The sequence below is a fragment of the Archocentrus centrarchus genome, chromosome 24 (assembly GCF_007364275.1).
Source record: "Archocentrus centrarchus isolate MPI-CPG fArcCen1 chromosome 24, fArcCen1, whole genome shotgun sequence".
Lineage (NCBI taxonomy): Eukaryota > Metazoa > Chordata > Actinopteri > Cichliformes > Cichlidae > Archocentrus > Archocentrus centrarchus.
This window is the reverse complement of record NC_044369.1, coordinates 340,349-412,437: the sequence shown is the minus strand read 5'-3', so window position 1 is coordinate 412,437 and position 72,089 is coordinate 340,349. Positions and strand designations below refer to the sequence as shown.

The 72,089-nt window shown below is 42.1% G+C and overlaps 1 protein-coding gene across 1 annotated transcript; it reads left to right on the top strand.

The window, feature by feature from the left end:
* Window positions 1–34,141: 34,141 nt before the first annotated feature.
* Window positions 34,142–68,316, top strand: LOC115774805 (endothelin-1). Its single transcript, XM_030722223.1, has 4 exons — window positions 34,142–34,249; window positions 52,598–52,748; window positions 67,370–67,489; window positions 67,575–68,316. The coding sequence occupies exons 1-4, from the start codon at window positions 34,189–34,191 to the stop codon at window positions 67,678–67,680; spliced, it is 438 nt and encodes a 145-aa protein (XP_030578083.1). The 5' UTR covers window positions 34,142–34,188; the 3' UTR covers window positions 67,681–68,316.
* The last annotated feature ends 3,773 nt before the right edge of the window (window positions 68,317–72,089 follow it).

Sequence of the window (72,089 nt, the reverse complement as noted above, 5' to 3'; positions counted from 1 at the left end):
AAATAAATCTGAATGTATGGAAGTAGTGGGTCAGTCAATTATCCCTACATCATAACCCTTAAAATAAATAATCCTTTTCTGCACTTTAAACTGAGATACCCAGCAAAGTGCTCAACTTGGAGTTCAGTGTTTGGCATGAGGACGCTTCAGTACATCAAGGATCAAGTCATCAAACCTACAGAGGCTGTCTTAAAGATCATGTCATGGCTGTTTGCAGGCTTAGTGCACTGCTGACAGCAGTTTCAGTAACTGCAGGGAGTCCTGGAACAGGATGCAGCAGCCGCCATGAGCTGTTAGATGAAGATGTGCAGGTGACGTGCTGCACACTTCCAGTTTCTCATTAAGTAACTGACTCTTCAGGAGTAATTTATGGTCCCATAAATGTGTCCAGCTGCATGAAGACAGAGGGATCTTCACCTACCACAAATGTCCCCCTTGTAGTCCTCAAAAATCCCAACTACACATCGCTGGATGGGGCACAACCTATAGAATAGAACTTTGTTGTCATTATACATACAACAAAATGAATCATTATACAACAATTTATATAACGACATTCCATCATAATATAACGAAACAGCGTTCGGAGCAACCATCCAGAGAAGAACAGCCAAGACTAACATAGGGGAGATGGGTGTCTGCAGCCGCTGCCACACTGGCGCCGCCCTTACAATCAGTCCCCGGAAAAGGAAACAAACACACATCATGGGGTAGTTAGGTTAAAAAAAAAAAGGTCATCTTCCAGGGTCCAAAAAAAAAACACCTCAGCAAAGCATTCTCTGGAGCTTGAAAAAGGCGACTGGACTTCTTTTTGTTTCTTGAAGACGTTTCACCTCTCATCCGAAAGGCTTCTTCAGTTCTCAACCAAATGGTGGAGAGACCCAGGTATTTAAACCCCTGTGGGCGTAGTCCCCTGGAGGTGGTTATGACCCTCTATTGATCATGTGCGTGAACACATGTGCCCAGGTGTGAAGGGGGCGTGGGTCATATTTAATCAGTGGTTTCAGTTGAAACCAATTTAGGACTCCGCTCCATTGTTTCCTGTGGCCTATTGAGGTCACTGGAACAAAGGTGTGAATGGGGGTTGAGACGTCTGGGAAGGGAGCTCAGGACAGCACTGTAAGCGGGGGAAAGTTGGTGACGTAATCCACCTCCTCTGTTCAATGATGGTTGTTCACAGTGGACATAGATGGCTTCTTTCACTCCTCTTTCAAACCATCTGTTTTCCCTGTCCAAAATGTGGACATTGGCATCCTCAAAAGAGTGCCCTTTTTCCTTCAGATGCAGATGTACTGCTGAATCTTGTCCTGTCGAGGTGGCTCTTCTATGTTGTGCCATTCGTTTGTGAAGAGGCTGTTTGGTTTCACCAATGTAGAGGTCCGAGCACTCTTCACTGCACTGAACAGCATACACTACATCGCTGATCTTGTGTTTGGCGGGTTTGTCCTTGGGATGAACCAGTTTTTGTCTTAGGGTGTGACTTGGTTTGAAGTATACTGAGATGTCATGCTTGGAGAAAATTCTTCTGAGTTTCTCTGACAAGCCTGCCACATATGGGATGACAATGTTGTTCCTCTTGTCCTTCCTATTCTCTGTAGTTTGTGTTTGGCCTTCATTCCTGTGCATCTTAGCTGATTTGATGAAGGCCCAGTTGGGGTAACCGCATGTTTTGAGGGCTTTCTCAATGTGTGTGTGTTCCTTATGCTTCCCTTCTGCCTTAGAGGGAACACTTTCCGCACGGTGTTGTAGGGTCCTGATCACCCCAAGTTTGTGTTCCAGAGGGTGGTGGGAGTCAAAGAGGAGATACTGGTCTGTGTGTGTGGGCTTCCGGTAAACTTCAATGTTGAGGCTTCCATCTTCCTCGATAAGCACCGCACAGTCCAGGAATGGTAACTTGTTATCTCTGGTGTCCTCCCTGGTAAAACGTATGTATTTATCCACTGAGTTAATGTGTTCTCAACCATTTGGTTGAGAACTGAAGAAGCCTTTCGGATGAGAGGTGAAACGTCTTCAAGAAACAAAAAGAAGTCCAGTCGCCTTTTTCAAGCTCCAGAGACTACTATGACCTGGATGACTGAGAATCTACACAGACACTCAGCAAAGCATATTTGCCCATTTAAAGCCAGGATAGCAATATGGTGGGGTGGGGGATGTGGGAGGGATGCAGCTGGAGATGAGAGGGTGGGGGCATTGTGGAGCCAGATACCAGCTCCTAGCCAAAACAGTTCGCTGATAGTGATGGAAGTTCATCAGCGGCCGTGGTACACCAGATCCAGCTTCACAAATCACAGAGAGGGCTGAGGGGGAGAGCGACCGTCACACATAGTCCTGGAGAGATATGATTACCAGCCAAGGCCGGCTAGGGAGCCGAATTCTTGATAATGCAGATGTTGTGCGTCAGTCAAATACTTACTGGTTGACAAGTGGGCTAGAGCAGAGAGGGAGCAACTGCAGGAGTTCACCGGGAACGAGAGAAAGGTGAAAAAAAAATCAAAGATCCAGGACGAAAAGCACAGACGGTGGCTGCAGTCGACACTTTCATAGTTCTCAACACTCGGTTCCACTTCAGCTCTTTGTACATTAGCACGTCGCTCTCCTCCATGGCTCATGGACCAACAACAGCTCAAGCAAGAGTTGCATCACATGTTTACGACACTGCCTCCAGCTGGCAACACACACACTGTGCAGGTAGACGGGCAGCCCATGACTGCCCTCGTGCTACCCCTGCTCAGGCACAAAACATGCATTATGCTGCTTTCAGCTTTTGGCAGACCTGTGTTGTGTGCAGCTCCTCTAATCTGTAACAGTCAGTCACATGACTTGCTCTTTTTCCTCTCAGCATAATTAATACAGTTAATAAGGGGTAGCAGGACATGTAAGCTTAAGCTGACCTTTTCCAGAATACTCAAAATCCTTCTTTATTTAAAAAGCCCACAAATCTGCCAGCGTTCCCATACACTTTTACATGTTTTACATGTTTTCATTTTAGAAGCTGGAACCAGAAGTTGTTGCAAATCAATTTTCTTGTCAATTAAGCAGTCGTGCCTACGAGAAACTCTGTAATCTTCTTTGACAGAAACCAGCAACTGGTCGTATAAATAATCCACACAGGCAAAAATGATGCAGAAAAAAATGCTTTAGGTGATCTGAAAACCTGGTTATTTCTTACATAAATGGATCTTAAAACTGATATCTTCTGAAACCATTGTTTTCATTTATTTTTCATTTTTATATTCCTGCTGTTTTTGTCAGCTGCTGCTGTCTTTGATTTGAATCTGTTCAGTTTACAAAAAGATTTGTTAGATGTTTAAATGTGTCCTTACTGTAAACTGTTGTGTGTTAGAATCACTGGACTGCATTTAATGTCTGATGTGGACAGTTACAAACATCTGTTGACGAAGCTGCAGAGCAGTTTTTCCTTCTGTTTTTACCAACAAATGACATCACCTGCAAACACACCTGCACTCCGTTTAATCAGGTAACAATTTTGTGGGTTCTAAAAACCTTTGAACTCAGGGAGAACACTGCACGTGCACAAGCATTAAAACTACCACACAAGATTATAGAGGAGGTTTTATTGAATTCATTGAGCTTTACTAACTCATGAATCTTTGTGTGCATTCGATTGAAAAGCTGGAGCAAAACAGTTTGTGGTTTCCATAAATTCACATTAAAACTAACCAATGAAAATGTAATTATGATATCGCATGTCACTTTGGTTTGCTCAAAGTAACAATTTACCAAGTTTGTGACTTTTATGAGAGCTTCATCATTTTTAGTCTCTTCATCTGGTTTGATGTTGTCACAGCAAAGCCTGCTTTCTTTTCCTTTGACATAAAAAACAAACAAATTGGCAGCAAATTGCATCATATTTCCTCACCGGTGACATGTTGTATTATAAGTTCCCTGTGAGCCTCACATTTACAGCTTTTCAAAGCCATTAAAACCTGAAAAGCCATTTAACTCAAGCACCAGTCATAATAAATTAAATCTCCACATCCGTTGGGGTTCTGCTTTTCTGTTTAGTCACTCTGTTGTTGCATTTGAACCTAACTTCACCCTGTTAAGAGCTGTCTCTCAGAAACATTGGGATCATTCATTGTTTTTTACTGAGCACCAAATGATTTCACTGTGAATGGATCTGAAGCCTTTTTAAAAATACAAACAAGAACAAACTAATAAGAAACAGCTCTTGGTGATTTCTTGGCATCTGTGGCTTTCTTGGAGCTTGTTGAAGCTGCATTAAAAAAAAAAAACAGTTTGCTAAACTTGCAGATCCTGATCCCGCAACACGCTCTTTTCTTGCATGAAGCATTCAGCTGATTAAGGCTGATAGAGTAAAAACACGATCACTGTAAAAATATGCGTCTAAAACTCAACATGGAAGAAAATGCAAAAATTCAATGGTCATCTCATCATGTGGGGTACAGTGTAATTTAAAGGAATAATTGAACTTTTGGAAATGCTCTTATTTGCTTTGCAGGCTTCACATGTTCACATTTTCACATCACACGTTTGCTTGTTCGATGAGGTTTGGCTTCCAAAATAATCATGATGTTAGATTTTAGGTGAATCCAGAGGAACTTGCAAAGGACCTGAAAAAGGCATCCTTCAGCAGACTGAAGGTAGAACGTGCAGGAGAAGAAACAGTGGTTTAAAGACATCTCGCCTGTGCGGCTTCAACCCACTATGAGCTGTCTGCATTGTTCAGCCATCAACCACATGTTCTGTGTCCCAAGTTCATGTTGCCGGCTCATCTGTCACAACTCTGTTTTGATCTTTGAGAATGTAACCAAGTCTTTTCCGGAATTAATCATACAATTCCTCAATCTGTTACAATCAGCTGTGGTTTCTTGCCAGTATTCTTATTAGTGTCTTCCTGAGCCACAATTTTTCTGGAAAATTCCCTGTCTGGCCTTAGCAAATTTGATCTGGTGTGGTTCCACCTCACAAAGGGTCCACTGCGAGCATCTTGGTGCCAGATAGCACAGGGCACCTTCAGAGGTCCTTTAGAGTTTAGGCCTTTGCAAATCAGAGCTGTGTTTAAGTACGTGTCATTTTCTGTTCCTACATGAACAGTCTGCGCAAAAGTATGTGCAGGAGAAAAGTAAGTCAAGGTTACTATGTGTAATTTTCAAAGGCTAAACCATAGGGTTTGCACCCAGGGACTGCAGATGGAAATTAGCTGAAAGCTAAATCTGCTACAAAGCATCTTTTGCTTTTATGTGACTGTTTTTTTTTTTTGGCATGTCGACACTGCAGTGTCTGCAGTGCATTCTTTTGGCATCACTTCTTCTTTGTGTAAATTTCCATGTGGACAATGATGGGCAAATATCTCAGAAGGAAGTTATAGTTTTTAACCCTGACACTGGAAGAACCTCAGAGTGACGTTAAAACCTTTCACTTGTCTTTAGATGTGATGGGTGCCACACTTAAGTCTTTTATACATCTTTTCAAACTGATAAGTGTTGACCTAAAACTGTTTCAGGGTTCTTTATTTTCTGATGGTGAAATATTCTGGCTCCTTTGACAGAGGCACAGACTAATTGGGGGCATTTTGGGAAGTTTGGAGTTGTGAGTTTAGCTGGTTGGTTGGTATTTGGAGAATCAGGAGGTGTGTAGGTGGAGTGGCTTCAAACCAGCAGCGTCTGCTTCCAGCCTCAGACTTTATGATGTGGTGTTTAAATCCACCGGCTTGTGACTGAGTCGCAGCAACAACAAAGTGAGAAAACACTTCCTGAATCGAAGCAAACTGACTCAGGCGCTGAGGTGTAATTATATGAGCGCAGATGGAGCCGTCAACCTGGCCAGACAACCACAGACCCTTTTTTCAATGCTGTGGTGCCTGTTTGTGTGCATCTGTGTTTTCAATTATTCAGATGGAGAGATGAACAGGTTATTTTTCTCTGCTGAAGACCATCTGTTTGGGCCTCTAAGGAGGACTCACTCTGAGTCAGTCATGCAGGCAGAACACCAGTGAAGAAGAATTAGCACTAATTTATCCTCCAAATACAGCTCCCTGATCTCGACCGTATGTTAAAGTCTTTACCAGTGAGGAAAAACAAGAGAATGTGAGGAAATGGTTATCAGGGGTGGGGGTGTGGCGGTGAGATCCACATGAGGCAGTAAAAAAAAACAAAACATAGACAATTCAAATTTCTTTGACTCTAAACACTCTAAAATATTTTAAAGTGGTTTAACAGGGATGCAGGATACTACGCAGGACTTCCTCCCAGAGACCCACAGCATGCTTGTTAGGTTATCTGGTGATTCTGGTGACATGTCTCAGCATCCTCATCAACTGGTAAGACTGAGGTTTGTATTTGTAATACTCAGGAGTAAAAACAATCATTTGAATCTCTGACTCAGTTTATTAAATCTGCTCTAATAATTTTCAACAACAGTGATTCACCTGAAATGAATGTGAGGGTAAACACACACGAATCACCGTATGGAGATCTCTGATGGAAAGTTCATTCAGGGCAGAATGAAAACAAACACTGAGAGGTTTTGGAAGGCTGAAGGCAGCGTGTGGTTTTTCAGCCCGAAACACATCAAAACCCAACATTACAGAAAACAAAAGAATAAAACCAAAACACAACAACCTCAGGGCCACTCATTTCCCCACAGCGCTACAAAGAGCACATTTAGGATGACCCACAGAAACACATCTGACACCGTGATGGAAAACACAGAGTGAAAGAAAGAGGAAGGGTCCTCGAATGTTTTTGTGGGAGGTAAAAGGAGAGAATCTGCTCTAAAACAGCCACTTGGAAATAATGTAACTTCTTTTAATGTTCAAACATAACTCCTTTTGTGAAAGTTTTGACCTGTAAGCTATTATGTAACATTAAACTTAATCTCCACTTTATTAAGTACACCTTGTTAGTACTGAGTTGGACCTCTTTGCCTTCAGAACTGCCTTCATTTCTTGTGGCACAGATTAAACAGGATACTGGAAACACTCCACAGAGACATGACAGCATCACACACTTGCTGCAGGTTTGTCGGCTGCATCCATGATGTCCACCACATCCCAAAAGATGCTGTGTTGGACTGAGATTTGTGGAGGCCATCTGAGTGCAGTGAACTCACTGTCTTGTTCCAGAAAGCAGTGTGAGATGATCTGAGTTCTGTAACATGGAGTGTAATCCTGATGGAAGCAGCCATCAGAAGATGAGTACAATGTGGTCTTTTGTATTACCACAAGGATGACAGCAAAGAGCAACGAGTACATCATAGAAAAGTCTTGTGGCAACAGTCACAGGTAGAAATGTGCATGCAATCAGTTTGTTGGGGGTGGGGGTGCACACATAAGTCTGCTTAACTTCTCTGGATTTGGGTTGCAAGCTCACTGGTAGCACAGAAGAACCTGACATGTTTGCAGCAATTGATCCTTGTTTCTGGCATTGGAACTTTTTGCATCTTACTGGGATTTTCTTGGTTTTTGAACAATTATTCAAAAGTAATGAGTGTGTTTTCACCCCTGCTTTCTCATTTCTGTCTGTCCTCAACACAAACGGAAGTCATGATGTATGGTACATATGAATGTGGTTAAGGAAGGGAATACAGCGAGCTGCTGTGGCAACCCTCTGTGACAGAGGAGCAGCCAAACGGAGCTTCACAAGTGTGATTAAAAGGTGATTTATTAAGTATTATTTTCCCTGGGGAGAGGGAAACATTTCACATGACAGCTTCACAAATGCATATCAAATTGAAATCAGAAAAGTTGGGAAACATCATCTTGATGTTCTCAATAAAATATTGATCTAATTTAGTCCTGGAATCAAGGTATCCTTCTGGATCCAGTTACTAAATTGTGTGTGAGGGGATTTCTCAGCCTTGGGGGAGTTATGCAGTCTCACACTGCTCTTGTTATCTAATTCGCTTGTGTCCAGCACTTAAATTCAATTTGATCTGGTATACATTCAGAACATTATTTTAACCAGTAATATTATTATTGTATAAAGTGTAGTTTCTTGGTCGTTCAGAGCAGTTTGCAGACAGCAGGAGAGTGAAGCTACAGCACTTGGGGAAGAAAAATTGATCACTTTAAATTCTTATTTTGCTTTGTGAGAACAGGTGTTTGATAAATCACTCCAGTTGTTTAACTTATCATGAGCTGGACTATTTTATATTCCTGCTGAAGTCATGGGCAAACACTCAGAGCCTGATTCAGAGTGCTGCTCCTACCCCACACTATCTGATGTAATTATGAGATAAAATTCCATTATCATGCCTGTGACAATAATGTGATTTTCTAGCTTATCAAACACTAATATATCCGCTAATAAAAGGCTTTCTAATCCATTTAAGAAATAACGATAACATGATCTAACTCTAAGAACTCCTCATCACCTTTTTTCTGAAAGCTAGAAGTTTGATTATTGTAAGTGATCATAAATAAAGTCACAGGTTGTTATATTATTTATCATAGCCAGATAACTATGTCACATGTTTTGTTTGGCAATCTCAGTTTACAAATCATTCTCCATAATTTCCACATCATTTATGTAACACAGTTTCTCTTGACCGCAGTGTTTTCCATACCGGCAGAATTACACCAGCATCATCCTTTAGCGCCATAAAAGGATGATGGTCAGCGTTACACACCATGAAGGCACTGCAGCCACACTGACTCCCTTTAATCACGCCTGTTAGGCATGTCCAGCTGTGCACTGTGGGAAAGTTCACAGCTTCACAGAGATCAGTGGCGACTGAGTAATGGATTCCTTCCCCCTTTTTTAACTTACTTTTATTTATCTACATTATACAGCAACACATATAAAGAAAGTGCAAGATGTGCATATATCTTTATGTAAATACATTCATAAAACAATCCTTGGAAAGATCCACACATGTTTCCACTCATCGTGTTTTTGGTGCCTCAGTTGGAGAAATTTATAGAAATCGTGGTCTGGTCATTTCAATTCCTTCCTCAGTTATTTAAAAGGATTGACCCTTAAACAGTTGTGCAATATGGACTAAGCCTTTATCATTCTACTTATTATAGCCTGCTGGATCCATCATGGATGGCTTGATCCACTATTAATCCCATCTTTGTAGTTGTGTTTTAGTTTCCAATGGAACATTCTGACATGAACAATATTCATGCCACTGTCTCACTCCGAGAAACCTTTAACCAAAAATATTAAAAATTGTAGACAGACTTGTATGAAAATGTGTCTTGATACTCACAACACTTCTTTTTAGCATTTTCCACATATGACCACATATGACCAAGAAAGTGTTGAGATTAGTGGCTGATTTTCATCACACCTGCAGCCCTAAGTGTCATGGTCTTTGGCCGTGGCCCAGTGTTTTTTGTTCTTTTGTTTTTGGTCCTCAGTTTGTTATTTCTGGTTCCTTGTGTTTCCATGTGTCAGATCTGCATCTTTGTTCCTCCTGTCTGACTTCCTGTTTTATTTTGATAAGTCATCTGGTCCCTGTCTGTCATGTTCAGTTTTGCTTCCCCTTGTCTCGTCTGTGTAATGTGATTCACCCGTGTTCCCTCCTGTTCCCACTCCCCTCGTTATCTTGTCACGTTGTTTTTGTTCTGGGCTTTTGCCAGTGATCCTGTCCAGTCCAGCTTTTGTTTGCCCTTCAGCCAATGAAGCTGAGTTTAAAGTTTTACCTCTGCTTGTCATATCCTGCTTTGGGGTCCTCCTCCTTGCCTGCCACACAGCCAATTCATGACACTAAGACAGCAAACCTTTTGAAAAGTGCAAAAGTGAATTGAAAGGCCTGCTGTATATAGTGTTTTGATGTATATGTGTGTATATGTATATGTGTATTGATATATATTTTATGTATATAGTGTTTTCTATTCTATTTTATTTGTTTTATTTATCATCCTTTTCTGTACTGAGCTGTTGTAATGCTCAAATTTTCCCATCTATTGTCTCTCTCTTATCTTCATGCTATGTGATCCAAACCACATCATGGGGAAATGTTGAGAACATAGGATTAGGAAAGATGATTGTTAGGGATTATTTTTTTACTCAGTGAATAAAGGACAAATGTTTAAAGGTAAACTCCAGTAAACTAATTACTAAACAGTGGATCAACCAAATAATAAACAATTAAATAATACATTAGACAGAGAGCAACAGATCAGAAAGTACTAGACTAACTTCTCTGTCTCAGTGCATCTTATCTTGAGGCTCGGCCACAAGAACGTACAATTAAAACATCACCAACGTCACCATCCATCCATCCATCCATCCACTCTCTTCCGCTTATCCGGGGCCGGGTCGCGGGGGCAGGAGCCTAAGCAGAGAAGCCCAGGCTTCCCTCTCCCCAGCCACCTCCTCCAGCTCATCCGGAGGGACCCCAAGGCGTTCCCAGGCCAGCCGAGAGATATAATCTCTCAAGCGTCTCCTGGGTCTACCACGGGGCTCACCTCACTCAAGAGGTGGCCGGGAGGGCGCCTGGGTGGCTTAGTGGTGAAGCCGGCGACCACATACACATGCCACGTTGCGGTGCGGGTGGTGCGGGTTCGCGTCCCGGCCCGTCGCCAATTTGCCCGCGTGTCTCCCCCCGTATCTCTCCCCCATTTCCTGCCACTGTAGACAAAAGCCGCTGTGGCCAAAAATGCAACAAAAAAAACCAAAAAAAAAATAGGCGGCCAGGAGGCATCCTAATCAACATCACCATGTTCTGTCATTAATCTGGACAAGATTTCTCTATGATAAATTAAAACATCAGGAGGAAGATGTGCTTTATGACTCCACTGCTGAGGAATCTGGGCCATGAAAAACTAGCTTGAACAAGACTGAATGACGAAGGTCAACTCGTAGCGCCCAGAGATTGTTCATGTTTAGATAAGAGTCGGTATAAAGATGTTATGGTTAGACAGGAACACGGGCTCAGAGACAGAGAGCACACAGGCCTGATGTTTCCTCCGAGTCCCTGCATATGCATGTGTGATTTTTCTGATTCCTTAATATATTAAATGTCTTACTTTTTAATTAAAGTGTTTCAGGTGTCTTCCTTCATAAACAACCTGTTTACCTGTCAGTTGTTTTGTCTTGTATTGTGATGTCTTTTATTGTCATGGTGCATGACATCCTGGCACAAAGATTAGCATGTTGGTTTTTAATTTTTTTTATTCTTTCATGACCTCTTTGAGGTTTACCAATCAGAGCAACTGTGGAGTACAACTGTGTAAACATCCATTTTCTTCCACTTACCCAGGGCCGGGTTGCGGGGGCAGCGACCTAAGCAGAGAAGCCCTGACCTCCCTCTCCCCAGCCACCTCCACCAGCTCATTCGAGGGGGACCCCAAGGCGTTCCTGGGCTCCTGAATGGCTGCACTCCTCACCCTATCTATAAGGGAGAGGCCAGCCACTCTTTGATTGAATCTCATTTCTACCACTTGTATTTGTGACCTTATTCTTTCAGTCACTACCCAAAGCTCATGACCATAAGTGAGGGTAGGAACGTAGATCGACTGGTAAATCAATGGCTTCGCTTTCATGCTCAGCTCCCTCTTCGCCACGGCAGACCGGTGCAGCATCCACATCACTGCAGACGCAGCCCCGAGCCATCTGTCAATCTCCTCCTCCCTTCTCCCATCGTTCATGAACAAGACCCCAAGATTCTTGAACTCTTCAACCTGGGCAGCAATTCGTCCCTGAGCCACAGAGGGCACTCATTTTGGCCTGTCTTGGTGGCTCTTCTATGTTGTGTCATTTGTTTGTTTGGTTTCTCCAATGTAGAGGTCCGAGCACTCTTCACTGCACTGGACAGCATACACTACATTGCTGAGCTTGTGTTTGGGGGTTTTGTCCTTGGGATGGACCAATTTTTTGCCTCAGAGTGTGACTAGGTTTGAAGAGCCACCTTGACAGAACAAGACTCAGCTGTACATCTGCACCTAAAGGTCAAAGGTCACTATTTTGAGGTTGCCAACATTCACATTTCAGAATGAAATGGTTGCAGCTGTAACAACAGAAATTTCCCTCTGGGATCAATAAAGTATTTCTGATTCTGATTGTGATTCAGACCAGGAAGACAGATGGTTTGAAAGAGGAGTAAAAGAAGCGATCTTTCCCAACCTTGAACAACCATCATTGAACAGAGGAGGTGGATTACGTCACCCCGCTTACAATGCTGTCCTGAGCTCCCTCCCCAGGTGTCTCAACCCCCATTCACACCTTTGCTCAGATGACCTCAATAGGTCACCTGGTCACTTGATACAATGGGGCAAAGTCCCAAATTGGTTTCACCCAAAATCAGACTATAATGACCAATGCTTCCTTTCATACCTTAGCGCATGTGATTACGCACATAGTGGGTCACAACCACCTCCAGGGGACTAAGCCCACTGGGGTTTAAATACCTGGGTCTCTCCACCTGTTGGTTTGAGAACTGAAGAAGTGTTTCAGATGAGAAGTGAAACATCTTCAAGAAACAAAAAGAAGTCCAGTCACCTTTTTCAAGCTTGATTGAGTTTGAATTTGCAGGCAAAAGGAACATGGGCACCCCTAAAATTACACCCCAATAGTATCAGGGAAAATATGGCAATGTGGAAGAGTTTTCAGTGTGGCTTTGGCTCCTCTATGTGTACCATAGTGGGAAAAAAACAAAAAGAAAAGTAGCTGACAGTTTTTAATCCGTGACTCAGTGCTGTCAAAGAGGGTGAATCCATGATAAAATTGGTATAGGTGAAGAGGGCAATCCATTGTGTATGAGAAAATTATGCAGATCAGCAAGAGCACCTGGCTGCTCTGCATACTAAAGTACCCTTGGGCAAGGTAGTGAACCTTGAGTTATTCCTGATATGTTCATCAGAGTGTAATTATCTGTGAATGTTAGAGCAAAAGCACTTAGATGTAGTAAAAGTGATTGTATGAATCACTGTATATGTGTGTGAATGGGTAAAGGAGACGTGTTGTATGAATATGCTGTGAGTGCTCACATAGAGTGTGAAACTCTACAGTACTTACTGTAAGAACCAATCTGTTTTGCGCCTTTTCTTGGAGCTAAAATCCAACAAATAACTTTTAATGTGAAGATTTTTTTTTTCATTTACATTCAACAGCACTTAAGTAGTTTATAGTTTTCTTTCTTTGGACATCTTTGGTTTGGTCTCCTGATTTTTTTGCTCCTTCATATTAAATACCTCTATGGTCAAGTACATTGTCAAAGTCAGTAGGTGCTAGGATCAGCTGGGACGTGTTTAGATTATGTAGGTTGCAGGTGACATTATTAAGATTAAGATTAAGATAGTGTTTATTCGTCACATGCACAGTTATACACAGTTCAGAACAAACATATTTTTTTGTACTTTAGAAACTTGTTTTAAATCCCTCTGCTGTGACCTCCTGGAGGCTCCCAACGACCAGGTATGAAATAACAACAGCAGTAAGAACAACCTTGATTAAGAAGGTATGTGTAAAAGATTGAGTTCATAATTTAGTTTCATTGAACATCCAAACCCCCTATCTTTCATATGCTCTCCTTGTCTCTCAGGAATTTTGATCTGGCCTTTGACGCTGTGGAGAGTAAATATGAGGTGGATTTGTGGGCAGAATTAGATGTTTTTTCTTCTCAAGCTGATCGGTACATTCTGTTCATGGGAGCTCATAGTTTGTCTTTCTCTTCTTTTGCTTCTTGTCCAGTTGAAACACACAGCATACTCTTGTTTCTCCTGAATGTCCATCATTTTTTCCAAGACAACTTTTGATGTGCATTTTCTTCAACCAGAACTGTCAGCAGGTTGGACAGGTTTGGTTTCATCCACTGCTTACATCTTTACTGCAAACAACAGAAAATGGAATTGATATACACTATATTACTGAAAATATTCACTTACCAATCCAAATCACTGAATCCAGGTGTTCCAGTCACTTCCATGGCCCCAGGTGTATAAACCAAGCACCTAGGCATGCAGACTGCTTCTACCAACATTAGTGAAAGAATGAGTCGCTCTCAGGAGCTCAGTGAGTTCCAGCGTGGTACCATTTTATATATATATATATATATATATATATATATATATATATATATATATATATATATATATATATATATATATATATATATATATATATATATTAGGGGTGGGACTTTAACGCGTTAATTTCAATCGCACTTTGCACCGAATTCCAGGCATACAGATTATATCGATGCAAATTCAGTGGCCGCATCCTTCGAAGGACCCGGCCCATGTGGTCCTTTGCAGCCCACAAAGACCGCAAAGGCCGGAAGTGAGCAGCTAGCCTTCATATCAGCGTCACCTGCCCTCACCTCGGCGTAGCTCATGTGGCCTACTGTAGCAACTGTGAGTGCGAATCACAGCTGTGTAAAAGCAGCTGGTTAAACGGAGAACAAACTTTTTCTCCTTTTTGTGGTTTAATTTTAATTCTTTAATTCAAAATAAGCAGTTAGAACAAGCATGACACATTTCAACATCAAGGAATACAGCTGAGCTAATGATTAATTTCCAGCTATATTAAGTGAGACATTAATGTTGACTAAAACTATCCAGTTATGATGCTTAACTTTAATTTCAGGAGTTTGCTTATCACAGGAGCACTTCCACCCTTCATTGGTCTGTGTAGTAGACTGGTGGGAAAATAAACAACATTTTGAAGTTTAAGCTTATGTATATTGATTCATTCATCAACCAAACTTAAATTAATATTTCTCATGTTAAATATTTAAATGTGATTAAAATGCGATTCATTTTGATTAATTAATTACAAAGCTCCTAATTAATTAGATTAATTTTTTTAATCGAGTCCCACCCCTAATATAAACACCTGGTTTTAGACCACAATAATTTATTAGTATGGTGTAGGGCCTCCTTTTGCGGCCAATACAGCGTCAGTTTGTCTTGGGAATGACATATACAAGTCCTGCACAGTGGTCAGAGGGATTTTAAGCCATTCTTCTTGCAGGATAGTGGCCAGGTCACGACGTGATGCTGGTGGAGGAAAACGTTTCCTGACTCGCTGCTCCAAAACACCCCAAAGTGGCTCAATAATATTTAGATCTGGTGACTGTGCAGGCCATGGGAGATGTTCAACTTAATGTTCATCAAACCAATCTTTCACCAGTCTTGCTGTGTGTATTGGTGCATTGTCATCCTGATACACGGCACCGCCTTCAGGATACAATGTTTGAACCATTGGATGCACATGGTCCTCCAGAATGGTTCGGTAGTCCTTGGCAGTGACGGCCCATCTAGCACAAGTATTGGGCCAAGGGAATGCCATGATATGGCAGCCCAAACCATCACTGATCCACCCCCATGCTTCACTCTGGGCATGCAACAGTCTGGATGGTACGCTTCTTTGGGGCTTCTCCACACCGTAACTCTCCCGGATGTGGGAAAACAGTAAAGGTGGACTCAGAGAACAATACATGTTTCACATTGTCCACAGCCCAAGATTTGCGCTCCTTGAACCATTGAAACCGATGTTTGGCATTGGCACGAGTGACCAAAGGTTTGGCTATAGCAGCCCGGCCGTGTATATTGACCCTGTGGAGCTCCTGACGGACAGTTTTGGTGGAAACAGGAGAGCTGAGGTGCACATTTAATCCTGCCATGATTTGGGCAGCCATGGTTTTATGTTTTTTGGACATAATCCAGGTTAGCACCCGAACATCCCTTTCAGACAGCTTCCTCTTGCGTCCACAGTTAATCCTGTTGGATGTGGTTCGTCCTTCTTGGTGGTATGCTGACATTACCCTGGATACCGTGGCTCTTGATACATCACAAACACTTGCTGTCTTGGTCACAGATGTGCCAGCAAGACGTGCACCAACAATTTGTCCTCTTTTGAACTCTGGTATGTCACCCATAATGTTGTGTGCATTGCAATATTTTGAGCAAAACTGTGCTCTTACCCTGCTAATTGAACCTTCACACTCTGCTCTTACTGGTGCAATGAGCAATTAATGAAGATTGGCCACCAGGCTGGTCCAATTTAGCCATGAAACCTCCCACACTAAAATGACACGTGTTTCAGTTTCATTGTCCAACCCCTGTGTACATATATATATATATATATATATATATATATATATATATATATATATATATATATATATATATATATATATATATATGTGTGTGTGTGTGTGTGTGTGTGTGTGTGTGATGTTACTCGAGAGCACTGCACAAGAAATCCTATGTGCCCAAAGTTTGTTGTGAGTATAAATGGCCAATCCAGTCTTTTGAATCTTGAATCTTGAGTATCAGTAAAATATTTGGACACACCTTCTCATTTAGTATTTTTATTTTTTTTTCTGACATTGTAAATTAATTCTGACTATGAAGTAAGTAAATAAACTTTATTTATATAGTGCCTTTCACAGATAAAAAGTGTTTTATAATGTGCAAGTAAAATAGATACAAATAGCTGATAAAAAACAATAAGTAAAACATTTAACTAAAAGCTTGTCTGAATAAAAGTGTTTTAAGCTTTTTAAAGGAATCAACAGAATTGGCCACATGGAGAGACAGGGGCGGGGCATTCCACAGTCTGGGGATTACTACCTGAAAGGACAGGTCACCCCAAGTTTTAAAGGGTCTTAGGGACCCTCAGGAGGTTCTGGGTTGAGGACCGAAGAGTGCAGCCTGAAGGGGTCAACATTTTGGTGATGTATTGGGGGCCTGTCCATTAAAAGCTCTAACAGTTAAGACTAAAATTTTAAAATCAATTCCAAATTTGACAGGTAGCCAGTGTAGAGAGGTTAAAACCGGTGTGATGTGTGCCCTTCTGTTGGTTCCTGCCAAAAGCCTCCCTGCAGCATTTTGGACCAGCTGGAGACGAGTTACAGCAGATTTATTGATGGTGGTGGGGGCTTGGATGGTGCTGCCTTACGGTCCAGGGGTGTGGGCCGGGGTGCTTGGGGTGGTGGGTGCCAGCCCTCGGATGGTTGGCTGGTCTTCCCTGTGTGGCTCGGGGGCTGGGGTCTGGGGCCCGGGGCCTGGGGCCGTGCCGGCTCCCGGTGGGTCCCCTCTGGCGCTGGGGGGGTCTCTGCTGTCCCAGGCGCGCCACCAGGTGGGGTGGGTTGACCTGGCCTGCGTCTGGATGTCCGGTCTGCGCTTTTGGGGCCCTGGGGTGCCTGCATTGCGGGGGGGTGGGGGGTGGGGGGACGCAGTGGGGTGGTTGGTGGGGACAGGGCACCATATGTCCAACTCAGGCCAGTATGTCCTGTCGCTTCTTTGTGTCTATTGTCGAGTGAATGGGCGTCTAGTGTGAGTGGGCTACCCTCTGCGATGGGGGCGGTGGCACCAGTCTCAGGTGCTGCAGTGCTCTGGGATGCTGTCACCACGGCCCCCAAATTTTATTTGCACTTTAGACATGGAGGGTTTTGGGGGGCAGTGTGGACGAGCACTGACGATCAGCAGTTGGTGCTTGTGGCACAACTGCCCCCTCAATTTTAACTGCACCTTATACACCTCATTCATTCACAAACATAAACACACTCACTTACAAGTTGGGAGGGGAGGGGGGGGTGGGCCATCTCACACCCCGATTTCTTACACCTCGCCCGGGGTGGGGGTTGGGTGGTTCCTTGGGGACCGGGCTGGCGGCGTCTTGGGGTCACTGTTGGCCCTGGGGTGGTTTCCACTCGCCCCATCTTCAGAGGGTGGGTAGCTATGAATGAATGTGTGTCTTTGTATTTGTCACAGTCTTCGTGAGTATGGGTGGGTGAGTGGATGTATATGTATGGTGTATCTATGTTTATATATGTATGAGTGAGTGTGTATGTGCATGTATATGTATTTGTGCATAAATGTGTACATGGGTGTGCTTGTGGGTGTGCGTGGGGTTGTATGTTTGGCTGGACCTGGGTCTGGGCCTGTGCCTTGCCTCCTGGACGCTCCTTGCTGGTTGCCTCTTCCCCTCTGCCCCCCTGGGGTGTGGGTACCTCTGGGTTCCTGGGTGGGGCTGGATGTTCTGGCGTGGGTGGTGACCTGCTCCCCTGGGGGCTGCGGCGCGGGGCTGCATTGGCCTCTTCGGCGTGGGGGGGGGCTCTGTGGGGGCTCGGGCGGTCCTCGGGTGCCAGGGCCCTGGGGCCCTGCTGCCGGTCTGTGCGGGGGGCTGGCCGCTGGGGGGGGCTGGGTTCTCCTTGCCTCGGATTCTTTGGTGCCCTTGCTCCTTGACTGGGGGGGCTCTGTCCGAGACCTCCCTCCCCTGTCTGCTGGGGTGGGTGTGCGGATGTCTTTGGAATGAGTGGCCGCGGGTCTTCGTAGGTCTTGGTGGGCTGCTGGCGGCCTGGGCTTCCTGGGGCTCTCTTTGCCTGCCTCTAGCTTCTGATGGGCAGAGCTGCGGCGTTCTGCCCTCATTGGTAAGTACATTTCATGACACAAACACAAATACTCATGTAATCATAATACAAAAGGGTTGGTCTGTGTAATCAAGCAATTTTTGTTTTCCCCACACAATTTTTAATTTTGCAAGTATTGTCAGTATCTTTTATGTTTAACAAGTGACTCACCTCACCTCATCCTCCCTCACCCTCAACACTGGATCCCCCCAAGGCTGTGTGCTCAGCCCTCTGCTGTACTCACTGTACACCCATGACTGCGAGGCCACGTCAGAGTCCAACGTCATCATCAAGTTTGCTGACGACACTGCTGTTGTGGGACTAATCTCCCACAATGAGGAGACAGCCTACAGGAGAGAGGTCTCCCGCCTGGAGAACTGGTGCCAGGAGAACCACCTCCTGCTCAACGTCAGCAAAACGAAGGAACTGATCGTGGACTTCAGCAGGAAGCAGCAGAGGGACTACCATCCACTTGTCATCAGTGGTGCTGAGGTGGAAAGAGTGGACACTTTCAAATACCTGGGAGTGACCATCTCACAGGACCTGTCCTGGACTCATCACATAAACATCACAGTGAAGAAGGCCAGACAGCGTCTCTACCTCCTCAGGCGGCTGAGAGACTTCAAGCTCCCACTCAAGGTGCTCAGGAACTTTTACACCTGCACCATCGAGAGCATCATGCGTGGGAGCATCACCACCTGGATGGGAAACTGCACCAAGCAGGACTTCATGGCCCTAAAAAGGGTGGTTCGTTCAGCTGAACGGACCATCAGAACCACCCTCCCCAACCTGCAGGACATTTACACCAAGCAGTGCAGGCTGAGGGCCATGAAGATCCTAAAACAGCCCAGCCACCCCGGACACTCTCTCTTCTCCCTGCTCCCATCAGGCCGGCGTTACCGCTGCCTGAGGACTAAGACTGAAAGGTTGAAGAAGAGTTTTTACCCACAAGCCATCCGTCTGCTCAACTCTGAGCCCTAACTGGACCATTATTGCACAATGTAAATATTATAATTTATAATCTATAATTTATAATCTATAATTCCACGTAAAAGTGTGCATAGTGTATAGTATATAGAGTATAGTGTATAGTGTGAATTACTTTTTTAATTTTTATTCTTCTTCTTATTTATATGTGTGTGTATATATGGTTGCAGGTACAAAATACATTTCACTGTGCATTGTACTGTGTATAACTGTGCATGTGACAAATAAACACTATCTTAAATCTTAATCTTAATTATTTGGTTTATTCATCCTATTTTTTTTCTCTCTATTCTCTTCTTTCCCTTCTCTCTTACTCTCTCTCTCTCTCTTTCTCTCTCCCTTTTTCTTTTCTTCTTTTCTTTTTCCTAAGCCTGTCAGCTCTGGCAAAATTCATCACACAGTATGCTAAAAATAATTCAAATAAAATAAAGGGTCACACACTAACAAGAGAAGCCTATAGAGAACCTATTGAGCTCTCCTTGAAATAGCAAATATGTTTGGCACAGCAACGCTTTCAGGTCACAGTTCTGTTTGCAAGATCTGCCAGACATGACAGGCTTAAAAAAAAAAAAAAGATTTATTAAAACAGGTAAAAAGAGGTTTACAATAATCCAATCCTGGGAGGAGGAGCCCAGAGAACCAAGGTGTTGTTAGATCCAAGAAACTTTCTGTTCAGGAGCAATGATCAGGGTTTCAGGCTTACTAGAATCTAACTGAAGGCAGTTGTTAGCTAGCCAGTCCTTAATACAAGAGAGTAAATCATCAAGCTTGTGTAATTCTGAATTATTGAAGGAAGAGTACAATTCAATGTCATCAGCGTACAAATAGTAAGACAGCTTATTAAAGCTACTGATAATCTTACTGATGTAAGGGGGCTGATGTATAAGAGGACCGAAATGGGGCCTAGGACTGAACCCTGAGGAACACCATGCAGGAAGAGAGTGATTTGGACAGTATTTTATTAGCAAAAATGGAAAAGGTTCTGTTGTTCAGATAGGAGGAAAACCCCTTAAGAATGCTGCAGATATTCCTCTGTCATTCTGCAGTTGATGTAACAGAATTTTGTGGTTGACTGTGTCAAAAAATGATGACAGATCAATAAAATCAATACACTGCACTGACCAAAGTCAGGCCATCAATATGTGATTTGAGACTTCCAATGCTACAATGCAAGATGGGTCATAGAAGTGACTGTTAAAATCTCCAAGAATTAAAACTTTCTCAAGTTTAATAACAGAAGCTAAAAACTCAGAAAAATCCTCTAAAAATGCACATGCAAGACCAGGAGGTCAGTATATTAAAGCACAACATTAGCGATAGAAAGCAAAGTATATATACAGTAAAAGCACAATTCCACAATGAAGAAACACGTAAGGAATCATGTAGTAAACATTGTTTAACCATGTAGTGTTAAACAAACCAAAATATGTTTCAGATTTTAAATTCTTCAAATTAGGCACCTTTTACTTAGATTACAGTTTTGCACTCTGGGCATTCTCTCAATCAGCTTCACAAGGTCATCACCTGAAATGGTTCTCCAACAGTCTGGAAGGAGTTCTCAGAGGTGCTGAGCACTTGTTGGCTGCTTTTCCTTCACGCTGCAGTCCAACTCATCCCAGCTCATAGCTGGGTTTAGATCAGATGATTGTGGAGGCCAGGTCCAGCCAAACATACACATGGTGTATAACATCAGAACACAGCAAATGTTTGACAAAAACAAACTGAAGTCTTTGAAGGAGTCAAAGCTCAAATCCAGCTGCATCCTGATGTTCTCATCACCTGAAGCTACTTGTGTTTTGGAGCTAGCTTGGTTAGATGCTCACTAATTAGACTTTCAGGGTCTTTGCGGCCTCTGTACACAACCTACGAAGTGTCCGACCTCATGTCCACATTTATGCTTGTTTAGTTGGATTTTGTGTGTTAATTATCTTGTGGTCCGTGCTGGTGTTTTTTGCTCCTCGCTCTTTGTGCTCAGTTTTTTTGGCTGCAAACATATTTGTCCCTGTTTTTTCACTTTCTTCATTCCCTCACTTCCATTCCGACAGCTTCAGCAGTCTCCCTCCAGGAATTTGATGACAGTCCTTATATTGATGCTTTGATTATTATTCATGATGGTTATCTTTGACTGGTAAATTCAAACACTGTGGCGAAAAAATAGCCAGAAATGCACAAGGACTGAACAGGTTAATGACAGCGTTGCGAGCTGCGTGGACCCGACGAGAAACCTCTTTATGGGATTCTGTCGCTTTCTCAGCAGACCGCTGCCAATACTTTGCAGACCAGCACGGTAAGCACACACACGCACACGCATGCACACAGTTGCCCGATGGTGCTCCCAGCTTTAACTTCTAGAGTGGAAAAAAATGATTTCATATCAATCCACAAGAGTTTTAAATAAAACAACGAAAATGAGGGTGATTTTGTCATAATTTCAGTTAGTTCTGTAAATTCACAATACAGTTTTAGTTAGTTATCGTTTTTTCCTTTTAATTATAGTTTTATTTATTTCAGTTTTCGTTATTTCGTTCGTTTTCGTTAATAACCCTGTTTGTTACAAACTTTACCAGCTGGCAGGAACCACCTTGGTGGTATCACATGGTATGGCCAAACTCAGGTGCAATTGGTCAGTGGGTTTCCTTGGACACTTCACCACTACCGTAAGGACTGTAAAAGCTGTGCCGGTAATCCAGAAAGCACTCAATAAGATTTTAAGTGGTCATTTCTGTTTTGGTATTAGGTTCGGGTCCGCCTATTAGTGACCTCTGCTGTAGAGGATGAAGAGCTGCTCCAGTGTTCCGCAGCTAGGATGAAAACCACATCATTCCCCCTGAATGTGACTCACAGCACCAGTACAGATTTTCCCCCTGAAGTTGGAACACCCCCTCTGCTCCCCTTTCTTGAAGAGGGGAAACTACCCCCAGACCAATCCAGAGGCAGTGTGCACCAGACATCCACACACTGTTGCAGAGGTGAGTCAGCCAAGATACTCAAACATCCAGAGGCTTAAAGAACTCAAGATATGGCCTCCCTTGTCCCCAGACTTTAAGTCCTCTTTGGAAGGCATTTCAGTGGGATTGAGGAGATCTTCAAAGTATTCTTTCCACCACCTGACTGTGCCCTCAGTCAGCAGCACCAAATTGTCTTCCACCTTCTGGTTGTAACTAGACTCTGCTCCATCTGCCCTTGTGCTCCATTTCCTGTCTGGCATCCCATTTCCAGCACTCACCTGTCAGAGGAAAACTTCACTACTTCCAGCTTTCAACAGGAACCAGCTGCATGGGGAACCCATGTGGAAGCTATTGGGGAAGAAACTCACCTGCCCACCTGTCTTCCTTTACTTTGTTCACCACCTCTGTCTCCACTCAGAAATCCCTCTCAGAAAGAAAGGCTTACCCACCCTCCACCACTGCCACCTGCTGACTCAGATTCCACTCACACTTAGAAAATGCCTCTCCTGGACCTGGATTTTCTTCCCCTCCACGCAAGACTCTTATGCCCATCACCTTCCTTATCAATATTCAGCAGTTCACCCTAGCAGTGTTTAATTCTTCTCCTCGCATTCACAGAGCACCAGGAGGCCATTTTTCTTTCGTCTTTTGCAAAACCACCCACTAAGCAATAAATACTTCCTTCAAATCCATGTCCTTCCTTCTATCCCACCAGAGATTCTATTTTTTCTGATGATCACTATTTTTTCTTAAAATCATTTTACTGACTATGCTGAAAATCGAGATAGATTTAAAGGGACAACTCACTGCCAAATCAAAAATATATATTTTTCCTCTGGGCTATAGTGCCATTTGTCCTGCTAGATTGTTTTAGTGGGAGTTGTACAGTTTGGGAGATATTTGTTGTAGAGATGTCTGGCTTCTCTTAAATTTAATGGAACCAGATGGCACTTGCATTTTGTTGTTCAAAGTCAAATTCAAAAAAGTCAACAACAATGTCTCTTTCCAGAAATGATGACCTGATTACTCATAAAGCCCACAAACCTTGTTGTATGCAGATTCATGTAGGAAGTATTTTCCTCTGTCTACTAAAGACAGAGGAACCACTGCATGTCAACCACTGCACGTCCTCCCTCATTTCCTGTTATTGTTCCCTCTGATCCCATCTTCCTTCAATTTTCAGGTTATGGTATCCATTTTTTTTAAACATCACAGTATAGTCATGATGTCAAGGAAGAGGTATCTGCTTGTGAGCAGTGCATAAGTTTTATTAACAAGACTGTACAATGGTGAATGAAGAGTGGGGAGAACAGAGTGCCTTTGAGTGAGGGGGACCGAGTAGACAGGTTTACCCACAATGAAGGGACAAGAGGCATGGCAATGTGATCTGCAGTACAGAAAAACTACAGAGGTAATAAAGGCAGTGTTGGAGGGAAATGCAGAGCATAAGCAAGACAAGACGTTTGGTACTGGAGGAAATGTGGTTTCTGCTTGTAGTAACTCTGTAGTATGAGTATTCATATTTGAGCAGGCCGTGGGCACCAAGATGAGCAGGCGACCATGTGTGCTGCTGTGCAGCTGGCCCAGGTTCAAGTCCAGGCCTGTTGCCATGTGCTGCGGGTCTTCCCCTGTTTCTCCTCCCCATGTTTCAGTCTATCTCCACTGTCAAACTATCAAATAAAGCCAAAAAAGGCCAAAAAAATCCATCCATCCATTCACTTCTGCTTATCCTGTTCAGGGTCGCAGGGGGGATGGAGCCTACCCCAGCTGACATAGGGCGAGAGGCAGGGTACACCCTGTACAGGTCGCCAGCCTGTCGCAGGGCCAACACGGAAAGACAGACAACATCCACACTCACACTCTTAACCTAATCTAACCTAACCCCAGTAAGTGCATGTCTTTGGACTGTGGGAGGAAACCAGAGTACCCAGAGGAAACATGCAGACTCCACACAGAGACAGAGGGAGGGGCCTGGGCCAAGGTGGAATTGAACCCAGGCCTTCCAGATGGTATTCTAACTGTGAGACAGCAGTGCTAACCACCGCTCCACCGTGCTGCCCACCAAAAAACAAAAAAAATAGCTTTAAAAAAAATTCAGCAGGCCATGGTTTCCTGCAGGCTAAAATGTAATCTCAAAACCAGAGGCTATTGCATTTTTTTTTTAATGTATGTGTATATGGATGTATACACATACACACTGGATATTCCTGAATTATTAGCAGTTGCTGTTTTATGGAAACATCAGCAGACTTGCTCATGGGTTTTATAAAAGCCATTTTTACCATCTAGATGATTTTTACATGCCACAAAATAATAAAGATCTTTAACTAGTTTCTGAAGGTACATCTCCTTAAAAATTAATTAATTAATTAATGAACACAGCTTGCTGGCTACCTGGATCTAAATCTGGCATCTAGTATACATTACCCACAACGCATCTCTGTTGCTGACAGTCTCATCATAGATTGGTGTTATGCTAGTAGAAACTAATTTGAAGCTACAGATTTCTGGTATACTCACTTTTTCTGGCTTTAAGCCAATTTGTGTTATAAATTTTTTCCATAAATTTAAGTCTGCAGGTGGTGCTATCACCAGAGGAAATTTATCAAACCCTACACAGCTTCTGTGGCCTTCCTTCCATTTTCTTAAAACATTGAACATCATGTTCACAGTGGTAATAAGGAAAGTAGAGAATTGCAAGCATTCCTGTTCTTCACAACTTCACCCAGCTCATAGTGGGGGATCACCATTAACTCCCAACCAGGACATAAAAACTCTCCAGCAGGTCTTGGGCCAACCTTGGGATCTCTTCTCAGTTGATTTTGCCGGGATGACCTCTAACAGAAAGTGCCTTGGGGACACCTTCATGCTCATCAGGTTCTGAACAACCTCAACTGTCTCCTGTCATGCAGAGGAGTACAGCAAATTCCTCCTGGATGGCTGAACTTTTCACCCTGTCACAGAGACTGTTCTCAGTGGAGACATTAAAGATGTTTTATATATGTATAAATTTAACAGCAGTGGAAATTTTGACAGGGAAGAACGCATGCCCGGAAGCACTGCACTGATTTTCATGCAAATTTTTTAAGGAAAAATGTCTATTGCTTAGTTGTCTGTGTAGATTCTCAGTCATCCAGGTCATAGTAGTCTCAAATCTATGTCCACTGTGAACAACCATCATTGAACAGAGGAGGTGGATTACGTCACCAACTTTCCCCCGCTTACAGTGCTGTCCTGAGCTCCCTTCCCAGACGTCTCAACCCCCATTCACACCTTTGTTCCAGTGACCTCAATAGGCCACAGGAAACAATGGAGCGGAGTCCTAAATTGGTTTCAACTGAAACCACTGATTAAATATGACCCACGCCCCCTTCACACCTGGGCACATGTGTTCACGCACATGATCAATAGAGGGTCATAACCACCTCCAGGGGACTACGCCCACAGGGGTTTAAATACCTGGGTCTCTCCACCATTTGGTTGAGAACTGAAGAAGTCTTTCGGATGAGAGGTGAAACGTCTTCAAGAAACAAAAAGAAGTCCAGTCGCCTTTTTCAAGCTCCAGAGACTATTGCTTAGTTGTTAGCATAATTTAAGATTCATCCTCATGGAATGCAATAATGCATTCATAATGATTAATTGAATATTTACAGGTTAAGACTATCATGAAATGGCATGTAGAGTCACTCTATTAAACATTACAGTTATCCACAGTGTGAGGCCTCAGTCAGCCCTTTGCACAGTTGCATTGACACCACGGAAAGTCCTGACCTGCAAACATTAAAGACTAAAACTAAGCTCACTATTTCACATTCTGATTAGTCTACACTGGCAATTATTAACTGAAAAACACACTTTTCCTCTTTTTGTCACCTGGAAGACTCTTCAGGAAAACAACATTATGCAACCGTGATTGTGTTCTACTTACTGCACTAAATAATGGTAGCTTATAAGAACTGAACTGGACAAATATCCAAAGTAGCTGCTGTTGTTTGTCCAGCTTAAATTCATCTGGAATTATAACTGGGTTATTGTCTGAGATTTGAAAGTCTGGGAGAAAGGGCTACTCTTGCTCAAAATGCATTTATGCATGGTTGCTTGATAATAACCTTAGTGCTGGTTTAGCTGCCAGTCTACGATGATGATGATGCATTTCTACATGAAGTTATTTGGTCAATCTCACATACAGCAGGCTGCCCAGACATGGCTTAAGCCTAGTCCCAGACTAAAATAAACATTCACGGAGGATTACCATTGAATAAAGAGAATTATGTTTGCTTCATGCATCATGCTGTTTAAGCTGCTTTAGCCTGTGTACATTTGCTCTGCATCTGCAAGCCACTTTGCAACCCACCATGGCTCCAAATCCTCCGTTTAGGCTGTGTCTGACTTAACCATTGATGACTACTCTGTTCTGTGGTGATGTAGCCTTACAAGTATGCACATGGAAGGGTGGGGAACCATGCTGCTACACTGAAACTCAGGTACAATCAGCTATCTTATTTTTTTTTTCTTGCAGTTGTACTGACTGAACCGCAGGCTGTGATTGACTGTAGTATAGCTGTACCTTTTGAGTGACTGAACATCCTCATTAGGTGAGCTTTTGTTGTTGATAGTGAAATTCTTTTTTTCCATTCAGAGAGAGGTGATAGTAAACAGTTAAAGCCAGGCTAACCAGTCTAGTGGTTCACAGGGAGATTGTGTCGACTACACTGAAGATATTTATTACATAAACAAGATATTTTTCTCCAACATTTAAAACATGATATTCATACATTCAAGTTGCAAGGCAGATGAATACAAAAGAAATACATGAAAAGCAGAAATATATATAAGAACAATAATATCAAGCTCACCCAGAGCACTAGGTCTTTGCTTTATAGATATGAGTTTTCACTTCTGGTGCCCAGAAGTCTTCCTTTCTCTACTCTTCCCCAGCAAATGTTGTGCTGAAGAACCCATCAGCAATTTTTTGTCTTGAATTTAAGTGCTTACAATATGTTTTCATAGCTCTTTGATTCCTAGGATGTCAAGCATTTGTTGGCTCTGCAGACTAAACCACTGCTGCCGGGGTTTGAGCACCAACTCCATCAAACAGCACAGTCTGAAGATGAAAAAAAGGTTTTTACTGCTGCTTTTGATCATCCATATCTCACACTTGAACTTGACAAACCACTGTTATGCAAACCGTGCATTCTTCAGACTGTTTTGATTCTGAGTTATGCTGCGTTCAAAAGCACTTTCAAAACACATCTTAAGATTGCAGTTGTCTTTCTCTCAGCATATATTGTCCAGACTACTGATGTTATTTTCTTAGAAATACTCAAGCCAATTTTTGCCTCTGCCTTTTTTTAAATGTCTTGTGTCTTTTCCCTTTCTCTCTGTTCTTCATCTTTTACTACCTCTCTTCGTTCCCCTCCCTTCCTCCTTTCCTCCCTTCCTTGCGCTTTCTTCTCCACTTCTCCCACATTATCTCACCTCTATAATTGTGCAGTATCTTGGGGCCATGCGAGCGTCTGGCTGTTGTTTCCAGTCTCTGCTCTCTAATTATCTCCCCTGAACACCCGAGAAGTCACCCACCTAAATGAGGAGCACTTGCAGAAGCAAAGGTACACAGAGCAACAAATTTAATTTGTTTGCAAGAGTGTGCTTTGTACATTCTTGACATTCATACATTGAAAATCAAAAGAGTCCCACCTACAGTCTGGATTCGGGGGGGTACAAAGCTCAAGCTCAGCTAAAATCCCAGCAGATCAGCTGACAGCTCAACATGTACACTGTGATGCATCTAATTGGCAAACCTCATATAAATGCCACATATGCTGCACACTACAAGCCACTTTGTAACCCACTTTTACCCCAGTTCCTATTTTCATGCCTTATCTGATTTAATCAGTGCCATATCTGTAGTCAGTGATGCCCCCTCAGTTCTGTACCAGGGTTTTGCTGATGCCTTGCTCTTGTATGTGTATGAAATGTGTGCACATTGAAGGCAGATGAAATCCATGAACAGAAAAATAATGCCAAATCTAAATGACTGCAGATGGAAATAGCAATGTCCTTTGGACTATAGAGATCATGACTGAAATTTTAATGTTAAAAAAAAAAACAAAAAAAAACGAGACAGTCAAAAGTTCAGAATAAATCTGCCAGGCTCACTGAGTACACGTCTAAATGAGGACACATTGTCATCTGAGACTGGAGGGCCACTCCAGTTCAGTGCCATGCAATAGAAAGTCAAACTTTCTAAAATATAACATATAAATTAGAACTTGTAAAAATATACAGAAAATAAAATGTATAAAAATATATACGTTGTAAAAAAAATAACTGTATACATATAATAATGAAGATGGTGAGTGATAGATATTGCTCAGTATGAATGATACAGTATAATATTGCAGAGAGATGTGGGGGTGTACGTGAGTTCAGGGTGGTGATTGCTCTGGCGAAGAAACTGTTCTTGATTTCTGGGAGACTGCATTGATAACAAATACACAATACAAATAGGATTATAGGAGACCCCACCCCCACCCCCACAGAAGTGTAATGTGTGTCTGTATCTGCAGCTTACTACTTCAGAGCACCAGAGTGCCAGTGCAAACAGGCCAAATAACTGAAACTCAAAGGCCTAAGCTCTGAAACCTTTCTGGACAGATGTATGATTTAACATGTGTAACATATCAGCTATGTGCAATCACAATTTCTGCTTTACAAAAACTCTCAAAAATTCTGAAAATGTACAGTAATGTTTAATAATTGCCAGAAAAGCTGATGCAACCATCGAAAAGAGTGAAAAAGCACGCAGTCATTCACAGCCAAAACAACAAAATATATCTCAGTGGACTGTTTGACTCTTTAGTGGTACAGCAAGGCTTCTATTTTCCTAAACCTACATAGGTTTTACTTGTAATTTATTTGACAAAACCCCAATGTTTTTGTAAGTTGTGTTTTCATCATATCCATGTACAAATACTGCAAATACTATGAAACTTTTACCTTAGGAATCCAGAGTTGATGCAGGGAGTTTTTCCTTCCCACTGTCACCAAGTGCTGCTCATGGGGGGTCGTTTTGACTGTTGGGTTTTCTCTGTATTATTGTAGGGTCTTTACCCACAATACAAAGCGCCTTGAGGCGACTGTTTGTTGTGATTTGGCGCTATATAAATAAAATTGAATTGAATTGAATTGAAAATTGAATCTGTGTGTGTGTGTGTGTGTGTGTGTGTGTGTGTGTGTGTGTGTGTGTGTGTGTGTGCGCGCGCGCGCGCTAATTTCCTGTTAACTTTGAATGCTATCTGAGTGCTTATAATTTGGTATCATTATGTAGGATGTGGAGACAAGTCAACAAATTTGTGTTCACAAATGTGATATAATAGTTTACAGCTTGAAATTTGCATTCTGACTAATAGACTCTGGATGTTCTCTTTGAGGGGTTGGACCGTACTGGTCTGCTCAGCTTACATGTGTTATGATTGTCTATCTGCTCAGTAGTTCTGTGTGGAGAATGATTATATGATGAGTCATCATATTATTTCCCCTAAAAACCCAGTCATTGTCATTTTCTGTTTTTACTCATTGTGAGCTTTGGTAATTTTCACGTTTGAACTTTGAAGAGAACGAGCAGTTTGGCCTGCTATACTACTCTGCACTTAACATGTAGACATCAAACTGATATCCCTCTGTACAGTTTAGTTTTCATGATGAAAACTGCTTCTAGAATTTTTCCACCCTGTCAAACTGGTGACAAATGGTTTTGGTCCTGGAGGACCACGTATTTCAGGTCCTCCTCTAGCAGCCAGTGGATAACCAGGCCAACACTTCCTGTTCAATGCTCCTGTCTATTGTTTATGAATGCAAATAGATTTTAAAAGCTGAACTGTCATCAGATGAGAGATTGGAGATTGTGATTGCATTGAGGCCAATTAGTTTCCTCTTTTGGTTTTTATAGGGATTGTTCATCTGCATATAACCAAAGCCTGCTCAGACATGATTGGTCAGTAGACTATGAATAGAGTACAAATAAAAACTGAAACACTTCCGGTACCATCTTGTCCCTCGCCTAAAGATTTTTCATGTTTAATTATCTGTTTGAAGAGATTGTGGCTTTACAGCCGAACTGTCCCACTTCCCACTGTGCTCATTATATGAAACACTGCCTGTATCCGTTCTTTCTTTCATCGTGGTGAAGTATTCACTTCCTCTGCACAGCTTGCTATTTGCATTTCAGGACCTCATGCTCATTTAATACATTTTCATGAGCTCTGGTGGAGTAGTTTTGGGAAAACCCAACCAAAAAGATCTTTGTGGCACTCTGGCTCGCAGATGTTTGGATTGTCCTCGTTAATGTCTTTATGAAGCTGGTTTACTGCCACCGCCTCTCTTTGGTTAGGATGGCAGAAAGACAGTGCAGCAGCTTCCTGTAAACCCAACCCAAAAAGGAGAGATATGAAAGCAAAGAAAAGCATGGGGCCACCTTTCATAGCTCTGTCATTTTCCTGTTCAGTGTACGGTATTTTGATCCAAATGACCTCAGAACTGACTGCTGGCAACTCCTCAGTAACTCACCCCAAAACAAATATGCAGAAAATATGATCTGCCAGCAGTAAGGAAGCTGAAAACAGTACACATTTGGGATTAAAGTAATAAATGGCCTACAGAAATATTATACATGTTTTATTTACCTTAGTGTCTTCTTTGAGTGTCTCTGAGCAAATGCAGAACTCCCACATTCACACCTGGATGCTGGTGTATAGTGGCCCCATAGTCTATAGTGGCTCCAGGATGCAGTGGACCCATAGTGTATAGTGTCAAGTTTTTAAAAACTTCCTTCAGCTCCTGCCCAAACTTGAAAAAGGCTGGCTCCACACAACAAGATACTGGAACAACTCAACTCAGTTTTAAGTGATTTATTGTCTTTTGTTGTTGTTGCAAGCATTAGGTACAGTAGCAAACGGGCAAGTGATTAATGGATGAGTAGGGTTGACTAGGTTGATAACCTTTGACCAGACAAAAGTGCATTAAACATCACAAATTGTAAAAAAAAATTCCACTGCAACCTGAGAAAGATTTTACTGTTTTGAACTATGCAGTTGGTAAAGGTACTTCTTTTAGCAAGATGAACATTTATTTATCTAAAACATCTTTCTTAAGTCATCAGGCCCATTAAACTATTTTAACTTTAATTATACATTTAAATGTTTATAGCATTTTAATCAAATAATCATGTTCTTCAGCTTAAATGTTATCTGTGTTATCCATGAATTAATGTTCAATGCCAATCAATTAATGAGCTGGTTTTAAATATGATCTTATCAATACTGTCAACTGTTTAACTTGTATTCAGTTTAAGCAGTAGACAACACATTACGAAATATTCCTTTAACTTTGTCCTGTGTTCATCCAGAGAACATTGTCTATTTAAATAAACATTTTCCATGCCAGTGGTGTCTTTTGTGGGAGCTGTCAGCTGCAGGTCTTTGTCCTTGGTTTGAGTGAAACCGGTGAATGGAATTACCTACTGAGAGCTGCTGAGAGTGAGGCAGGGAAAAGGGCAGCAGGAGAGCTTGCTTCAGTGTGAGGCGCACTGCGGCCGGGTGGGCAGCGAAACCATGTTGAATTTTACCCTGGTTTGTCTTGACATATATAATGGCTCCATGGTGTACTGGCTTACAGATTTGCCTAATGTGAAAGTCTGAGTGTGACAGCCCGGCCCTGTGAGTATTGGTTGGTGGGCCTGTTTGTACTTCCTCCTTTTCAGATCATAATTAATAGCTCCTCCCACCTAATAAAGGAAATGACTTCACCTGTTTGGGAGCCTGTATAAGCTGGTTTCCTTCCAAGATGGCTCTCTCTCCTCCTGGACCCCCCCCCCCCCCCCCCCCCCCCCCCCACACACACACACACACACACACACACACTTTGGTTTTTGTGTTTAATTTAAGTCACATGTTGGTGAAAGGTTAGCACCTAGTTTTCCTTTTTGTCAGTTTATGAGCTGGGCATAACATGGGACACAATTCGTTGGGGGATGTGTCAGGAAGGACATCCAGTATAATCTGCTAAATCAAATGTGCAGAGCCACCTGCAATAGCAACCCCTTTTCAGTAAGTGCACCCTGGGTCAACAGATGTAACATAAGTTGAATGAACTGAACCTCCCAAAGACGACGTGCACACATGGGGAGGACATGCAAATATACAAATCTCCACAGTTCTGCCCAGGTTTGGATCCGTGAGCCTCTTGCTAACAACTTAGCCATGCTTATCTTGATACTACTCTGCAGACTGATATTTTTGAATCCTGCCAATCCTTTTACCTCATGTGGAAGCACCTAAACTCTGTTTTCTTTCAGTGGGTGATTATGAGACTATTATGAAACCTCAAGAAACACTTTCCTGTTAAGTTTATAGTCTCAGTTGCTTGATTCATAGTTTATTTAATGCAACATGATGTTCATTTTTTAAATGATGGTCCCATGGAAACTAAAATAGATGATGAAGCAGCCTGTCCTTGTGATTGACAGGTAGCAGCGTAAAGCGTGTGGTGTTTCTCAGTCACATCCACCACTCGCTCATCACATCTGGTTTAAAAAGGCCAAAGTTAAGAATTCACCCAACTGCTCACGTAATTTATGACCTCAGTTTTCATTCTCCTCTCATGTTTATGGTTTCAGTTAATAGCTCCGAGTCACGCTGGCTGCATCCATCTTTCTTTATAATCTATGACACAAACTGTCACCATGTCTACAGCTGGCAAAACCTTTACATGTTTTTGTGTGAAAGCAGGATTGTAAAAAGGCAAACAGTTGCACTTTCCAGAGAACATAGAGGCATTGTTATTGTGGCAGATTACATTTTCAAACGAAATTTCCACAGACACGGACAGCACAATGGTTGGCAGTTCAGTTTAAATAATCATTTCATCTACAACTGAATTTCCAAATTTCCTTTTTCCCCTTGAAAGAATGAAGACATTTCAGTTTTACTTTGGCTTGTGAGGCTAAGAGCAGCAGGGCAGTGCAGACCTGCTGTAAGTATTTGCATTCAGAGCTTTAGCAAATATACCAGTCAATGTTTAAACTTGAGTTTCTCTTTCTTGACTCAAACACTGAAGAGTTCATTTACAGCTGCACAGTTTTGACTCAGTCTGTCTGTGGTAGATTTTAACTGAGCGAATCACGTCTTACTCCACAGTTTTTGGTGGGGCACTAATTCATTTATGGTGTTGCAATATTTCAAAAGTGGCAGGATAATAGCCACACATTCAGGCATGTGTTGCCGCACACAGACAAAGTTAAAAAAAATGTTTTTTTGAAAGTGGGCTGTTCCACACATGTGCAGCACTCTGCGAGGAGATCCGAAGGAGACGAGCATCAAACCTCAGGTTACACAAAGAGAAGATTAAGCAAGGAGCTGGAGGAGAGCAGCTAGAGTCACAGCAAGCATGAGAGCATGACAGGGTGAACCACAGGAGGAGGAGGCTGTGATTAATGACATTCAAGCTGTGAAGGTGTTTCAGTGCAGGGCCAGCCTCCCCACTGTATCCTCCTCCTCCTCCTCTCGCAGTTCACTTCTTTCCATCTGTTTTGATACAGATCAGCACAATTCATCACATTATCCTCCCTCCGTCTGGAAACCGCAGCAGCCTCGGGACGCTGCTCAACACTCCACTTCAGTTCAGCACTGCACCTGGGTGGCAGCTGTTTGCAGCACTTTACCTGACACTTAACTTGACATTTTACTGGACATTTTGACACAAATCCTAGGAGCACTTTCTTCTTCTTAGCTGCTTACTGGAAACATTTAAACACTTAGGCGTTTGATTCAGCAGGAGCCTCTGCGCTGCTTCTTCTCTGCAGTTGTTTTATGTCTGGGAGACGGGAGCTGCTGTGAGGAACTTCTGGAGCTGAGGTGCTTTTCTTCCTTTGATTTCTCACCTGGATGCTGAGGAGGCCAGCAGAATGGACTCCACCTACATGTGGCTCCTCTTCACAGCTCTTATGTTGATCCAGCAATGTGAGGGTAAAGCCATCTTTAATATCTGTCCAGTTCGAGTTCACACTGAATATAAGGTAGTAAGATTGTTTAAATGGAATAATTTTGAACATGCCATTATCATCTTTTAAAAAACTTTGTTCAGAAATGGTTTTCTGTAATTTAAAAACAAACATTATGAATGTGTCACTGAGGAAATGAAGGCATATCACATATTATGTAACATCTAAGTATTTTTACAGATGGTGAAAAAGATTTTTACAGCATCTGTAAAAATACTTAATTTATGTGTTTTGAAGTCTAAATAATTTTCATTATTCATTGCAAGTTTGGGACTCAGCTTGATTTTATTATCCAGTAAGTTAATAAACAGGTTTGAGGCTTATCATCACAGTTTGTCAATTTGCCTATGTTTTTGCCTAATTTGTCCTAAAAATGATTAAAAGGAAAAAAAAAGTTTATCAAATATAGAAAAAATATAACGAAAAACATGAAAAAACCAAAGTGGTTACATACAGTTCATGTCCTATAATTTTACACCTCACAGTATCTGCTCCTAACAAATGTGTATATTTCAAATCAGGAATCACAAATCTATGAGACATCAATAAATGATTAATTAATTCTTAATGGGGTTTTCTGTAAGTGCAGAAAACCTCATTTTAACCCTAACCCTCGGTGTTTTCATTTATATTTTGATTGAAAATATTAATGACATCAGGACTGTATAATGAGCACATGATACTTTATCAGAAAATCGTAATGTTGCATCTAATTATTAAGGGCTCATTAACCGATATTCACCAAAATAAGAATAAAAAATAAATAAATCTGCTTCTACAGCTGGGAAAAACAGATCAGTTTCTTCTTCAAATTCTGCCTCCTACATTCCTACATACAAGCATTCCTGAAATAGAATATAAATATAAGTTTGCACACGAAATCTCAGATATAAGCTCCATTTTCTAGGTTTGTATACAGACAGGAGCTTCTAAAGCTGCAGGAGTCACCCTGTGACCAGCTCCTCATGAATATACAGGTGCTGGTCATAAAACTGACAACTAATGAAAACCCCAAATTCAGTATCTATTTGGGGTTTTCATTAGTTGTCAGTTATAATCATCAAAATTAAAAGAAACAAACATTTGAAATATATCAGTCTGTGTGTAATGAATGAATATAATATACAAGTTTCACTTTTTGAATGGAATTACTGAAATAAATCAACTTTTTCATGATTTCTAATTTTATGAACAGCACATGTATGATCACGCCTGTGCTGTTTTACCTTATTCACTGTTGTGAAGGTCCTCCATGACACTTTGCTGCAGATGACACACAGAGTTTCACAATTTAAAGATTCCCAAAAAAACCCTTTTTTCCTCTTTTTTTAAATATTTTGATTGGAGTGTGGACTAGGGTTTAATATTTTTCCCGAAAATGACATGAATCAAATCCCGGGAAATGACGAGCCATTTCCCGGGAATCCCGGGAAAAAGTTTATTTATTTTTTTATTTTAATTAGGCCTTCTGTAGCCTGTGTCGGCCTTAACCTATTGTGATATTGTAGAGGTAGCTTTCCAGCTATGTCCTGTTATGCCCAGTAGGGGGTAACGTCGGCTTGATTAACGCAATAAAACCTACATCTCGACATTCGAGTGCTCGAGCTATGCGGTGTTGTATCGTTCCTCAACACTCCCTTAACAAATATAATTCGAATATTCCTCCATTGTACATGGAATTATACCAAGCTATTTTACAACTGCTGGTACAAAACAATACGGTTCATCTCCACAGCATTGATAAAGGCTCAGCCACGCTGTCGTGGCGACATCTGTTGCGCTATATCTCCACCAGTGGAACGCTGTAATAGTCATTGAAAAGTTAACTACCGTACTACACTATAATATGGCATAACACAGGGCCTTGAGTAATGCACTACGACTTGGTCATTGCCATTCTGGCAACAGCAAATTTATAACACCGTGTCTGAGGGTTAAAGTAGGTTCGCTGTGAATCGTCTTTTGAAAAACTGGCCAATCATTATAGCCTAAAAAATATACATTTTACTCAACTCCATTTTAAAAGCGAAATATGTTAAAGCAATCTATTTCATGATAATTTCTTCACCCATTAGGCCCGTATCCTAATTCATGATTGTTAGTAAGCGGCTGCAAACGAGGAAAAGAAACACTCGAAGTTAAACAGATATTTCTTTATTGTTCAGGGCAGGCATATTTTATAGGCTATATAATGCAATATAACAATATATAATAATATGAAATTATATAATACAAAATACCTTAGGGTAAACACATTGCCTACGATTTCAACAAATTAAAGAGGAAAAAAGTACAACTGTGTAATACCTCTATTAAAACGCTTGAGATGAAGGCTGAAGCCTTAAACGGAGGCTGAACGTGCCTGAAATGAAGAGTAATGCTTTTCGCATTAAACGAACCCTTCTCTCAATATTTCCTTAAATTTAACATTCTGAAGCTTTCTTTTCTTTCTGAAAGTCAAATCGACGCGCGCGACTTTTTTCCCGGTTTCCCGTCTAACGTTTCCCGGGAAACGGGAAATTGTTCTGATCGCATTTCCCGGGAATCCCGGATCCCGGGATTAAACCCTAGTGTGGACTGCTGGATTTCAGTTTCCATTGTTTTTGATACACATTAAATTTGAACCTGGGTATGCCTACAGTGTCGTGGTCCTGGGCCATTGGCCCAGTGTTTTTGTGTTTCCTGTGAAGTTCTGCTCTTTGTTGCTTCACTGGTTTTGTTTCATAGTTTTTGCCTTACAGTTTAGATTCTCAGTTTGTTGTTGTGTATTCTGTTTTTGTATCTGTGTCTGTCTTTTTGTGTTTAGTTCCTTTCCCGTTGTTTCCTTGTGTTTGGTGTTTAGGTTCCCTCTGTGTGCCAGTCTCCCTATGTGTCAAATCTGCATGTACCATGTTGAGTTACTTCCTGTTTTATTTTGGCAGTTCCTTGACCTGTGTGCTTATATTTAGTTTTACATCCTTCGTGTCATTAGTGTCATTTTGTTCACCCGTGCCTCGTCTTCCTCAGCTGCCTCTCTCTTCCCTGATTACCTAGTGTGTGTGTTTAAGGTGTCAGTGTTTAGCTCTTTGATGCGTCATCGTCTGACTATCCCTCTAGCTGTGTGCGTGCGTTCGTTCGTTCTCAGTTTAGTGAGTTTCTGTTTCTCCCAGGCTTGGTGTTTTGTCTTTAGCCACGGTTGAGATTTTGATATTGTGTTTTAAGTTTTGTATCTGTGAGCCTCCAGCAAAAGAGCTGTTTGAGTTTAGCTCTGCTTCACATCCTGCATTTGGCTCCAACCCTTCCTGCCACACAGCCTAACCGTGACATACAGGATATGTTGGTTAGTGTTTCTGAGTGTTTTTACTGCTGTCAATTTTAAATTTGACCAAACAGTGGAAAACTGCAACTTCTCAATTCTACCCCACTCCCACACATGACTACAGGGAGCCTAAATCCTCAGCCCTCCCCCACCGTGCTGACAGCCGGTCTGAGGTGTTTGTGCTGTAGTGCTGAGCTTAGTTTCCTCCAAGCGTGGTGCTATGCATTATGGACAAACATCTCCACTTGGTCTCGTCTGTCTGATGGATATTATGGTTTGTTCAGATGCAGCTGTACAAACCTAAGACATGCTGCCATGTTCTTTTTAGAGAGAAGAGGCTTTCTCCTGCAGCCCTTCCAAACAGTCATACTTGTTCAGTCTTTTTCTAACTGTGCTGCCATGAACTTTATTATTTTTCATGCTAACTGAGGCTTGAAGAGTCTGAGATGGAGCTCTTGAGTTTTAAGAAAATAGTCTGGCCTTGTGGTGAATTTGCTGGGACATCCACTCCTGGCAATATGGCATTGTGATGCTCCAGACCAGCAAACTGCAAAAACCTCTGCTTTACAGAGATGCTCACACTTGCTGGTGATCAGTGTATTTGATTAGCAGCGCCTGGCTGCTGCTTACTCTCTTAATTACTATGAAAGCAGTAAGGGTATATTTAGTTTTCACAAGAATGTATATTGTGTAAGAGCAGCTGTCTGTGTTATAAGGAAGGCTCTCTTACAAACTTCAGGAATGTGAAGGGGGGGGTCACATGAGGTGAATCTGGGATGCATTTAGGTGATCTTGCTGTGGGGTTTTTGAATCAGTATCATTGTACTGTTATAGCTCTTCAGATCTGAGTCGTCTTTTCCACCTCAGTTTGCACCTTCCTGTGTCAGGTAAGAAAAGACAGTTTAGTCCGTGAAGCTGAGCGTGAGCCACACGAAGATCCAGCAATGAATACAGAACAACCTCAGATATGTTAGCCTCTGGCTTGCTGAAGAATTAAATCTTGCAGCTGTACGTGCTAACTGTGAGATAAAACCTTTCATTGAAAATTAATCCTTTTCCGAGTGGCTGAGCAGTCATGTAAAACTGCTATAATCTAGGCTTTAGATGAGTTTAGGTACCAATGCCTGGTTTAGCTGTTCTTTTGACCACAGGCAATCCCAGGATATCTTTCTAAAGAACCTAATAAAAATATTTTCTGAAACCTTGATGGTCCAGTCCTAACAAAAGTAATAACATAATTTTACACACTATAAAAATAAATTATGGTACCTTTAACCAGAGTTATAGTTTGGGCTGTTTAGGGACTTAAAAAAAAAACCAAAGCAGGCTGGGATATCCTGATATTTAATAGGTCTTTTTCCAAAAATCATGGATCTTTCCTTTCCCATTTGCTCAGGTCTAAGCCAGGGTTTCCTAGATATAAAGTTGTCATTTACAAAGAAAGCTTTGGTAGACTTCGTAACTGTGTTTTCAGGGCAACAAAGATTGTTACTTCCTGCCACAGTGGTAGCCATTTTCACTTTTGTTCATCTGATTGCATTATCCACAAGATATGAAATATCTTTAGTTTGGGTGATGATTTGTCTGTTCTCGGCTCTTTTTTTTTAAACTGCTTCGCAGTCGATCATTCAAAATAAAAATTCAATTCAATTCAATTTTTCAATTCAATTTTATTTATATAGCGCCAAATCACAACAAACTGTCGCCTCAAGGCGCTTTGTATTGTGGGTAAAGACCCTACAATAATACAGAGAAAACCCAACAGTCAAAACGACCCCCTATGAGCAGCACTTGGTGACAGTGGGAAGGAAAAACTCCCTTTAACAGGAAGAAACCTCCAGCAGAACCAGGCTCAGGGAGGGGGGGGGTCATCTGCCGCAACCGGTTGGGCTGAGGGGAGAGAGACATGCTGTGGAAGAGAGCCAGAGATTAATATCAATTAATGATTAAATGCAGAGTGGGGTATAAACAAAGTAAATAAGGTGAATGAGAAGAAACAGTGCATTATGTGAACCCCCAGCAGACTAGGCCTATAGCAGCATAACTAAGGGATGGTTCAGGGTCACCTGATCCAGCCCTAACTATAAGGGCTAGACTATACTATAAAATATGTACAGGTATATAGTGATAGCTGTAAACACAGTGCTGTGGGGCCAGCAGCAAACTATAGTTTAGCTACAGAAAATATTTGATTAATTGTATGCTGTATTTAGAACATTTTCACCATTTTACCTAAAGTAAGTCAGTCCTTTCTATCTGGGAAATGCAGGTTTTCTACTGTTCTCTACAACTACGCCTCCAGGCTCCACCAACACCACTGGTCATTTTAACTTGCAGAAAATAGGAGTTGCTAGTCTGCCTCCACTTTGGTGTTTTAAAAGTTAGTTTGATTTGAACTCATTTGAACTTTTAGAACACTAAAGACATAAAATGGCTCCAACCAATCAGGATGAATTTATACTTGTGGAACCAAAATGTTGTGACGTGTCAGCCTGACATCAAGTCTAATTAGGTGCCAGTCAGCTGAAATACAGCTGAGCACATTTATATCTGTAATCTTGGTAAGAACATCAAATTTAGAGTTTAGGCCTTTGCAGCAGCATTGCCATATGCCCGTCTTGCTGAATGATAACCTGCATCCTGAGGTAGATCTTAAAGTGTGTGTGTGTGTGTGGGGGGGGGGGGGGGGGGGGGTTCGGGGCTTGTATTTGCATGTTTTCTTTTGCATTTACAGGATGCACACTAGAACTAATCATTATAATCAGTCCAAGCAGTGTGTACAGTGTGTAGTTGAAAGAAAAGCATAGATGGAACTTGGCTGAACGCCTTCTCTGTGAAACAACTTTGTTACGTCGGTTTGTCGTAAAGTTTGGGCAGATTCTGAGAAAGACTTGCATACTTCCTGAGGAGTGTTGCTACTTAAGTTGACCTCATCATTATGAAATAGTAGTTGTGGTTTTGAGTATCCTGACCAGCACTAAATCTACTCATTTCCTCTTTTTCATCTATGTGCATGCTGAATTTCTGGCACATGTTACCTCCATCATCTTAAATTCATATAGTTAGAGTTGAGTCTTTGTTAGCCTAAGGACCTCAGAGGATCCTTCCCCTCAATATGTTGTCCCTATTCTTTCTCTACATTTCTGGCTGTTCTGTTTTTTTCTACACTGGCCAAACCGTCTGGTGTTTTCTTGCCATTTTTCTGTCTCCTCTATCTCCACCTCCCTGTTGGTTTTAATCTGTGCTGCGTGTTTTGTATTTGTCTATCACAGCCAGACATCTGAAGCTTATTAGGGATTGCTGGAGAAAACAGCACTTTGAAATCACAAGACAACACCACAGTCTTTGTCTTCAAGCACAGAGGACACTAAATAAAACCTAACAGCCTGTACAACTGCAGAAACAGCTTGAGCTGGTTAAAATATGCTGATGGGTGTTAATTTGAAAGAAAAACTACATCCCTGACCCTTACAGCTGTAGCCCTAAACTTCTGTTGCTGTCCACTTGTCCCTGTAGAGCGACCGGTCACCCCAAATTAATACAAAGTATGAGTTATCACCTTTATCCTTAGAAGAAACTTTTCTATCCTGATGAAAGTGTTCTCTTCTGATGACGATGCCCCAGTCCACCAAATGTTTGATTAGTAAGAAATGGTGTGACTCATGACCGTCAGCAGACTGCAACTAAAATTTGTTGTAATAGTGATTTCTCCCCCCACAGAAAATCCCACGATCTGCCTTATTGTTCTTATCCAAGACACCAATAGCTTTACCAAAAGTATTACCAGCACTGACTCTTGGAGCAACATTCAGGTGGACAGTTGGGTGCTCTGGACATTCCCATTTCCTTTCCCACATATTTCAGAATGAAACAAGCTGTGCTGGCTTCATTCATCCTTATCTGTTGGTCGTCACCTTATTCTTGCTGTAAATTGTAGTCTCTTTGTGTGTCTGCCTCTTCAGAACCATGAGAGCAAGAATTTTTAAAATGCCAACCATCTGATTGGCACCTGACTTTTTGGGGATTATTATTCTATAATGCTTTTGGCAAATCACCTGAAAAGTGTAATGAGCTGTTGGCAACTTGCAACTGCAACCTGTGTCATCAAAGAATACGTTCGGTTACCAGCTGTGGCTGAAGGTCATGTCTGCTGATGTCTCAAGTAGGGCTGCATAAATCGATTATTTTAGCAATCGAGTATTCTATTCCATCGATTAATCGGAAAAGAAATACCTTTTTTTTATTAAGTTTATCTGCATATTTTAACTTCCGTACTACAGTTTTTCGCCTGTGAACAAACAACGGTGGATGGAGCAGCTACACAGTTCTTTTCTTCACCTTAACACTTGCTGATAAGGTGGTTGATGAAGGACCTCCAGCTGTTTCCCAGTAAAGATTTCAATGGTGGTTACTAAAAGAAAAAGCTGTTGTTTTGGATGCTGGAAAAACGTTTCCTTTTGCACTACTTGAGCTCACCGTCTCTATAACAGCTTCTCCTCTTTGCACTTGCGCAGTTAAAACCGCTGCCTGCTATGGTGGCGGTAATGCAGTTCTATGTTGGTTTGCCAGCCACCAATAAACCCACAAAAAGACGACGGAGCACTAATGCTGCTAATGCTAGTGAGGAGCGCTGCTTACACTGAGACAACTGAGCGCTGCAGAGTTTAAACGAAGCATCAACACAGTAAATTTGTGTCTAATTTTTTTAGAATCGAATTAATTGAGTTAATTGATGGATCGTTTCAGCCCTAGTCTCAAGTAACCCTAACCATTCTTCGCACTGCCCTTACTTTGCAAATCTGTGCTCACTCCGGAGGTCAGAAAGGGCTCTGACAAAGCAGCATGTCCAGTGCTGGTCTTCAGAGTTTCCCCGGGGATGGCTGATGGAGAGAATAGTCTATTGTTTTTAAACTCTTCAGTGCAATATAATTTTTTCAGCCTTTCAGGAAATAAAACTGGAGACACTGTGGCTTCAAAAGCCCCAAATTAGGCTGAGAGTTTACTCTGGCTATAATGTTGGCATCAACACCTTTTTATTACCTTCCTAGAAACGTTTGCCTGCCAAGAGTAAAAAAATAAATTAGAAAAACACATCAGATGACAATGCTCAAGAGTGTGTTCAAACTGAATACTGTGGTTTACTTCTTACATAAACCACTGCATACCAATTTCATGTGTTTATTAATGCAGATAAATGCAAAGACTCAATGTTACTGAATCTTTTCCTTGCTGAGAGGTTTCTACCTGCAGGATGACTTCTGCCAGTCCAAACAACCAGCTCATGAATTAGCAGCTGATCCGTGTGCATATTGTCAAACCCTGTGGAGCCAACCAGAGCCTCTCATAACAGGGGCAAGAAATTAAACTTTGGCTTGGCAGTCTCCACACAATGTAGGAGCCTGAACAGGGGGTTTGCCTCTTGGCTTTTCGCACGTTGTTTTTGTTCTTGAGCCAAAGATGCAAACTAACACATGCATTTGCATGAATACTTGCACATGTAGATAAAGTATGCAAGCTCATATGCACAGGCATGGGTATACCTGTGCGATAAGATCAGAAAACACTAAATGCAATTATGGGAAAGGAAGTGTGCATCGCACCGAGAGCTACTTCAAGGATTGAATGAGTGCCAAAAGCGGAGTCGACATCCTAAGGTCTAGGAAAAAGTTAAGCTTTTACATCCATAAAGTGTAATTCCATGCCTTTAGCTAGGAAACAATAAACTACCAGCTTTCAGCTTGAAGTGTGATGTCACTTATGCTCCTATAGAAAGGAAAATTGGCAAATATCCAAGTAACATTTTTTTTACTCAACCTGCATGTAAACAGGAAGTTGGTGCCAAATCTTGAGTTGAAGTTTAAATGATTTGTGTCTTTCTTGGCTCATAAACACTGAATAATAATAATAATAATAATAATAATAATAATAATTATTATTATTATTATTATTATTATTATTATATGTGGCCATGAACATTAAGTTAAGGGTTTACTGTGTTTGTTTGTTTTTTTTAGCAGTTCTGTTTGGCTTAATCAAAGCTGTCACAGCTGCTTTTAAACTGTCCTCTCATATGGAAACCACTGATGGATCTGAATCATAGATTCAAACATTTACCAAGATTGCTGTTTATGTTGTTACGTCTCACATCATAATCTTTTGGTGGCAGACCGTTTTAGTTGTCTGGTTAGTGTCATTTCCCAGAATCCTGAACTGGGAATAATCAAGCTGCAAAGAACTGAACTCCCAGCAGTGACTGAGCATATTGGCTCAGTCACTATTTCCCTGCAGAGCCCACTGCTCTACACACTGATCCCTAATGGGAACATGTCAGGGAAACTCTTCATGAGTTTCCCTGACATGTTCCCATTAGGTGTTTTCTGCTTGTGAGGGAGGGCTCAGATTTACTTATTTTAACCAGAGAATGAACCAGTACGAGAAGTTCCAATGAGTTCCTGCCAGCAGCAATAACCAGTTTTCTCAATAGAGCAATGAGTAGGCTTACAACAGCTGCACCCACCTTCACATTTTTCTGTGGCAGATTTATTTCTGGCACAGAAAGATGCTCTCATCGGCTTTTCTGCAAATCTGGAATCTGCAGAGTGATCGAACAGTTAGTTGGAACAAGCTCCTTGTTTCCTTTGTCTCCACAGGTTTGTGGTAATTGTAATTAACATGAATTTCTCTGGGATTTCACGCCATGTGAGCAGCAGCACCACTTGAGTGAAAATGCATTGAATGGCCACATCAGTCCTTATCAGTCTCCTAAATATGGCCCTTAGGTGGTCTGTTGCTCCTGCTAGGAGATCATTATTACCTAATTCCACTGTAGTCATTTTGTCCTGCTAAACAAAATAATTAAATTAATAACAAGCCCTGTGTTTCCAGGGAAAATTACTCAAAATGCTAAATTTTGAAGTTGGAGTTGTTGCAGAGACTTAATCCACTCTTCTCGCAACTGTGAGTCTTTTGGACTTCAGTGTTTTCTTTTTTCATGTTCTCACACATCCAAATTACTGGGTTAGCTTAACTGTTGTAAGGCTACATTTTCTAGCTTACTGCCATATTTACCATCAGAGATTTTGAGTGCACCATAACGAGAGATGTATGTGACAAGAAGGGGTTGGTCTTACTGTGAAACCACGTGCTTATTGGCTAACAATTCTTGATTGACAAAGACAGTGAGCCTGCGGTTTCATATCAGGATAATCATCCATTTTGAAGCCCAAAATTTACTAAAGAGATTTAATGATTTATCCGATATGACTGAGTGACCGAACTCTTAACCTCAACAGGAGCTCAAGACAGAAAGACATTTTCTGTCAACGTCTACAAGATGTCTGTGTAGATTCTCAGTCATCCAGGTCATAGTAGTCTCTGGAGCTTGAAAAAGGCGACTGGACTTCTTTTTGTTTCTTGAAGACGTTTCACCTCTCATCCGAAAGGCTTCTTCAGTTCTCAACCAAAAGGTGGAGAGACCCAGGTATTTAAACCCCTGTGGGCGTAGTCCCCTGGAGGTGGTTATGACCCTCTATTGATCATGTGCGTGAACACATGTGCCCAGGTGTGAAGGGGGCGTGGGTCATATTTAATCAGTGGTTTCAGTTGAAACCAATTTAGGACTCCGCTCCATTGTTTCCTGTGGCCTATTGAGGTCACTGGAACAAAGGTGTGAATGGGGGTTGAGACGTCTGGGAAGGGAGCTCAGGACAGCACTGTAAGCGGGGGAAAGTTGGTGACGTAATCCACCTCCTCTGTTCAGTGATGGTTGTTCACAGTGGACATAGATGGCTTCTTTCACTCCTCTTTCAAACCATCTGTTTTCCCTGTCCAAAATGTGAACATTGGCATCCTCAAAAGAGTGCCCTTTTTCCTTCAGATGCAGATGTACTGCTGAATCTTGTCCTGTCGAGGTGGCTCTTCTATGTTGTGCCATTCGTTTGTGAAGAGGCTGTTTGGTTTCACCAATGTAGAGGTCCGAGCACGCTTCACTGCACTGAACAGCATACACTACATCGCTGATCTTGTGTTTGGCGGGTTTGTCCTTGGGATGAACCAGTTTTTGTCTTAGGGTGTGACTTGGTTTGAAGTAAAAGGGCACTCAACCCCCATTCACACCTTTGTTCCAGTGACCTCAATAGGCCACAGGAAACAATGGAGCGGAGTCCTAAATTGGTTTCAACTGAAACCACTGATTAAATATGACCCACGCCCCCTTCACACCTGGGCACATGTGTTCACGCACATGATCAATAGAGGATCATAACCACCTCCAGGGGACTACGCCCACAGGGGTTTAAATACCTGGGTCTCTCCACCATTTGGTTGAGAACTGAAGAAGCCTTTCGGATGAGAGGTGAAACGTCTTCAAGAAACAACAAGAAGTCCAGTCGCCTTTTTCAAGCTCCAGAGACTCTACAAGATGGAAGTTTTTTGTTTGTTTTGGGTTTTTTTTTTGCAGACACAGCTATCGCCATCTAGTGGACTTCAGATAGAATGCAGGTTTAAGGTCAAGCTGCTGTCTGTGATGCACTCCTTCCTTGTGCTGGGGGATGGGGGACTCCAATAGAACCTTCTGGTTCTGTGCCATGGAAGCTGGATTATCATGACTATGTATTCCTAGTAAACTGGCTCAGATGATACCTTTCTATGGTAAATGGACTAGTTCTTATATAGTGCTTTTCTACTCTGTCTGAGCGCTCAAAGAGGTTATACAACACATTTTACATTTACCCATTCATACAAGCACTTCCATGAGTAACTAAGCTAAGTTCTTTTATTGTCTAACATTCACACACATTGCACTATGCATCCTATTGATGTAGGTGCAAAGCTCCTTTGCAACCCACCTCAATCCCATCGCCTCATTATTATGTCATGCAAGTTTGCTAAATGCTTTTGCAGTTGATATCCAGTGACATACCATAAACCTACAGTTTTTAGGCTCCTGCGGGTCTCAGCCCGACAGGTACCAGATATGCATAGTTAGTTGTAAGATTTACTTTTCACTTCTGCAATATCTCTGAAAAATGTCCAGAATGTTTTAAAAGTGCCAGTAATGCAAATTATTGAGCTAAAATTTTAAAATGCAGACACATACAAATGATGAGGTATGATATACTCATTGGCCTTTAATACAAAATTAATGATGTAATTAAAGAAGGTAGCTGATAAGTTCAAAGTAGGCGCTAAGTAAAAGGCCAAACATGACAGATAATAACACATCAGTCATGAGATAAAAATGTCAGTGAGGATAAAATGAAAGGCGCTGACAGGTGACGGCACTGAAAAGTTCACGTTTTTTCTGCCAACAAACTTGAGGACTCGTGATTTGTGGCGGTGCAAACAGCCAGCCCATCTGCAGACTGCACTCTGTCATTATTAGTATTATTCCAGCATACTCTGGGATCATCCTTTCTCCAGAATGTTCAATCACTCTACATGTTCCAGATTTTGCAGTAATTAAAATAAGGTGGTTCTTTCCTAGTCAGATGCCAGCAAATGTAATCAGAGGTCTGCAGGCAAAATGAATGATGAAGACATCTGTCTGTCCCACAAAAAAGAGAGAAAAAAGAGAAGATGGTTGAAAGTCTGCGTACTCTAATACCGTGTGTGCACATAAAATAGTCTGTGATCATTTATCAATGAATTTAAGCGGAAAAACTGCTGCCACCACACAGCTGGGTGCCATGTGTTCATACTGAGAGAAGTGAGGTTGACATGAATGTCCATTTGGTTTTTGCATATTTTTGGCCTCAGGACTCAACATCAGTGCTCTAAAGAGACATTTTGGAAGCAACACTCGCGCTCTGGCAGAGACTGGGATCAGATGATAATTCCATATCACAGCATGTGGAGCTACAGCTGTTTAGCCCAGCATAGCTTAAACTGATGGTTAGTAGTTTTGGAGACTCAGTGTTTCATTTAATTTCTTCGCTTTCAGTACATGGAAACAAGTGAACAAGAAGCACCTTTTCAAGCAAGTGAAAGTCCTTACTGAGGAATTTAGTTTGACAGAAATATAACCCAACCCTGATCGTATGTGCCTAATTGCTCTGATGCAAGAAGTCACCTGAAAGAGAGTATTATTTGACCATTTCCCCGTCCAGGCTGTGGATTAAAACCTCTAACCTGCTTCTCTAATCTTGTCTGTGTATGTAAAGCTCACTTACACACTCTACCAGGCCATGCGAAGATACTGTATGTGTGTTTAATGTGTTTGTTGGAGGATATGTGAGGAGCATGGATAAAAAGTGCAAAATCTCCATGCCAAATGGATTCAAACCTATCACATTTTCCTCAGCATCAACATAAAATCCTTCAGTTCAGGTGAGTTTGACTTGGCCTTCCGAGGAGTAACTGTGGAAACCAGTTTGGAAGATCATGTTTGTTTTATGTATATTCATGCTACAAGACAAACTCCTGATAAGGAAGCACCGTGAGACGTGACCTCCCCGAAACCTTTTATTCAAAGCATAGCCAATCTGGAGAATTCTTTTTTTTTACTTCTTGGTAATTTGTGGTGTTCTGGTTCAAACTTAAGTTATATAAAGAGAAAAGATGCTTTGTCCATTTATCCTCTGTCAGATTAACCATTGCTTCCTGTTTTAAACACAGATGCTTTTTTTTAAAAAATTCGACAATTTTTGCTGTGACTGATGCTCCACTGATCACACCTCAGGTCTGTTTCTACCAAACAGTAAGGTGATGCCGACCCTGCAGTGAGGTCAGGAAGTTTGGATCAAGCCTGACGTTATCAGGATGTTGGAGCTGAGCGAAGACTCAGAGCTTCATTCGAGGAACGTGATTTGTTTTTCTTTAAACTTTATGTTTGGTGGAGTTTTCTTCTAACGGCATTTGTATTCACATTCAGTGTTTCAAATCACCGCACTGGCTTCCTCATGAAAGACTGTCATCACGGATGGGAAAAACAACATTTTCAGTGTCTGGAACAAAACTCGTGGGTTATAAAGATTAGAACACTGAAGTAAAGCAGAACAGGAGATCCATTATGCTCTTTATCTTGTTCTGATACAGTAATGCTGTCTGGCAGAGGCTGCTGTGCTGACAGATGTGTCCATCTGGATCTGAAGTACTCAGGTGCACATAAACAGAGACATAACTTCTAACTGATGCTGCTAACAGCAACAGGTAGTTTCGTGTGGTTCCCAATCTTTACAATGGCCGAAAAAAGACTCTCCCCCCACCTCAGTAGCATCCTACTGGTCAGTGTATAGAAAATGCTGTGCATCATTTAAGTGCAGATTGCATGTACACATGTTAAAAACATGAGGCAAATCTGCACAAAGATACACATTACTTTAATGTATGGGACAGAATCGCTGCGTCAGGATCAGACAAACCATTTATTTCACATTTGCTGTTTTTCTGGACTCATTTACTTTACAGCAAGACAACAAAAGACCTGTTACTGCTTTGACAGATGTCACTGTGCTTCAAAAGTGTGCGCTTTCTGGTGATCTTCACACAAGGCTGCCTCCTCCAGAAGGGCCTGGGCCCAGACTGGTACAGCAGACAATCTTCTCACCTTTTAAAGGTATTTTTAAATGTAGGTGCAGGTATGGAAGCACCTGTGCTCTGACACAAGTCCACTGGCCTCCAACATCAGAGCAGGCAACAACTTTTCATCCACTCAGAGCTTAAATGTAGTTTTCCAGAAAAAACATGAAAATCCCATGTGCCTCTGTTCCCAGCTGTGTGAATCTACGATCACTGTTTGCTTCATTAGCAGCTGGCTCCACCAGCTAGATAAGATAATTAATTAAAGCTCAAACGATGGAAAACATGATGAATTTCTGTGTACTTCATCTATGTGCCACTAGCCACAGCCATAACTGTAGGTACTGTGTCCATCCTGTTGCTTCTTTGGGAATGGTCTGTATACCAGATGTTCTTCCAACAAGATCCACTCCCTGGTCTGGCTCTTCCCTAATCTCCCTCGTCCAGATGAGGTGGCATGACTTTCATGTTCCATGGATCAATATATTTAAGTCGATAGTTCTCTTCTGGAAATTAGTGATTTGCTCACTTCAAAACAACTTAAATGGACTAAATGAGTTTCCTATATGGGGCGGCTGGACTCATTCTCCGATAGGGAGTAAGAAGCTCACGCATCTGGAATCTGCCTCTGTGGGTTAAAAGGAGCCATTTAATGCAGGCTTTTATTGGAGGTTTTCCATGCTCGTCTACCCCTGGGTAGACCCAGAAAATGCCGGAGAGATTATAAATGTCGGCATCCCCAAGGAGGAGCCAGAAAACGATGCTGGTGAGAGACTTTTACTGAGATGCTCATTGCAACCATGACTGGAAGATTTCTAGAGCAGCCATCACGCTCGGCTATGCTGTAGTAAAAGCATCTGCACTGACTGGTGTGAGGCGATTCACACCTCCAAGCAATACAAAACTCTGCAGCCAGATTATTAACACATTCCATCAAGCAAGCTCACATTACTCCGATTTTACATTCCTTACATTGGCTCCAAATCGATTTTAGGATTCGTTTTAATATTCTCGAATTCGCAAACAGAGCACCAAACAGCCAGGCTCCAGATTATTATTATTATTATTATTTCTCTTGGGGGACAGAGCCTTTCAGTCAGTGGCTGTGAGACAGTCGACCACAACGTTCAGCTGACTCTGTGGATACTTTTAAAAAGCAGTTAAAATTTTTTGTTCAAACACGCCTTCTGCTGAGAATTCTATCAAATTGTTATTATTAATATCTATGTTTTAACTACCTGTTCATTTTGTATTTTATTGTGTATATTTAAGTAGCTATTATGGTGTTTATTTCCTGTTCTGTTGTTTACTGTGTACAGCACTTTGTGTTATCTGTTAAAAGCACTTCATAAACTTTACTTACTTACTTTACGTGTCCTGCTGGTGACACCTGGAGAAAGTTGGAATGAGAACATTTTGGAACATTCTTCAGAAAGTTCACATAAATAAAAACCTAGTTTGATTCTCTGGGATGCAGCGAGATGAAGAACAGTCCTACACCTACAGTTATGGTGAGCAAAGGTGTTATTTTGCTCTCTTGTGTAAATCGTGTTAAATCGCTGAGAACAACATCACAGGCTGTCTGTGGGCTCTGTCAGCTTTATGGCCTTTCTGTGTGTACGTGTGCTTTTTTTAGCCTTTGTGGATGTAAGCTTGTGTTCAGGTACAGATCCAGGTGTAGCATGTCCTTCATGCTGACGATGATGTGCAGTTGAGTGGGAAGAGACAGGGAGTTGTTCCAAAGTGCCAACCACAAGGCCAATGATGGGTCTGTCCCTCTTATTGGAAACACCAGCCTTGTTGGAGGGCATTAGGTCGTGTGACTCTAGCTGTGAACAGGATAAAATGCTGTGCTGTGAAGTGTTAATGAAGACCTTGTGGCTAGTAAATTGAATAAAGTCATTTCCAACTTTGGTGTATTAGCTGCTCTCAGCTTTCCCTTCGTCCTACACCAAAGGAAAAGCTGTGAGTGAATAAATGGGTCTGGTTAAGCGCAGATATCTCTGCGCTCATAGATTCATGGGAATCTATGAGAAACTTCCTAGATTCCCATGAAGTTTCTCTCAGGCATTTCTGCTCCCTGCACACTGAATGTTGTTGATGCTGTAATAGGCTCCACATAGCGGTTTGTGTAGCCATTGTGCGCTTCTCAGGTGGACTTTGATGTTGGTGTTTTTTTTCCTGACTGAGAAGTGTTCTGCACATTTGTTCATCATCCACAACAGGACACTCGCTTCTATCTGTATTATCGTACTCAAAGAAACTCCATATGCTGCTTTCTCGGTAGACCGCTGCCATTACTTTATGGATGGGCGCAGTGAACATGCACACAGGTGCCCGATGGCGTTCCCAGCTTAAACTGCTAGAGCAGAAAAAAAATGATTTCATATCAATCCTCAAGGCTTTTAAACAAAATGACAAACACAAAATCGAAAGTCATTTTATCTATAATTTCAGTTAGTTTTGTAAACTCACAATACAGTTTTAGTTAGTTATCGTTTTTTTCCTTTTAATTATAGTTTTTATTCATTTCAGTTAAGAAAAATGTTTTTTCAGTTCCAGTTTTGGTTAACTATAATAACTCTGGTCTGAGCTGGTGAAGTCCTTAGCTCCACACGAACAGGCAATGCCACAGTTCGTCTCTCCTCCAACGTGCAAAGTACAAAATTTATACAGTCTGTTGTTTTTAGCTTGTACAAATCATCGGTGGCAACATTCCTATTCGGCATGCGGCCCCACAGAGTGCCGGGATCCTACAGCCTTCCCATTCTTCCAGTTGATGGCTCACATTGTTGTCTGCACCTACTTTTGTCTCAGTAATTCTTTTTCAGTTGGCAAATTAATTCTGGGTTTGTTTCCCTGTTGATGCATTTACCCGCTGAAGGAGGCACCTTCCCACATCCTCGGTGAATTTTTCCCCCTTTTGTCGTCAGACTGTTGCTCTCTGAATCTGCTGCGTATAACTTGCAGAATGTTCATGTTTGAAAACTTTGTGCTACCACGTTTAGTTTGACTGCAGTTTACTTGGACTGTGAAAACCCTGCACTGGACCACACAGTTATGTGACCTGCAGATGCAGCTTTGGTCACTACACCAAAATAACTGTCCCCAGTTTCACATATGAACTCTTCTCTGAAGCTTCTCTTACATTTTGTAGTTCAGTCATGTGTGCAGCTATTTTCTCACACCAGGAAGGTAGCAGCCTGAGGACTGTTCACTCATCAAATAAGAACTTGTTTTTCTTCCTTCACATGAAATCGTTTTTCTCGGGCCTGTGTTGGAGGCGAGCCCTCACATGAATCTCCTCCAATGGCCTGGTTGCTTTGTTCATATCCATCTAAACAGAATCTAAATCCAAATTTACTTTGATTCCTCTGAAGCATCAGTAAACAAACAGCTTGCGCAAAGTAGAAATGACCTCCAGTTTATGGCAGAGCAGCAGAATCACTGTAATATTGAGGATCATCACTAATAATGTCTTCTGTCTGTGTGCTCCAGCCCGCTCTGTGGCGAGCTCCTCGGTGGAGGAGGACCCCCTGGTGCAGCTCACGGCTCACCGGCGAGAGAAACGCTGCTCCTGCGAGAACCAGAAAGACAAAGAGTGTATTTTTTTCTGCCACATTGGCATCGTCTGGGTCAACACCCCGAGGTGAGTCTGCGAGAGACCAGCACTAAACATTTAAAAGTTAGTTTCCACTGTGTTGTGATTTAATTTTGCTGTGCTAAAATGTGATGATAAAACAAAACAGAGATAAGAAGCCATCTATAATCCATCAGAAGGATAACAAAACACCGTGTGCAGCTTTAGCTGGGAGTTTCTGAGGGAGGCTGGGAGGCACACAGCAGCTTCAGGCCAAAACTAAGATAAACTTTAACTGTTTTGTCAGGGTTGAGATTTTCAGAATAAAAAACAGGATTCTAAACACAATCAAGCACTTAGTTATCCTTCCTCTCCCTCAGTCCAAATACATGCTCATTAGGATCATTGGTGATTGGGGGCTGCAGAGCCTCTGCCCTCTGCACAGCTCCTCACCTACTGCAGGACTTGGTCACATCCAAGTTATGAACCTTTGAGTTTTAATAGTAGCTTTTGAGCACTTCTGTGAAAAAAAGCAGCGAGTGAAAAATGAGCCGGCTAACTGTTACATCTCTGCTTTAGGAATCACAGAAAGAGCCGTGTAGGGTTGAACTGAACGCCTTTACTACTCCAGCTGTTCATATTTTTAAATTGTCTGGCCTCAAATAAGAACCAGGCGTGCAGCTCTCTGCACAATTGGTAGCAATTAACTTCATTTTAGTTCAGTATGCACAAGCAATGAGTAACCAGTCAGATGTGGTGGAGCTAATGAGAAAGCACACCTTTCCTAAAGAAGGGTTATTTCTGCCATGTTTCAAAATAGCTTTTTAACCCTTTAACACCAACCCAGCACAGAGTCTGAAATCATGGTCGGACCTTCATCTGCCCGCAGCAGTTAACTCCTCACAGCCCGCTCCCCTTTCATGTTCATCTTATCTGTTTTCTGGAAGTGAGACAGATTTCAAATAATAACTGAAAATACTTATAATAATATAATGAAGTAAAAACGGTCTGGTTTGAGCTTTGGTGTATTTGGTGTATTCACAGGATCAGCAGTTTTGATAAAGTATGATTAGACTGTGTCACTGAACAGATGCTGTACTGTAAGTCGTGTCATGCCAGCAAGTCACACTCCAGATTAATTGGGGAGAAAAAGAGGAGTCACCAAAATAGCTTCCAGAGATTCACCGAAAGCAGCTGCAGTGGTGGTGGGACCGCCTCAGATTGTTGGTTCACTCTAAACATAGCAGTGTGGTAAAATTTAATCTTCCTGCTTTCACCATAAAGACGCTTTAAAGAGCAGTGCGGTACCACCGGCACTAATGATGCCACTGAAGAGCGACAGGAAGCTCCCGAGCACATTTCTTTCTTGCTAAACATGCAGCTTCATTTAAAGCATTGAAACTCATATTTTGTTCTTCCAGTTAACCTCACATTACCAAAACCAAAGTATCCTCATGTTTTATGAATTTCCCTCTAGGATCAATAAAGTTATTCTTATGTTAGGATGTATGGATATTTGTGCCACAGAGCACCTGCATGTTCCTTCTGAGAAATTATCAAATCGTTTTTAAATGCCAAATCATATTTTTGAGAAATGTCTTCAAAGGTTCCCATTGTCAGTAGGAAGCCTGAGCTGATAGCCGAGAGCTGCAGACAGAGGAGGAAAATCCAGGACAAGCTGAAAAAATGTTACTTTTTTGTATTTATGTTGGATTGTTTAAAGTAAAAATATTGAGTAAGATCAGCTTAATTTTTAAGGGATGTCCTTCAGCTACCTGCTGTTATACACCAGACAAAAACATCACTGAGTTCTTTGAGTGTAAACGTTGTTTTAAAGTCAGATTTTCACCTTCACAAGTGTTAAAACAAACAGTGGAGGCAGTGAGGAGTTTGCCTCTCAGTTACAGATGGATGTGTGCGACCGTCCAAACTAAAGAAAGACTCACTGATAACAGCGAGGCTGCGCCGGGATCACAGCCACCTTTATTTAACATCTGCTCGCTTTTGGGCTCATTTATTTTATAGCAAGACAACAAAAACATATTAATATTGTTATTCTGGCAGACATCACTGACAATATGAGCCAATAATTAGCTGTGCGTCAATATGTCTGCATGTTGGGATCCTATGTTTTCCTCCTCACAATGAAGTTTTAGCCCAGATATGACATGCTGTCAGGGGTCATATTTTAACTGGAGGACACTGTGTGAGGTTTGGGAGTTGCTGCTGAACATTGCTTTCAAAAGTAAAATAGGCAGAAACATTATAACCCCTCCTGCATGTGATTGGACATAATTTGTTATGTTCTGTGAAGGACCTGCAGGAGCTTACTGAAGAGGAAACTGTGAACAAACACACAAACAAACAAAGGCATAAATATCTTTTTGTTGCTATGGCAGCGGTCTGGTTTAAATCATCAAGCCCAAAGTTTTGCTCACCCCGGCTCCTCCCAACACCAGATCTGTTGCTGTGGACATCACCTGACAGCTTCCTTTGCTGCTGTCATGGTTACTTCAGGACCACTGAACATGTGATTCAGGTGGGATTCTTTACATTTTCCTGAATCACTTAAGCATCATAAAGAAAAGATCTTCCTATTAGAGAAAAGATTTACACCCAGTCCCAATGCTGCAAATAGTGTGATGCTATAGAGCAGTGGTTCCCAAAGTGTGGGTCACGGCTTTGGGACTTTGGGAACAACTGTTGTAGAGCTTCTTGTAGACATAAAGAAAGTAAATGTTCCCTCTCAGTTGTTTTATAGCATCACGTATGGCTGTAGGAGGAATGCATGTGATGCATTATATTGCTTTATATTGTAAGGTAAAGGCCCTACAATAATACAGAGAAAACCCAACAGTCAGAATGACCCCCTATGAGCAGCACTTGGTGACAGTGGGAAGGAAAAACTCCCTTTTAACAGGAAGAGTCTTTGTTGATCAATGTTGGCGGCACCTTGTTCGGCTGCGGCTGCTATGGCTGGTCACGACATCAGAAATTCAGAGCTTAATAGAGCGGAATTGCAGCGACAACACTCAAAACCAACATATGACCGTCAGAAGATTATGGATTTGAGGAAATTCAGAAATTGGGGACTTTTATAGACATCCACTCTTGACCTTCTACGCAGCCTTGGTCTGCTACATCGGATACACCCAGCAGCCTGTGAAGCAACGGAGCCTTATTCCAAGCCGCCAGCAGAGGAGGTGAAAGCGGTGCGACAGATCGTGGAAGCGCGGATGCCGAGCGGGGCTAACAGCTAGGCTAAGGGCTAACCCATTCAGAACGCCGCTTCCTTCCATCCTGCTCGCGAACGTGAGGTCTTTAGAAAACAAACTGGACTTCTTGAGGCTGGATTTAACATCAAAAAGGGAGCTGAGAGACTGCTGTGCCATAACTTTTACAGAAACATGGCTCAGTCCATCAGTTTCAGATGAAGCTGTTAACATGGAGGGACTGACAGTATTCCTGTCAGATAGAAGCTGTGCTCTAACTGGCAAATCTCGGGGAGGTGGTGTTTGCATTTACACAAATAACAACTAGTACAACAATGCAGTTAAAGTGTCGAGTCACTGCAGTTCTGATGTGGAGCTACTGACTGTAAAATGCAGACCTTTTTATCTGCCCAGGGAATTCACTGTTATTATCCTTGTAGCAGTATATATTCCCCCTAGTGCAAACACCAAAGAAGCCTTGAATGTTCTCTACCATTCCATTGGTAAATTGCAATCTACACATCCAGAGGAAGTTTTCATTGTAGCAGGGGATTTTAATCAGGCAAAAATGAAAACTGTGTTTCCTCATTTCCATCAATATGTGAACTTTGCGACCAGGGGACAAAACACACTGGACCTGGTTTACAGCAATATTAGTGATACATTCAGAGCATCACCCCGCCCCCACCTTGGCTCCTCTGACCATCTGTCTGTGATGCTAACACCAGCATATAAACCCCTGCTGATCAGAAAGGAAGCCACCACAAGGTGAGTGAGGGTCTGGTCTGAAGGTGCTATGGAAGCACTTCAGGACTGCTTCGAATGCACCGACTAGGACATGTTCAAGGCAGCGGCCACTGAAGATCACCACACAAGGGTGGATCAGTACACCAAATCTGTGTCTGCATACATACATGAGTGTGAACAAAAACATCTTTACAAGAGCAAATGAGAAACCTTGGATGACCTGCGAGGTACGTGCGTGGCTGAAGGCACGAGATACTGCCTTCAAATCCAGTGATGTGTTAGCACTCAGATCAGCGAGAGCTAATCTGAACCGGGCCATACGAATCGCAAAGCGTGCCCATAGTAAAAAGGTACAAGATTTCTTCAGTGAGCCCTCCAACACTAGACGAATGTGGCAAGGTATTCAGGCGATTACAGACTATAAAGTCACTCCACCCCTCTGTGAGAATAACATCGAGTTTCTCAACAAAATTAATAATCACTTTGGAAGGTTCGAGACCCTAAATACCACCCCTGCAGTAAAATCTACTCCTCGCCCTGACGAGCAGTTGCTACAGCTGGAGATGGAGGATGTTTGGAAAACCCTAAGAAGAGTGAGCCCTCGTAAGGCAGCAGGTCCTGACAACATCCCCGGACGTATATTCAGGGAATGTGTTGACCAGCTGGCTGGGGTTCTCACAGACATTTTCAACACCTTGCTGGAGCAAGCTATTGTCCCAATTCCCAAAAAAAACACACAGTCTCCTCGCTTAACGATTACCGCCCTGTAGCACTCACCCCCTTCATGATGAAGTGCTTCGAGAGGCTGGTTAAGGACTACATCACCTCCAAACTTCCTCCCAAATTCGACCCAAACCAGTTTGCTTTTCGCCCAAACTGCTCAGTGGATGATGCTATATCATCTGTATTGCACCTGAGCTTAGAACATCTGGAAGAAAAGAATACACATGTGCGCATGCTGTTTCTGGACTTCAGCTCTGCGTTCAATATGCAAACTGTCCTCCCTTGGCTTCAGCACCCACCTGTGTAACTGGCTGTTGGATTTCCTAACAAACAGACCTCAGTTGGTGAGGGTGGGTGACACCGTCTCCAGTGTCATCTCTCTGAGCACTGGCTCCCCCCAGGGATGCGTCCTGAGCCTGCTGCTGTTCACCCTGTTGACCCATGACTGCTGCGCTAGCTCCGCTAACGATCACATTGTGAAGTTTGCGGACGACACAACAGTTGTGGGTCTAATCCAGAATGACAACGATTTGAAATACAGGGATGAGGTGAACCATCTGGTCAAATGGTGCGAGTTCAACAACCTGGCCCTGAACTTCAAGAAAACCAAAGAGCTCATTATCGACTTCAGGAGGAGCAAACCCATCCATGCGCCACTCTTTATCAATGACACAGCAGTGGAGATTGTCAGCGAAACAAAGTTCCTGGGGGTACAGTTAACAAACACTCTGACCTGGACTACTCACATTGAAGCTTTGGTTAAAAGAGCCCAGCAGCACATGCTGTTCCTGAGACGGATGAAAAGAGCACACCTCCGCCCTCCGATTCTTACCATCTTCTACAGGGGCACCATAGAGAGCGTGCTGTCCAGTGGTATCTCAGTCTGGGAAGAAGCCTGCAGCGCCTCTGATTGGAGGCACTTACAGAGGGTGGTAAAGACAGCGGAGCGAATTATAGGAATCTCACTTCCACCCATTCAGGTCACGGAAACGAGTCGCTGTCTGAACAGAGCTCAAAACATCTACAAAGACCCCTCCCACTCTTACAACGGACTGTTTTCATTACTGGCCTCTGGAAAAAGGCTCCGGAGCCTTAGATACAGAACAGCCAGATTCAGAAACAGCTTTTTTCCTTATGCCATAAGATTGCTGAACACAAGATAAAATGCTGCTTATTCCTCTTAACTACCTCATACAACTTACTTTGTGAAATATATTGTGTGCTGTGAGCTTGCTGCTACTGTATATATTTACATATTTTATTGCCAAATTTTTGCACTATATTTTACACACAACATTGACACTTTAAATTTTAGAATTTTAGACTATGTTGAGCCATAGCAACAAAATCTCATTCTTATGCGCACTGTACTGTGTAAATCTGAGTGACAATAGTCTGTCTAAGTCTAAGGAAGAAACCTCCAGCAGAACCAGGCTCAGGGAGGGGCAGTCATCTGCTGTAACAGGACAAAAGACACACTCTGGAAGAGAGCCAGAGATTAATAATAACTAATGGTTAAATGCAGAGTGGAGTAGAAACAGAGTAAAAAGAGGTGCATGAAAAGAAACCCCCAGCAGCCTAGGCCTATAGCAGCATAACTAAGGGGGATGGTTCAGGGTCACCTGATCCAGCCCTAACTATAAGCTTGATCAAAAAGGAAAGTTTTAAGCCTGATCTTAAAAATAGAGAGGGTGTCTGTCTCCTGAATCCAAGCTGGAAGCTGGTTCCACAGAAGAGGGGCCTGAAAGCTGAAGGCTCTGCCTCCCATTCTACTCTTAAGTATCCTAGGAACCACAAGGAAGCCAGCAGTCTGAGAGAGAAGTGCTCTGTAGGGGTGATATGGGACTATGAGGTCTTTGAGATAAGATGGGGCCTGATTATTCAAGACCTTGTAGGTGATGAGAAGGATTTTAAATTCTACTCTAGATTTAACAGGGAGCCAATGAAGAGAAGCCAATATGGGAGAAATCTGCTCTCTCTTTCTAGTCCCTGTCAGTACTCTAGCTGCAGCATTTTGGATCAGCTGAAGGCTTTTCAGGGAGCTTTTAGGACAGCCTGATAATAATGAATTACAATAGTCCAGCCTAGAAGTAATAAATGCATGAATTAGCTTTTCAGCATCACTCTGAGAAAGGATGTTTCTAATTTTAGAAATATTGCACAAATGCAAAAAAATTTGTGTAATATGTGCATTGAAGGACTCCAAGATTTCTCACAGTGTTACTGGAGGCCAAAGTAATGCCATCCAGAGTAAATATCTGGTTTGACACCATGTTTCTAAGATTTGTTTCTTTAAGACATTCCTGCAGTTTAACTAATTGATGTGCGTCATCTGGCTTCATTGATAGATAAAGCTGAGTATCATCTGCATAACAATGAAAATGTATGCAATGATTTCTAATAATACTGCCTAAGGGAAGCATGTATAATGTAAATAAAATTGGTCCTAGCACAGAACCCTGTGGAACTCCATAATTAACCTTAGTGTGTGAAGAAGACTCCCCATTTACATGAACAAATTGGAGTCTATTAGATAAATATGATTCAAAACACTGCAGTGCAGTACCTTTAATACCTATAGTATGCTCTAATCTCTGTAATAAAATGTTATGATCAACAGTATCAAAGCTGCACTGAAGTCCAACAGACAAGCACAGAGATGAGTCCACTGTCAGAGGCTGTAAGAAGATCATTGGTAACCTTCACTAATGCTGTTTCTGTACTGTGATGAATTCTGAAACCTGACTGAAACTCTTCAAATACATACAGGTGCTGGTCATGAAAAAGTTGATTTATTTCAGTACTTCCATTCAAAAAGTGAAACTTGTTACAGTATATTCATTCATTACACACAGACTGATATATTTCAAATGTTTGTTTTTGATGATTATAACTGACAACTAATGAAAACCCCAAATTCAGTATCTCAGAAAATTAGAATATTGTGAAAAGGTTCAATATTGCAGACACCTGGTGCCACACTCCAATCAGCTAATTAACTCAAAGGCCTTTAAATGCTCTCTCAGTCTAGTTCTGTAGGCTACACAATCATGGAGAAGACTGCTGACTTGACAGTTGTCCAAAAGATGACCTTTGACACTTTGCACAAGGAGGGCGAGACACAAAGGTCATTGCTAAAGAGCCTGGCTGTTCACAGAGCTCTGTGTCCAAGCACATTAATAGAGAGGCGAAGGGAAGGAAAAGATGTGGTAGAAAAAAGTGTACAACAATAGTGATAACTGCACCCTGAAGAGGATTGTTAAACAAAACCCATTCAAAAATGTGGGGGAGATTCACAAAGAGTGGACTGCAGCAGGAGTCAGTGCTTCAAGAACCACCACACACAGACGTATGCAGACATGGGTTTCAGCTGTAGCAGTCCTCGTGTCGAGCCGCTCTTGAACCAGAGACGGCGTCAGAAGCGTCTCGCCTGGACTAAAGACAAAAAGGACTGGACTGCTGCTGAGTGCTCCAAAGTTATGTTCTCTGATCAAAGTCAATGTTGCATTTCCTTTGGAAATCAAGGTCCCAGAGTCTGGAGGAAGAGAGGAGAGGCACAGAATCCACGCTGGCTGAGGTCCAGTGTAAAGTTTCCACAGTCAGTGATGGTTTGGGTGCCATGTCATCTGCTGCTGTTGGTCCGCTGTGTTTTCTGAGGTCAAAGGTCAACGCGGCCGTCTACCAGGAAGTTTTAGAGCACTTCATGCTTCCTGCTGCTGACCAACTTTATGGAGATGCAGATTTCATTTTCCAACAGGACTTGGCACCTGCACACAGTGCCAAAGCTACCAGTACCTGCTTTAAGGACCATGGTATCCCTGTTCGTCATTGGCCAGCAAACCCGCCTGACCTTTAACCCCATAGAAAATCTATGGGCTATTGTGAAGAGGAAGATGTGATACACCAGACCCAACAATTCAGAAGAGCTGAAGGCCACTATCAGAGCAACCTGGGCTCTCATAACACCTGAGCAGTGCCACAGACTGATCGACTCCATGCCACGCTGCATTACTGCAGTAATCCAGGCAAAAGGAGCCCCAACTAAGTATTGAGTGCAGTACATGTTCATACTTTTCATGTTCATACTTTTCATGTTCATATTTTCAGTTGGCCAACATTTCTAAAAATCTTTTTTTTGTATTGGTCTTAAGTAATATTCTAATTTTCTGAGATACTGAATTTGGGGTTTTCATTAGTTGTCAGTTATAATCATCAAAAACAAACATTTGAAATATATCAGTCTGTGTGTAATGAATGAATATACTGTAACAAGTTTCACTTTTTGAATGGAATTACTGAAATAAGTCAACTTTTTTATGATATTCTAATTTTATGACCAGCATATATATATATATATATATATATATATATATATAAAATATATATTATACTTAATTTCCAGCTCTATAATCAGGTGTTAAAGTGGGCGGGAATGATCTGAAATGGCATTTTCAGTGCAGGTGTCTGTAAGTTGCGGTCACAGTGTCATTTCAAATGCTGTTGCTGTGTCTGCTAGCTGATGCATTATTAAATGTAGTTGAATCTCAGAGCCATAACCCAAATCTACTGAAGCTCATGATGGAAATTACTGTGATTCTTTTCCCAATGCTTTACCACTTCACAGGTGGGTTTCCCCCACCTGGCAAATCCCACTTTAACTGTAACTGTTTAGGTGTGGAGGCCTATCCACAGAACAGGCAACAGCAAATAACCGTTTTTTTGTTTTGTTTTGTTTTTAAAATTCCCTTTGTTTTTCTTTGTGTTCCAGATAACTGCTATTCATTAGAATTAGAGTTTAAGTTTATTCCCCTGTATTAATGTTATTTTATTATATTAATATGGCAGGTGGAGGTTCAGTTTCCTTTGTTAAAAACTGCAGAGAGCTACTTTTATACTTTTACTTTTTTTTTTTTTTTTTTACCTCAAACCATCGAATAACTTGGCCATCGCCTCCCAGCAGCCAGCGCTGCAGTCACTGTGTGGCCAAAGTGTGCCTAAGAAAGAGGCAGCATATCACACCCTGTATGAGCCAGATATTTTCCCAGGGGTTGGAGGAGACCAAAAAAACTCAGAGGTTTCATGACAATTACAGTGTTTCTTAATTTCATTAACTAGTAGAAAAAAAGCAAAGAAGAAAATATAAATTAGTTTTCTTTTTTAAAAAAAACTTCAAAAAGACAAACCCATTTCCCAGAAAGTTGAGACCATGTGTTGATGTATAAAAAATGAATGCACCAATTTGCAAATAATTTAAACCCTGTGTTAATAAGAGCAGTAAAACAAAGACATGTCAAATTCTGAAACTGATAAAAATCTTTTTTTTTTTTGATCATCTCTTTGTGATGAGATATTGAAATGCAAACTTCATACGTAAGCACACATTGTTCTGCCAGCTCTAAATTTCCTCCAGATTAATAATGTTGGATGAATTAGTCATCAGACAAGAAGCCACTTGGTGTCAAGGAAAAAGCATCTTCTGGAGGCCATTTGAGTGCAGTGAGCTCAATGTTGAAGAAACCAGTTTGAGATGATCTGAGCTCTGTGACAGTGTTATCCTGCGGGAAGCAGCCATCAGGAGATGGTACACTGACGGATGGACATGGTCACCAACAATACTCAGGTAGGCTGTGGAGTTAAAACAATGCTCAGGATCCAAAGGGACCCAAAGTAAATCCCCCACAACAGCTGATACAAACCATCGGACCACGTGGCGTTTTTCCACGTTTCAGTGAGTCTGTGTGAACTGAAGCCTAAGTTTCCTGTTCTCGGCCGACAGGAGTGGTGTGGTCTTCTGCTGCTGGAGCCCATCTGCTTTAAAGTTTCATATGTTCTGCATTCACAGATAGTCTTCTGCATACCTTGGTTGTAATACCTCACCCAAGAGGCGCCAAGGAGGCATCCTAATCAGATGCCCGAGCCACCTCAACTGACTCCTCTTGATGTGGAGGAGCAGTGGCTCTACTCTGAGCCCCTCCCAAATGGCTGCACTCCTCACCCTATCTCTAAGAGAGAGGCCAGCCACCCTTCAGAGGAAGCTCATTTCTGCCACTTGTATTCGCGATCTTATTCTTTCGGTCACTACACAAAGCTCGTGACCATAGGTGAGGGTAGGAATGTAGATCGACCAGTGCAGGGTCCGCATCACTGCAGACACAGCCCTGATCCATCTGTCGACCTACTGCTCTCTTCTCCCATCACTCATGAACAAGACCCCGAGATACTTGAACTCCTCTACCTGGGGCAGGAACTCGTCCCTGAGCCGGAGAGGGCACTCCACCCTTTTCCGGCTGAGGACCACGGCCGAGTGAGAGCAATGAAGATAATTATTAATGCATACAGTTTGAGTAATAAAGCATGAAGCAGCATAGAGATATGTCTCCAATAATGGTAGGAAAAAGGATGGAGACACTGCTGGGGATGGAGGAGCAGATGGAGGACGTTGATGAGACTGAGAGTCATGGTGAAGGTGAAGGTGTGGGCGGAGCTGTCTTCATGAATGAAAGTCTGACAGGTAGAATCACAGGATGGGGTGAGAGGTTTAAAGAGGTTTGGAGATACTGGGATGATGACACAATTCCCAGTGTGGAAAACATAAGAGCTGAAATAACCCAAACACTCAGGAATTCAGACAGATGTAAGGACAATTAACACCACTCTATCAGGGCCAAGGTCTATCAGCACTGGGGTTCCCCAAGGTTGTGTCAGCTCCCCTGTCCTCTTCACCATTTACACAAACGACTGTACCAGCAGCTGCCCGGGGAATTATATTTTTAATATACTGCTATCCTTGGCTTGCTGTATGCAGATATGGACCCCTTACCATATTTTAATGTGGTTAAGTCCCTTGTTCAATGGTGTGATGACCACCACCTCATTATTAATGCCAGGAAAACAGAAGAGATGCTGACTGACCCCAAGTCCTTAAGTAATAACCTCCCGCTTCTTATTCATGACCAGAAAATTAACGAGGTCTGTTCTTATAGATATCTAGGTGTTTACCTAGATAACCTATTCAAGTGGGAAATTTATGTTAACAAGTTGTGCTGTCGTCGGCAATAGAAATTATATTTCTTACGCAAACTAAGAGTCTTTGGGGTGAATCAGAAACTTATGTTATTATTCTATCAGGCCGTATTGCAAAGCATCATCAGGTTTGGAATGTACAGCAATCTCTCCATGCAATTAAAATACGAACTGTTACCATCTGGTAATGGTTTAGAACCCCGGCTTGTAGACTTAACAGATTTAAAAACTCATTTGTTCCTACATCAATTAGATTATTAAATAAAGCAGGCAGATAGTTTTTGTTATGCTCTGATGCTCTAGCTAACTGATTTGTTGGCTTGCTCACTGTAGGAATGTATGTGGGAATGCAACATGTGCAATATGTGTTCTATTGTTTTAGTGTTTCTGACTGTTTTTATTGATTTTTTTTTTTTTGGGAGGGGGGGGGGGTATTTATGCACTTTTAAAATGACTTTTATTGTTATAATGTATTATTGTGGTAGCAGCGTGTTTTTGTACAATGTCCAAGACAAATTTCCCTGTGGGGACAATAAAGTATATTTGATTGATTGATTGACAGATGTGAGGACAGAGCTTTCTTATTGAATATGAGGAGTTTTGTGTTATTGTGGGTTTTCAAGGGTTTGGAGCCCACTGCCGATAATAAAACAAATATATTTTGTGTAGTTAAACGAAAGGAAAGAAAATCCTTAAATTGTGCCTTCTTATCTGGCAATAAGGATTCCAAATAATCGATAGCCAGGAATAAATACAAGCTTAAGTAGAAAAGAAGCAGGTATTCAGAACAGTGGAGCCATAACTCATATCACAGCAGTTCAAAAGTTCAGGTCACTGAGATTTATTCATTCCTGTAACGTAAGAAAGGAGCTCACTAACCCTCTGACACATGAGGAAAGGCCAAAAAACATGGAAGTGCAGCCAATAGACTTATAAAAACAACATAAAGGTCAATAAGCAGCAGAGAGGAATGAAAATGATATTTTAGAAATGAGCAGACACAGGAGTGCTGATGGAGGAGGGTGAAGAGCAGAGGAAGGCTGGGTAACTTTTTATCACTGGCCATCATGCAATGAGAGCCAGATGTGCTGCGATTTAATTGAGAGGAAAGAAAGATACAAAGCCATTCAGGATCAAATCCTTCAGAATGAAATATTTCTAATATTGGGACAGGAATGATGCTCTTTGTTTTGAGATATCAATTTGCTGGTGAGGCACCGGCATCTGCAGGTTGTTCCTCCTGTGGCCTACTTAACGCTGCCACTAATCCAGCGGTGGATCCTCCTCTAACCTGCAGCCTGGCCAGGAGCCGGGAGCCATCTCAGCGGTCACGCTGGCACCAGACGGATCAGCGGCAGGCTAAATTGCTGCAGCTCCACAGCAGGAACACAGACTCCTGTGGCTGTTTGCAGAGGCACTGCTCAAACACTGAGCTACGTGAAACACAATAAGGCACAGTAATAAATGCTCTCAGTCATTCCAACTCATGTTTGTGGTCAGGCTGGAATGACGGCCTGAAAGTCAGTTAAATGTAAACTTTGCTTCACAGGACATTTTTTGCCAATAACAGATGGATCACTGGGAAATATGTTCCAGACATTTATCATGCCTGAGGAATACTAAACAGTAACCATGACTGTGTGTATTATAATTCATAGAGATTTACATTTCAGATTTATGACTGCAGATTTGCAGTGAAGATTTAACCAAAAATAAGAAGAGGCTGAATTCTGACTACCTGCCATGAGCGTGCACTGTAGCTGAGCACGGCTCCGTGCACCTGTCTGTCCACCTGTACAATTCTTTTCCAGCTGATGTGTTTGTGGTGAGACATGCAGTGTTTTTATTAGTGTGGAAACCCTGCCTGGTGTCCTGTGATCAGCCTCATAATGCACTGCTGTTAAAGATTCATGCGTCTGGCTGAACTAGAACTGATCCTGCACATAAGGCCGTCACCAGAGCTCGCCACCATGGTCTGTCTGAAGCACACTTCCCCAGAAAGCCCCAGGTCCACCCATGCTCCTTCATCTCCTTCCTCTTCTTCGGTTTCAGGGGGCCCCCTTTCAGTGTGGTAGCTCCCAGTTGGGTTTGGCTGTCATCCTTCATTAGTCCAATCTCCTGGCATGCTTCATCCCTGTCACCACTTGTACCAACTGATCTCTGGTGTTGGTTTCAATGACAAGGTTTTTGGATGAGATGGGGTTGTCAGGCGCAGGCTCAACCCTCCTCCTTTATCTGGGCTTGGGAGGGCAGGATGCCCTAAGGCGGTCTCCAGGTGGAGTTGTTAGACTGAACTAGATGGGCTTTTGTCTTCTTTCAGAAGTCTGTGGACTGTTCTCAGTTCCTCCAAGGAGATTCCTCTCATATTGTTTTAGTTTGACTTAGAAAGTTAAAAATATCCACTGTTTCCCAAAAACTTGGCCCCAAGTCCAAACACTGAACATAAATGTCTGCAGTAAAATTGTTTTTTCCTTCTTCATCTTACCAGCCCACATATTTCTGGCATCAGGACCAAGAAATCCACAGTAGCATTTCAGCATGAAGCTGTTTAGAGGGAACCAGACTCCCATTCCCCCTCCTGACTCTGGTTTTAGGCCAGGAGGGGGAGCAGTGGGGCCATGTTGGGTGTAGTCATGCAGCCATTTTGTAGTGTCGTTTGGAATTTCAGCCACTGTGTAATGCACAACAAAATCTTCACATGACACAATAAAAACCTCAGTGCACACTGTCCCCTGCAGCCACCACCTGATCCCATCATGCATTGCAGCCTGTGTATGTGGTGTGTGCTGATGTGTTGTTCTTACCTGGTGAGCACCTGAAGCATGCCACAGGTCACCTTCTTCCATGTCTGAGCAGCAGACAGGCAGTGTGTGTGTGTGTGTGTGTGTGTGTGTGTGTGTGTGTGTGTGTGTGTGTGTGTGTGTGTGTGTGTGTCATTTTGTTCCCTGACATCTGAGAGTGAATATCTCACACTGACTCTTCCAGCCAGCTGGTGCCTTATGGATTTGGGTCAGTGCGACTCCGGAGGGACGTGAGCCGCTGCCGCTGCATGGAGTCAAAGGATGCCGAGTGCCTGAAATTCTGCACTGTCCACAAGAAACCACAGTAAGGGCACACACACACATAACACACACATTATTCAGATATTGGACAGAGAACACTGAGGGACATATCCTCTCTCTGTTTTTAGAGCTGAGAACACGCTCATGAAGAGGAAGATGGACAAACACCTGAAAGGATACAAAGCTGCATTCTGGGAAAAGAGGAGCAGACATGCATTACAACACCAGACCTGAGCCAGAGGAGGCAGCCCAGAAACACCAGCCCTCCTGAATGTATGAATAACAAATGATGGACCCACTTTGGACCTGTACAGTGTGTGTTTCTGTAAATGTAACGATGGTGAAGTGTTAGGAGTGCCGATCACTCACAAGCTCATCTTTTCAACAATTAGCTGGCATCTTTATTTGAAGCAGCATAAGCAGGACTTCCCGATCCTGCTCAGATTCTTTAGGAGCTGAAGGAACTGAACCTGTGACCTTTCTGTTACCGGATGACTGCAGCTTGTTAATAGCACATGTCCATCAGGCTGCTGCCAGAAATCAGTGTCGAGCAGTTAGTTACAGCATCAGCTGAAACCTCACATCTCTCCAACGTTTTGGTTTTTCCAAATCACTTTCAGATATAAAATACCTGCCACACCAGAGCGTAACTACAGCGGGCAGCTGCCCGGCTAAGGAGGCGATTCATTATTTAAGGTCTGTTTGGTTGGTTTGTTCAGAAATACCGTGAAGAGTTGCAGTTTGGACCAACATAGGATCTGGAGCTGGATCCGGGAGCTTTGGAATCATTTTTTATGAGAAAAATGTGGTATTTCACATCCATCCATCTATCCATCCACCTACCCACTCATCCATCCATCCATCCATCCACCCACCAGCCCATCCATCCATCCGTCCATCCATCCACCTACCCACTCATCCATCCATCTATCCATCCACCTACCCACTCATCCATCCATCCATCTATCCATCCACCTACCCACTCATCCATCCATCCATCCATCCACCTACCCACTCATCCATCCATCCATCTATCCATCCACCCACCAGCCCATCCATCCATCCGTCCATCCATCCACCCACCAGCCCATCCATCCATCCGTCCATCCATTCACCTACCCACTCATCCATCCATCCATCCATCCATCCATCCCATTCTCTTCCACTTATCTTTGTCAGGGTCATGGGGGGCTGAAGCCTATCCCAGCTGTTATAGTGTGAGGGGGGGTACACCTGTACAGGTCACCAGCCTGTTGCAGGGATTTCACATCCTGTTCTCACACATTTCAAATTAAAGTGAGAAGAACTGGGAGTCATTGTCTTGATGTTGTTAATGTAGATTCTGAATACAGGGACTCAAATCATGTGATGTGGGAATTTACAGCCACCGTGCAGGTAAACAGCAAACAATAGCAAAGTTCATAATAATAATTTTTTTCATTTTTAATGATTTTTAAATCTCATCTGATGGGTTCAGATAAGAAATCTGAGGCAGGAATAACAAAGTATTTCTGTGGTTATGTTTCAGTGCTGACTGTATATTTAAGGCCAAACTTCTCCCAGCTTCAACAAGCTTGTTTTCACTGTTGTCATGGTGATGAGTTCTGCGCTTACCTGCAGTTCCTCACCTGTGCAAACACTTCCTGTTTTTTACCACCTTCAGATTTTTTATTCTGGATTTTCAGACACCAAAGTTTCCAGAACAAAATTTCTCAGCAAGTTTGTTCAGATAATAAAATGTTTTACTCTGTATGGACTTTATTTAATCTACAAATATGATTTTTTTTTTTACTTCATCTAAAAATATAAAGGTTCTTGAAATATGACCGTACTTCAGTAAAGTAGCAGCCTCACAGTAAAATGCTAATTTATTCCTGATTTTGTCTTTATTGTAACATTGTAATATTCAGACTTTTATTATAAACCAAAGCAGCATATTTAACTTCACTCCTGAGATTTTTCTTGTTGCTGTCCGGGTTTCTCTCTCTCAAAGAATAAGCTGTTATGAACATTATGATGTGTAAAATGTGAAGTGTTTTTTTTGCATTTTATCATAAACTGTGTGACTGACTGCAAAACTCGACTGTATATAAAATCAGCTAAATATGCTAATAGCTTCTTCTGTGTGTTTTAAGTGGTCATGAAGTATAAAATGAAGTGCAGACCCTGCACAGATTTCTTTAATATTTTCCCATTTTGGAGTTGTGAGGTTTTCATGTATAGCATGCAGCAGCGCCTGAGCTCTGTCAGGTAAATAAAAGCACACAGAAAGTGCAAAGCTGAGCAGTCGAGTGTTTGCTTTAATACAAAAATAAAAACATTGTTTCAACTATAGTAAAAACGGTCAGTGCAGCATTAATTATTAACACCACACATTCGGCTTTATTTCGATGGCAGAGTCAGTCTTCAGTGCGGGTTGTTTTACACTGTGCAACACAACACAAGGGGCTATTAGCTGTGGCAGACGTGTCCAGGTGTAAGAGACTGCTGTTGACGGTTTGCTTTGGATCACTGGTGTGGAGATTCTCCATGTGGAGCATCAGAGGCTGCGAGTCCTCCTGAAGCGGTTTTGCTCAATCCACTGAGATTCATCTATAAATATAATCTCCGCAGCATGTTTTGCTCCAGCTTCACTCCCATTTTGTGGGACTGGAGATTGACCGAGGCAGCTCAGCTGGAGCCCACTAGAAGCCACCACAGCCTGTATGGATTGGGGGGTGTCTGGTTCTGCCGAAGGTCACTTCCTGTTTAAGGAGGTTTTTTTTCTCTGTACTCTCAGAATGTGCTGCTTGCTGGCGTCCTCTATGTGATACTGTAATACTGTAAACGTCTGTGTTTTTGAAGTACACTTAAGTATTTGATTCTTCATCAGAGTAGATACTCAGTAAATGAAAAATAAATAACATTAAAGTGATGTTGCACAGTGCTGTACTCACTCATGCAGGGCTGTCTGAATGTGAATAATGATATATCTTTAGCTTTGCACTGCAGTCACCTGAGACCTGATGCAAAGAGATTGTAAAACACACATATTTATAATTTATAATCCTTTTCTATACAGAAGAAGTACAACAAATAATCATTTAAACAGGCTTGCATCATCTCTATCGCATCCTCAGCACTAAACTCAGACTCACATCAAAACGTTAGACACGTGACCTTTGACACCTGAAGAGCTGTGAGCTCAGCCACCAATAAGCCCGTCCACACTCAGAAAAACCACTTTTATTTAAAAATATTTAAAATGCCAGGGGATGTGAAGTCAAGTTCAAACCTCTCCATAAATACCTGCTTTAAGAGACTTGGCCACTAGGTGGCAGCAAGCCCCCCAAACTCGCATTTAGAAGTGAAGGTTCAACACTGAACCTGGATTTTCACTGATTAATTTATTCAGACCAAAAAGTCCACATGTTAAATTTCTCATGTCTGCATGTCACAGGGAGCCGGGTTTAGCATAAAGACTGGAAACAACATTCAAAGATAATAAAACACAAATAAACAAACGTATTTTATTTCATTTGGACCTTCACAATAAAAGCTCTTTGGTTTTAAATGCTGTTATAAAAAGTTAGATTCTGCTGCTCTCCTGTAATGTGCCACTCAGATCACACAGTAAAGTTTACTGTTAATATAAAATTATATTAACAGTAAAGTTTACTGTTAATGTAATTTTTTATGGAAATGTCCTTTGATTTTGACATGTAATCCACAGACTCTTCCTCCTCACATCTTATCAGTTTCTCAGGTATGAAATACAGTTTTCTGACTAATGTCCCTTCAGGAACAATAAAGCAGGTCTTGGTTTATCTTATCAACAGGACTTATTATTCCGTCTCTTTCCTGTCAGCGCAGGAAGAACAGAATCTGTCCTTATGAATGCAGTGGAATTGGCTGAGATGATGGATGGGAGCGTTTGCCTGCAGACATCATCTCATACATCTGACCTGCATACCTCATTCACCTTTCATCACCTGCACTCCTTCTCTAACCTCTGACTTTAAGTGTGTGAAGCAGCCAGGTGAGAATGTGAAACTGCTGGTGTTGGACTTAAAAATCTGCGCTACATGATGTTAAACAGGGTTTTTTTTCTCACAGTTATTCTTCTGTACTTTACCCTGAGCATCTACTTAATCCCAAACTATAAACTATGAACTACAGTCTATTATTATGTATATTTGGCATGTCTCCCCGGCAGCCTGTGGAGCAGCTTTTAATCCTCCTGAGAGCACAGCCACGAGCTACGAGTGTTTAAGTGGTGGTACTGATACAGCATGAGGGGTTTTGTGGTCTCTGTGTACCGAAATGCTAATCAATAAAAAAGGGACTATTAGCTGTGTAAGTAGAGCCAACAGTATGAAGCTGTGCAATGAATAAATAACCACAGGACCCACTGTTTCATTCTTTGACCAAATATGACTTTTAAAAAGCTGTTAAACTGAATTTCTTGTAGAAATAAAAGCCACTGAGGAAGCGTGACCAACAAAAGCAGTTCCTGTAACATCCAGCTGAAGCTGCCTCCAAACGTCGTCACAGACTCACGTTTGCATGTTTCAGCCTGTAAGAACCAGCTGAGGCTTCAAGAGCTAACTTACTCCTTCATAACAACTTTAACTCGTGTTTGAGGTGCTGAGAGATGTTACACA

What these genes read in the sequence shown, in the direction of transcription:
- LOC115774805 (XM_030722223.1), top strand. Translation starts at nt 34,189, where the DNA reads ATGGACTCCACCTACATGTGGCTCCTCTTCACAGCTCTTATGTTGATC. An exon ending in GTTGATCCAGCAATGTGAGG is followed by an intron (nt 34,250 to 52,597) that starts GTAAAGCCATCT and finishes TGTGTGCTCCAG; the next exon opens with CCCGCTCTGTGGCGAGCTCC. An exon ending in GTCTGGGTCAACACCCCGAG is followed by an intron (nt 52,749 to 67,369) that starts GTGAGTCTGCGA and finishes TGACTCTTCCAG; the next exon opens with CCAGCTGGTGCCTTATGGAT.